The sequence below is a fragment of the Coffea eugenioides genome, chromosome 10, assembly GCF_003713205.1.
Source record: "Coffea eugenioides isolate CCC68of chromosome 10, Ceug_1.0, whole genome shotgun sequence".
Classification (NCBI taxonomy): Eukaryota; Viridiplantae; Streptophyta; class Magnoliopsida; order Gentianales; family Rubiaceae; genus Coffea; species Coffea eugenioides.
The window spans coordinates 12,339,461-12,411,549 of NC_040044.1; positions in this window are offsets into that span (position 1 = coordinate 12,339,461).

A 72,089-nucleotide genomic window follows, 5' to 3' on the forward strand; every position below is an offset into this window, starting at 1 on the left:
CACACTCCTATCTTAACCACCTATACTTAATCATACTTTATCCATAATAAAAACAATTAAACAACAACCTTTATAACATTGGCAAAATTAGGGTTTTAACCTAACTTGCTAATCTATTGGAACCCAACTTAAGCTTTCTAATCTATTGGAACACTAGAGGGTTTACTAGTCTGAGGTTGTCTACCTTTTGAACTTACTTAACCAATATAAAATGGATCAAATCCTATACTTACCCGCACGAAAACATACACACTAGCATAACTAACTTTAACCACCACTCGAACTTATGATTAATACAAAAACTAGGGTTTCCATCCTAACCCCAACTCAGGGTTTTCTAATTAACCCTAAAACCCCAAATTTTACCGCACAAATAATGAATATCTCCTAATATCAAACTTAAGAACTGACCGGGGTCTCACAGGAGGCCATGGCGTTACTGGAGGGTTTGTTATTCTCCGCTAATTTTCATTCTTTGCAAGTCGAAATGGATTCTCAGGTATTGCTGAATATGGTGAACGGCGATGGAGGAGTGCCTTGGAGATTATGGCTTACTATCTCACGTATCAAATCTTTAGTGCTGGGTCGCCAAGTCACTTTCACTCATATTTACAGAGAAGCAAATGCAGTTGCCGATGCCCTGGTGCGTCTGGCAAGCACCACGCATATTTGTCAATCCTTTCCCCCCTCCCCATTGCCCGCCCATATACGGGGGTTAGCCCGCCTAGATAGGATACAGATGCCTTATGTATGTTTGACTTAGGCTTACTGGCAGACTGCCAGCTGTATTTGATGTACGTTAACGATCCTTTGAATAACATTTGGAGTGGCGCCCACCCCCATAAATGGGGTTAGCCAAAAAAAATAATAATAAATAAAATAAAAGAAACAAGCTCACCTCTTTGTTTCTTTCCTTTTTCTCTCTCTTTTGTTTCTTCTTCTTCCTCCTTTTTTTCTTCTTCAGCTCCGATCACCGGCGTCTATGGTTGGCGCTGCCAGCCACCAGATTCCGATTGTCAGCGACTTTTCTGATCGTCAAAATTTGTTAAAATATACCTCCGCACCCGATTTTTCGCGTAGATTCCGTTTCTGGGTTTGGTTTTTTTCATAAAAATGCACAAAAATGGGTCAAATTGTGAATTTACAGTCGAGTTTTATTTTTTAAAAAATCACTCAAATCAGTACTAAAATTTACAAAACTTACACAAAAACAATCCTTTTGGAAAGGATTCTATAGTGCAACTATGGCCTTATTTTGACAAAAAAAAACAACAAAATGACATATTGAAAGCTAAACAGCCCCAAAATTAAAAAAAATCCATTTCATTGCCTTTTAGACTTTAGGAAAAAATTCAAAAAAATTAATTAACTAACATTTCTAGGCCATGAATTAGTTATAATCATCTATTTTAACAAAAATATGTGCACAAAATTCATTTCTTTAACTTAGTTTTCATTGAGGCATTTTATGAAACACAAACAAGGCATAACACAAAAGCCATTTCTCTTCAATCTTATTTATGTCTTGTACCAATATTTCAACAATACAATCATCAATCAGCAAAAGCAAGAGAAAGGTAAACAACAAAGCATTGGTTTAACATGATTAAAAGTAAGAAAATACCTCAATGAAAGTAAGAGTTTCTTGGTTAAAATTTTGAATGAATCCCCAAGCCTCAACTGTTTTTTGCTTGCTTTCTTTTGTGTTTGATTTGTGTTTCTTGTGATGATTGAGAGAGGGCCAAGAGTTGTGCATGTGTTTTTTGGTGGAGTAGATGTATGGAAGAGTTGTAGTGAAGTGTTTGAGGCAAAATGAGAGAGGGAAAAGAAAGAGCCGAGAGATGAACTTTTTTTTGTTAGTCTCTTATGTGTGTCTTAAGAGAAAAAAGAGAGAGACCGAGAGGGAAAAAAAGGAATTGGTGGAGTGGTTGTGTTTTTGTTGAGTGTGCAAGAGGAGAAAGAAAAAATTGTATATGTTATGATTATATTTGGTGATCATTGTTTTTTGTCAAAAAAAATCAACAAAAGTTATGGGAGATGGAGTGTTAAATTGGGTTAATAGTATATTTGGTGAAACAAAATGATTAGGGCATATGGGTTTGATAAAACCTTTTTTTTAATAAAAAACTTTTCTAAAAATAAGAAAAACAAGAAAAACTCACATTAGCATAAATGAAAATAAATAACCAATAGACAAATAAATATCTTGACAAAATTAAGGATCAAAAACAAAAAATGAAAATTTGATGTCTACATAAAGTGAAAAACATTGTCAATTGAATTTACGTTGTGTGCCGTCTATTTGCTGGCTGTTCTTCATGGCAAAATTTTGACATGCATAGGCTATAATCTCAGATTTTGAAACTTGGAAAGTGGAAACTTCAGTGCTAAACATGTTTTCTTTTAAATGAATTTTTTTCACTTTCATGGGGTCTATTTTTTGATCAACTTTGTCAATTATCAAATTTTGAATTCAATTTGAATTCGAATTCAATTAAAAGGAATTCAAATATGAATTCAGATATGTTCAAGTCCAAAATACCAAAACTATCAAATTCTAATTTGATGCACTCCCATAGTAAAAAGAAATTGCTAGGCTTTTGAAAAAAAGAAAAAGATGAAGTTGCCAATTGCACATGTGTACATGCGTGCAATGACAAATACAAACATCCCCACTATAACATCCTCTAAAAGAAAAGAATGGGCTATAAATGCATTTGTCATCCACCACTATAACGATCCCTGAGGGTGCATTTTGTTCATGGATTAGATGAGAGGGATTACTTATTCTCGAATTATTTATTTTGGGTTGAGTCATTAGCTGATTAGTAATCTTGTTATCTAGTGTTTGGTTAACTTTATGTTAGATGGGATATCTTAGAAAATAATATCATCATGTGTTTGGTTGAATATAGGATGGGGTGGGATTACTCATTTATAGACCAAAATACTCTTTTTGGCAGACTTACAATTAGGAATGTTAATCGGATTATGGTAAACCTAAACTATGTTTGTAAAAAGTTATACACATGTGTATGTGTGTGTGTGTGTTTGTCTGTGTGTGTGTGTATGTACACATGTAAACAACACCCATATAAGAGCTTTGTGCGGTTCGGAGCCAAACCAATATATACACACAAGTCTCAATTTACATGTTTAACCTTTTATGAATTATAATTAACCAAGAAAATATGGTTATATAATTAACTAGTAGGGCCAAATAAGTATAAAATTTACTTTTGCTTTTAGTAGGGGTAAATCAATCTAAAATTTTAAGAGGGCCAAATTTGTCAAAAAATTAATTTATTAACAATAGGGGTAAATTAGTCCAAAATTAGTTATTTCATTAAAATGGTCAAATTAGTTCAAAACATAATTTTTTATTAGTATGGGCAAATTTGTCAAAAAGTTTAGTTAGTTCATTAATATGGGCAAATGAATAAAAAGTTTAGTTTTATTAATAGTATGGGCAAACCAATCCAAAATTATGTTGTATCATTAATATGGTAAATTAGTCCAAAATTTAATATTTTTAGTAGGGGCAAATTCATCCAAAATTTTATTATGTCATTAATGGGGTCAAATTAGTCCAAAAGTTAGAAAATAATACAGCAAAAGAGTAGGTTCATATGATTGTTAGAATAAAGCATTATTCTATTAGTATGGAAACATAAGTCAATTATCATCATCCCATCTCGAGATAACTCATACCACCTCCTACATCGGATTATTTTATCCCTATATGGAAGATTAATTCAGTTAGGCAGGATATCTCATCTCGTATATAAAATGCAACCAAACATGGGATAACATAAGATTAGTAATCCAATTCTATATCATCCCATGAACTAAACGAACCCTAAAAGAAAAGAAAGGGTTGTGTAAGGATGGTAGCGGGTCGAACGCTCTAAAAAATTTCTCTTACTAAATCCTAACTCGTATATCTAAATATTTTACCGAACCCTATCAGGTACCCCTATAGGTTTTAATTCAATATCGGATTGCCCACTGGGTATCCTCTACCCACTAAACTGAATAGTTCAACAAAGAAAAATTAAATTTTTATCAAACTAAAATCAATAAATACATGATGTTTGTAAGGACCTACAATTTTTAAACATTTTATTTAATTATCTATTTATTTGAATATTTAATCATTTATTTCAATTATCCATTTTTATCACTTTAAATTATCTACAATAGCATACCATTCACTTTTATCAACTTAAGCATGAAAAATTTCTTTAAAAGTACTTCGCGTGACACGTATGCTTTATTTTTGCAAAAAGGGTGAAATAGCGTGTTTAAGTGTGAACTGGTGAAATGAACTGGGACTTGTGCTCGTAAGTGTTAGTTGTGTTATTTAATTTTAGTATTTATGCATGAATTTTTCTTGAATGGTGCTTTTATCGTTTACGCGTCGAAAGTTTCTCGAAAGTCGCACCGGCGCGACTAATTGGAGATTTGAGGATTTAATACTAGACTAGTAAGTATGAGTAATTGTAGTGCTAAAGGAATTACCTTGGATGATTAGTGTATGAGTGTAGCAAACAAGAGAGAAAGTGGTAGTGCAAGACACTATTGAGCCACTATTGAAAGTTGAGTTTTTATACAAACTTATGGTTAGCCTTTCTTCATTTTTCCTCCATAAAAATCAAAATACACACACTCCCTCACACACTCTCTCAATCAAAACAAGGAGAAGAAAAGGGGGAAGAGAAAAGCTTCACCTTTTGCTCCAATCTTGCTTGATATTCTTCATCCAACCCACAAATCTCTTGGAATTTTGCTCTAGCTAGAAGAAAGGTGCAAACTTGTGGTGTTTCTTGGTGAAGTATTGGTGGAAATTCTTGCTTACAACTAGGGTTTAGGAGCTTGAAGAGCTAACCACTTCATCCTTCTTTAATCTTTCAAATTTTACCAAGAGTAGAGGTTGTATTTCATGGGTTTGAAACCCTAATCAAGAAGTTAGGCTAGAGGACTTGAGGAACTTTTATTTCTTGCTTTATATCCTAGGCTAGTGATCTTGAGGTGGTCTTTTAGGTAGCTGACTTGAGGCTTCTTGCTTTATTGTTGTTGTTCTTGTGATGAGTGACTTGATATTGGCTTGGTAAGTGGAGAGAAAGTTGGAAGAAACTCTTTAAAGGTGCTGGCCGAATTTTGCTGCCTTGTTGTCTTGCTTGGATTTCAAATTTTTGTAATTTATATGGCTACTAAAATGCTTGTTATATGTTGTATTATGTGTGTGGAAATTGGTTTTCAAAAATCATTTCAATTAGTTACATAAAACTTGGGTTTTGAAGAAAGGAAGAAATCTGGAAAATAGCTGCCAGGGCAGCCGACCAGGGGTACTTTGTTTGAGCATAAATCTTTGTACAAAAGTCAAAATTGATGCCGTTTATGGCATTTAAAACTAAACATCCATAACTTTCCAACGGTATAAAATTCCCTTGCTAATTCATTTTCAGTTAGCCGTAGCAAATTGGCAAAGTGGACTGACCTGTTTTACCTGTTTACCCGAGAAAATCATACAGCTGCATCTTGTGGCTCAATTTTGTCCCTCTTGTGAAAAGAGTTTGAACATGATCTCTTCTGATGATTTATAGTATTTTGAATCTACTTTTCAACGCCATAAACCATTACCAATTTAGACTTGTGCAGAGTTAGTTATGGCCTGATTTCAAAACTGTGTCAAAGCTTTATGACTAAAAATCCGCAGAACAGGTTGCAAAAAAACCAGTTTTCTTAAAACTGTTGTATCTTCGTGTAGAAAAATCTGATTGAGATGCCGTCAGTGGCATTTGAAACTAGACTCATAAGCCTTTGTTCTGTAAAAGCGGTCAAGACTTGTACTTGGCTTTTAGCCACCATTTTCGAATTTTTCAAGTGAAGCTTACTTGCTAAACTTGTCCATATGTTGGCCTTGATATTTGTACTAGAGTTGGTAATCATACAAGCATTTTAAAAGAATGATTTGAAAAGTTTCTTGTGAACTTAATTAGTAATACTCGGAATACTTTGGCCAAGCTTCCAAGTAAAAATTTGTTCATCTTCCTTATTTGAAAGCCAAAGTTTCTATCGCCATAGTTTCCTAAGTTTACGCCCTCGATTTAACCGTTGAAAATGAAAGTTAAGTGAGTTTTTTACTAAAAGAAAACTTGAGAAATTTCACTCAATTTATGTTTACAACTTGAAGTGGTAGCTAAAGAAGTTAATGAGCCGTTAGTGGCGGTTTTACTAGACTTTAACTAAATGAGTTTGAAAAATGTGAAAGCTCACTTATACTTGAAACTTGGGCGTTTAACTAGGGAATTTTAATAAGAATATAATCTTCCATCTTTCTCAATTTTCGTGCCAAAACTTAGAGATCTTCTTAATCCCCAAATTGGAGAATCTTGGACTTGACTTGACTTGAATTAATGCATTCTTAGATATTTTCAAATGTTACCCTCATGGATTAAGTTAGTAAGTGATATTTGCATTCGATTTGAACGTATTATCTCTTGAGTGAGGGTAGCGGGAATACTACTAGACCTTGTGATACCCCGAATTTTAGGATAATATTGTTGTTTAGTCTCAACGAGGATATTACGGTTTCTTTAGTTTATTTTTATTTTAAGACATTGTTTTGTTTTAAAGACTAGAAACCCTTCTTGTACTCAAAACCCTAGTTTTCACTTGTGACTAACCGGTTTTCTTAAATCTCTCATATTTTAATTGAAACCTTAATTTTAATCTATGGAATTGTAAAATCCCTCATATTTTCTTAAAATAACTTTTCTTTGGCATTTATTCCCTTATAATAGTTATACTACTCATTCACATCTCCAATGTTTAGAATAAAGAATAGAAATAAGAGTTTTCCCTTTTCATTCATCGTTAGGGTAAACTAAGGTTTTTACGTCTTTTCGTAGTGTGAGTACCCGGTACGGAGTGTGTACTAAATTTGGTGATTAAGAGTGAGTTTTAGATAAGATAAAGTGTGTGATTAGAAGTAGTAATAATAAGTTAGTGAGTGGTAAGTGAAAACCCTAGTACGTCCGAAATAAGGAAAATCGGGTTGAACCGACGGGTGCCGTTTGTTACCGATTGAACACATCACTTGACCACCACTTTCTTACCATCAAATATCATTGATATTAGTGCAAAATATCAGCCCTTAATCCAGCTCAAGATGGCCGAAAATATTGACCAAGAAAAGGGAGGAAAAAGAAAAAAAATTGAGATTGAATCTTGTGGTGACACTTGGAGGTCATCCACCTAACTTTGACCCAAACTAATTACCATCTTATTAACCTTCTTGAAGCTTCATTTTCTCCTCCATTCCATCAGCTTGGCCGAACCTCAAGGAGAGAGAGAGCAAGAGAAGAAAACTCCATTTCATCTTGAGCTTAGCTTTTTTGAGTGAGAAATCAAGCAAACTAAACCGATTAACTTCTAATTGGAGAGCTTAGGAAGCTTGCGGAGCTAAAATTTTACAAGGAGAGGTGAAGCATATCTTTTGCAAGCCTTTTATTGAGGTATTATTGCAAGCCCTGTTCTGACCGGTTCCATTTTGCCATGATGGAGGCCGAATTAGACTTAGCTCCAAACATGAAAGTTGTAGGAAATGGTGTGTTATATCTATCTACAAAATTTCAGCTCAATCCAAGCACTGTAGCTCATGAAATGACAAAAATACCCTCTACTGCCATAGGTAGAGTTCTGTGAACAGTTTTGATATTTCATCATTCTGGCTGGGATTTTTCACCTTGATCCGTATTGAATTAGCATTTGGCCAAAACATGAAAGTTGTAGTACTATTTGTAGGTTTCCAACGCATCTGAAAATGCCTCGATCAGACTTTTGTAGCCTGAGTTATGGTCATTTGAACACAGTGCTGTTAACCAGCCTGACGGTGGAATTATGGTTCTATAATCGATAAATTTGACCTTGGAAATGAACGAATTTTCTGTTGATGTCTTCATGAGACTTGTAGTTCTCCATCTTAACTTCGAAATTATATAAGTTGTACCATAATCCGATAAGCGTAGTTTCGGGTGTGACCGATACGCTAAGAGACGTCAAATCTGCCATTTGGCTATTCGTCTTTAAACTTGATTTCTGGTTGCCATGTTAAGACCTGTGTTGTAATTGGATTATTTTGAGCCTAGTTGAAGGGCTATTGTGTTACCATTGCATATGTGTGACTTTGGGACTAATTTGAGGAAAATATTGAAGCCATAAATGGTTGGAAAATAGGTAAACACAAGGGGCATGCCATCCAAATTTTCACTAGAGGAATAAACTAGCCTTTGGAGTTCTCGTTCTGTATTTTGCAAATTTGACCTGGATCCACTAAAAACTGGGTCAAATTGTTTTCATGAAAGTTGTAACCTTTTGTCTTAGTTTTGATACGCTACCTAGTACATCTTGATCCGATAACCACGGCTCTAGTTATGATCAAAACCGTGTAACTCGTTTTCATACCGTTGTCATTTTTGCCCACGCGCGCATGCATTTCCTTGTCCTTTTGCCGCTTTAATCGTTTTAGTTCTTATTTCCATTTGTGATGGTCAATTTACTGATAGTTGAGTATAATCTTCTGTCACAGGCAGCGACGAACCGGACGGAGTCGGTGGACCCGTATAAAGAGTCTTGATTTGCGTGCTCACTATTTTGAGTGAGTAATTGGGTTGTTTACTGATGTGAAATTGTCAAAGTGCTTTGTATATGTTAAATGGGTACTTAGGCGAGAGTGTACTTTATCTCACTCGACCTAACCCCATCCTTTGTTTTGATTTCATATGCGAGAATACATGCCTTATGTTGAGTATCACCCTTTTGCTGTGTGTTGATGGGGGTGATTACATGACTTGAGTTGAACCCCTTTTTGTTGTGTGCTGTTGAGGTAAGTACTTTGTTGTGTACTTTGTTGAGAGATATCATCTATTGAAAGATTGGATATCTCAGGGCTTGGTTCCAACCCGGTTCCAAGGGTAGACGAACTATTCGAGCCAGCCGGGGTTTGGTCGAAGTTAGTTCCATTCTAACCTTGGGATTTCGTTCTTCGTTAAAGTTTTGATTAAAACTAAGTAATTTTGTTTCGCTCGAGCTGCTGTGTGCTATTGACTGGCCAGCGGGGGTTGATAAGGTGAGTGGGGAAAGTAAGTGGAGTCTACGGACCATGAGCACTTTGGTTGACGGAGTGTCAACAGGCGTTCATGCTCGGGGAATTGAACTGGTTTTGGAGCCACCCGTATCCTACCATTGTGATGTTACCCTTCTGTTATTGATGTGAAATATCCTGATTTACTTGTTTATTTGGATGTGAGTTTACATTTTTACCCCTGATTATTCACTAAGCATAGAGCTTACCTTGTTCCATTTGTTTTCCTTAGCAGGGGCCGACGCGGGGAAAGTTCGGGAAGGTGTATAGACTTTTGGTTATAGAATAGTTGAATTTGTACTTGTTATAAGTTGACTAGTGAAATGTATATATTTGTTGTAGTGGTTATAGTTAGTAACTTCTCTAGGGTTTACTTCTTGGTACTAGTAGTGTGTATGGCTTAATGTAATAGTCTATACAACTTTTGAAAATGTAATAGTTGAAATAGAACTTTCTTTTGGCGTGAACTCTATTTTCTCATTTTAGAGTATCGAGTCCTGGCGCGAGCTAGGCAGGTGATCCGCTAAACCCTTTGGTACGTCTCTGGAGTACGGTGGGGTCATCACAGGTGGTATCAGAGCCCCTAGGTTAGAGGACTTGGGCAGTTGGAAATGTGTTATAGAACATATAAGTATTCGATTGTCTTTAAATTGAATCGTATCTATTAAGATGAAATGCCGGAGAACTGATTAGGTAATATTTGTTGTGTAGGTATGGAGGCTGGTGGACCTAGCGATATTGGTGGACCTAGCAATACCAGTGGACCTAGCGGTGCCGAAGTACGAGTTACGGGTGTAGGCGGGCCGGTGAACCGAGTGGTGCGCCAACGAATTCTTAGATATCAGAAGAGGGTCGGAAAACCCTATAGACTATATTCTTCCTTCGGTCAAATGAATCAATCGTGTGAGTGTCGACATATGTATGGATACCCGGATGAGGTTGTTATGGCTATAGATGACGAGCGTCGTCGCCTAGGTAGGACGGTTGACACTTTGAGTGCACAGTTGGATAAGGCCAGAGGGGTGAGTCATGCACAGATCATGCGCCTGCGTGACCTCGAGACGGGGTTACGAGCTGAGGAGGAGCGGACGCATACCCTTGGTTGTCAGTTTGAGGAAACCCACCGCCACCTCTTCGCTTTGAAGGGGCAGATGAGAGAGGGAACCAAGGGTATTATGTTAGATTGTGAGGTTCTTTTAGATATGGCTGCCGAGGCGCCACCTAGGACTGGCGGAGAAGGGCCGATGGATGCAATAGACTCTATGAGCTCTGTAGGGCATTTTCGCTAGGGCCATTACTCTGACTTGTTATGTTGACTTTTGGAGCCGGTGTGCTCATTAATTAACATGTTTTGTACTGGTTGGATATTAGCTGTTATGTGGACTGATATGTGTATACTTTTGGCGTGAATTGTATATATATGTATATAGTTTCGTGTATGATATTTTGATATCTTGGCTAATTCGTGCATTTTATAATTTTTCAACGCTTTGAACTCGTACCATATTTTGTCCCAATTATAGAAGTTATAAAACAATCAAATGGAGACTCGTGGTGGGGGTAGAGGACGAGGACGATGACAAGGAACCGAAGGGGTAACAAATGAAAATGCAAATATACAAGTCGAGACCCAAGTAGCTACAGCCATACAGCAAATGGCTGATTTGTTAGAATGAAAGGTCAACCAACAGGGTCAAGGCCAGGTACAGCATCCCGGAAATCATGAGGGAGAGGACCGTGCCTTCGAACGGTTCCAGAAGTTTCTACCGCCAAAATTTTTGGGTGGACCTAACCCTGATATAACGGAGAGTTGGTTGGATCAAATGTTAGATATATTCGCTGTATTAGGATACCCGGAGGAACGGCAGATAGCATTCGCCGTTTTTCAATTTGATTCGAGCCAAATGGGATAGAGAGCAGACCCCATGGACATGGGTTAATTTCACTCATGAGTTTAATGAGAAATACTTACCGCCACTTGTTCAAGAAAGGCGAAAGGATGAGTTCATACGCCTACATCAAGGGACTATGAGTGTGGCGGAGTACGAGACGCAATTTACCAAATTCTCTCGTTTTGCTCCAGAGTTAGTGCTGACAGACCGGATGAGAATTCGTCGGTTTGTCCAGGGTTTAAACATAGAGATTCAAGAGGCACTGACAACTGCTCAATTGGAGACATATAGTCAAGCTATTGAAAAGGCACAAAGAATTGAAAGTACTAAGAGTCAAGTAAAAGCTTTTCATGATAAAAAAGGAGACAACCGGATCCAAGCAGTTATATAGAGGGACAAAGCTCGAGGAGCGAGCCACCATTTAAGATGGGCCAAGGAATAGGTGGTCCACGATCCACAGGGATCCCAAATCAAGAAAATTTTGAGAAGGGTCAGGCAGGGAGAGAGACCCAAAGGGGTACCTCACGAGAAGGTCCGACATCAGGACCTAGAATGGCATGTGGATTTTGTGGGGTTGCTAACCAAATGGAAAATAATTGTTGGAAGAAAGGACAAGTTCGGAAATGCTATCGATGTGGTAGTGCTGAGCACCCGATTGCTCTGTGCCCCTACCTGCCAAAAGAAGGAAATTTTCCAAGGGCAGAAGGGAACACTTCTAAGCCGACCAATGCAGCAGGTAATCGACCGAAAGTGCCGGCAAGGACATATGCAATAGGAAATCAAGAGGTGACAGACTCATTGGCAATCATCGAAGGTACCCTACCTATTTTCCATCGTATTGAGGTTTCCTTCTACTCGTTTTACAAGACATTTAAAGACCATTGAAATTTTGAGATAAGGATTACACGATTGGTTCTTGGATTGAAATACATAGAGGGACAAACTTTTGAGGTAAATTTTATTAGCAATGATGAACTCGTTAATGAGATATTAGAGTATTCCAACCCATAGCTCGTTGGTTGCAATTTCGAGGACGAAATTCTTTGAAGGAGGGGAGATTGTGATACCCCGACTTTTAGGATAATATTTTTGTTTAGTCTCAACGAGGATATTACAGTTTCTTTAGTTTATTTTTAGTTTAAGACATTATTTTGTTTTAAAAACTAGAAACCCTACTTGTACTCAAAACCCTAGTTTTCACTTGTGACTAACCGATTTTCTTAAATCTCTCACATTTTAATCGAAACCCTAATTTTAATCTATGAAATTGTAAAATCCCTCATATTTTCTTAAATTTCCTTTTCTTTGGCATTTATTCCCTTATAATAGTTATACTACTCATTCACATCTCCAATGTTTGGAATAAAGAATAGAATTAAGAGTTTTTGCTTTTCATTCATCGTTAGGGTAAACTAAGATTTTTACGTCTTTTCATAGTGTGAGTACCCGGTACGGAGTGTGTACTAAATTTGGGGATTAAGAGTGAGTTTTAGATAAGATAAAGTGTGTGATTAGAAGTAGTAATAATAAGTTAGTGAATAGTAAGTGAAAACCCTAGTACGTGCGAAATAAGGAAAATCGGGTTGAACCAACGGGTGCCGTTTGTTACCGATTGAACACATCACTTGACCACCACTTTCTTACCATCAAATATAATTGATATTAGTGCAAAATATCAACCCTTAATCCAGCTCAAGATGGCCGAAAATATTGACCAAGAAAAGGGAGGAAAAAGAAAAATATTGAGATTGAATCTTGTGGTGACACTTGGCGGTCATCCACCTAACTTTGACCCAAACTAATTACCATCTTATTAACCTTCTTGAAGCTTCATTTTCTCCTCCATTCCATCAGCTTGGCCGAACCTCAAGGAGAGAGAGGGCAAGAGAAGAAAACTCCATTTCATCTTGAGTTTAGCTTGTTTGAGTGAGAAATCAAGCAAACTAAATCGATTAACTTCTAATTGGAGAGTTTAGGAAGCTTGGGGAGTTAAAATTTTACAAAGAGAGGTGAAGGATATCTTTTGTAAGCCTTTTATTGAGGTATTATGGCTGTTCATCTTCTTCCTTCCCCTTAGGCTCGTTTAAGTTATGTAGTAACTTGTATTCTTGCCTTGTGATGCCTATTTAAGTGGTTTGATGATTGTGGTGATGAAATTGTGAGCTAGGGTTTTGAATTGTTCATTTATATTTCTTATTGTTTGGATGGTATATGGTGTATATAATCTTGTATAGGAAGTTATAGTAATGGTTTAAACTAGAAATCTGAAATTTATACTTTGAATTCACTAGATTCCAGATTTCAGTTTTCATGCTACCCTGTTCTGACCAGTTCCATTTGGCTATGATGGAGGCCGAATTAGACTTAACTCCAAACATGAAAGTTGTAGGAAATGATGTTTTTTAACTATCTACAAAATTTTAGCTCAATCCAAGCACTGTATCGCATGAAATGACAAACATACCCTCTATTGCCATAAGTAGAGTTCTGTGGACAGTTTTGATATTTCATCATTCTGGCCGGGGTTTTTCACTTTGATCCGTATTGAATTAGAATTTGGTCAAAACACGAAAGTTGTAGTACTATGTTTTGGGTTTCCAACACATCTGAAAACGCTTCGATCAGACTTTTGTAGCCTGAGTTAAGGTCATTTGAACATAGTACTGTTAACCAGCCTGATGGTGGAATTCTGGTTCTGTAATCGATAAATTTGACCTTGGAAATGAACGAATTTTCTGTTGATGTCTTCATGAGAATTGTAGTTCTCCATCTTAGCTTCAAAATGGTATAAGTTTTACCCCAATCTGATAAGCGTAGCTTCGGGTGTGACCGATACGCTAAGAGACGTCAAATCTGCCATTTGGCTATTCGTCTTTAAACTTGATTTCTGGTTGCCGTGTTAAGACCTGTGTTGTAATTGGATTATTTTGAACCTAGTTGAAGGGCTATTGTGTTACCATTGCATATGTGTGACTTTGGGACTGATTTGAGAAAAATATTGAAACCATAAATTGCTGGAAAATAGGTAAACACAAGGGGCATGCCGCCCAAATTTTCACTAGAGGAATAAACTAGCCTTTGGAGTTCTCGTTCTGTATTTTGCAAATTTGACCTGGATCCACTGAAAATTGGGTCGAGTTGTTTTCATGAAAGTTGTAACCTTTTGTCTTAATTTTGAGACGCTACCTAGTACACCTTGATCCGATAACCACAACTCTAGTTATGATCAAAACCGTCTAACCTGTTTTCATACCGTTGTCATTTCCGCGCACGCGCGCATGCATTTCCTTGTCCTTTTTGCCACTTTAATCGTTTTAGTCCTTATTTCCATTTGTGATGGTTGATTTACTGATAGTTGAGTATAATCTTCTGTCACAGGCAGTGACAAACTGGACGGAGTCAGTGGACCCGTATAAAGTGCCTTGATTTGTGTGCTCACTATTTTGAGTGAGTAATTGGGTTGTTTACTGATGTGAAATTGTCAAAATACTTTGTATATGTTAAATGGGTACTTAGGCGAGGGTGTACTTTATCTCACTCGATCTAACCCCATCCTTTGTTTTGATTTCATATGCGAGAATACATGTCTTATGTTGAGTATCACCTTTTTGCTGTGTCCTGATGGGGGTGATTACATGACTTGAGTTGAACCCCTTTTTACTGTGTGCTATTGGGGTAAGTACTTTGTTGTGTACTTTGTTGAGAGATATCATCTATTGAGAGATTGGATATCTCAGGACTTGGTTCCAGCCCAATTCCAAGGGTAGACGAACTATTCGAGCCAACCAGGGTTTGGTCAAAATTAGTTCCATGCTAACCTTGGGATTTCGTTCTTTGTTAAAGTTTTGATTAAACTTAAGTGGTTTTGTTTCGCTCGAGCTGCTGTGTGCTGTTGACTGGCCAACGGGGGTTGATAAGGTGAACGGGAAAAGTAAATGGAGTCTACAGACCATGAGTACTTTGGTTGACGGAGTGTCAACAGGCGTTCAAGCTCGGGGAATTGAACTGGCTTTGGAGCCACCCGTATCCTACCATTGTGATGTTACCCTTCTATTATTGATGTGAAATATCCTGATTTACTTGTTTTTTTGGATGTGAGTTTGTATTTTTACCCCTGATTATTCACTAAACATATAGCTTACCCCGTTCCATTTGTTTTCCTTAGCAGGACCGACGCGGGAAAATCTCGGGAGGGTGTATAGACTTTTGGTTATAGAATAGTTGAATTTGTACTTGTTATAAGTTGACTAGTGAAATGTATATATTTGTTGTGGTGGTTATAGTTAGTAACTTCTCTAGGGTTTACTTCTTGGTACTAGTGGTGTGTATGGCTTAATGTAATAGTCTATACAACTTTTGAAGATGTAATAGTTGAAATAGAACTTTCTTTTGGCGTGAACTCTATTTTCTCATTTTAGAGTATCGAGTTCTGGCGCGAGTTAGGCAAGCGATCCGCTAAACCCTTTGGTACGCCTCTGGGTACGGTGGGGTCGTCACAGACCTTGGTTGAATACCTAGGTGATTTGTAATTGTGGATGTCTCAGGTGATCAAGAGGACCTTGAGGAGCTCGTTTGATCTTGCCTTGCTCTTGCTTTACACTCTTGATTTTGGTGAGTGTCAAGTGCATAACTTGTTGCTAAATATTTGAATTGTTTCTTGTTAATTAAGTGATTTGGACTTGTCGAGACGAGTGTGTACTTTATCACACTCATTTTTTTTTACCTGACTAGACAATTGACTTGCGTGAATGTGAATTGACAATTGAATTGCATGAACATGGCAAATTGTACTTGTACATCTGGGGATGTCCAAAACTCATTGGCTAACCTTGCGACTCAAGCCGGCATGGGTTTGGTCGAGTAGCCTGGTGAGCTATGAGAAAATTATAAGGTTGATCTTTTGAGATCTTGCTTGACATACTCGAGAAGTACTGCCCTTTCAGTGAATGTTTGGTTACGGATTCGAGAGGGTGAAATGAGGATGGAGGAAGTAAGCGGGGTTTCTACGGACTTGCTACCTACCCAGTTGATGGAGTGTCATCACGTGGAGGTATTGGATCAATCCTTGGCAAAGTAATGGAATTTAGCTCCTGAGAGCTCCCGTATCTTTATTGATTGTGCTTTACTGTTATTTATGAATTACATGAACCTTCTAACTATATTTCTTGTACAAGTGTTATTGTTACTTGAACTTATTTGTCTGCATGCTTTTCTTGCCCTCACTGAGTGTTAGCTCACCCCCGTAGTTTGTTTTCCTTAACAGGAGTTCGAAATGGAAAGATTTTGGAGAAACTGACTTGATTACCTTTTGATTAGAATTTGGATGTAAATGGTTTAGTAAACTTTGGATGGTTGTATTTTGGAAAAATTTGATGTACCTTTTGGAAACTTTGTGATATACGAAATTGGTTGATTATATGAGGAAGCGACTTTTCTTTATGTTGACTTTTATTATTGGTTGTTTACCTTTAAATTCAAATTAGACTTGTATCGAGTCCTGGCGAGAGTTAGGCAGGTGCCCCGCTGAGACCCTAGGATTCGCCCTTAAGAGACGTAGGGTCGTCACAATGTTTAATTAACATGCTACATTAAGTATTAAACTTGTATAAAGCCACAAAGCTTGCATGAGAAAATTAAAATTTAATGAAGGCTAAATCAACATTCTTCTATTTTTAATCATAATTATCTTAATTTGCATTGGGTTAGAGTTATATGTTATTGGGTTTTAAAACTATGAAACGTGTTATCGAAGGATAAAATTGAAACCTAAAAATATGTATGTGTGTGAATGTGTGTGTGTGTGTGACATCAAGTATTGGATTTCTATGGTCCTTTTACCATACCTTATCGGATTACTTGTCGGCAACATCTCATCAATACCAAACCATAATAGATAACCTAATGATCATCTAATCAGATTGACCATCTGGTCAAATATCCATGAGTATCGAGTTTTACCCTACCCATTTAGTCAGAAATGCATGACTCAATCTAGGCATGTCAATTAGGCTATCTTAGTCGGGTTTTAACAAGGCTAGATTTGGCTCATATAGTTAGTACCACTTTCGGGTTTTGAGTTATGAGTTTCGGATTGATAAATGTGAAACTCATACTTGGCTCGCAAAATATTCAACCTATGAGCCTAATTCAAGCTTAATCTAAACTCACCTATTGTTTCTTAATTTTCTTAATATAATTACTATAAATAATAAGTTCTAAAACCAATTTAGCATCCATAGCATCACAACATTAAAACTATATACGAATCGGTAACAGATCATTAAAAATACATAAACAAAGAATTTTTTAACAATAATATATCTAATTAGTTTAAAGTACATGAAAAATAGTAATAAATCATGATCAACAATCAATACATCTTCAAAAGTCCTGAATTTGCTCGTACTAAAATTTGTCCACTCTTTTTGTTCATAGTAACCAAATTTGAATAGAAATACGATTTTTGAATCCAAATAAAAGTAAACAAATTGATTTGTCTCATGAGTCACATAAGAACTTACAAGAAAATAGACCAAGAAATTATGGTGATCAGTTCAAGTAGAATTAAAACTAGTGGAGCATACAAAAGACATGTTTTGTCATTGAAACTATGTATGTATGTTTAGTCAAAATACAAGCAACTATTACCAAAGGTAGCGAGTCATCGTCTAGGTCACATATTAGAAATATTGAGACAGCTGAACCAAGAATCTGATTACTTGGCATAAGAAGTGGCCAATATCATACCAACACAACAATTTACTAAACCAAAAAAAAGTTAGAGTTTAAGCTATGAATTACCACTATTGGCCCTAAAAAAAGCAATAGAATTATTGAATTTAACTCATAAGTATGTTTAGGACTTTGGGTTGTTACTTATGTTCTTAACCTTTTGACATAATATTGTATATTTGATATTTCTTATATATATTAATATATTTTGACACATAACTCATTAGTATTATATATTTAGATGTATAATTATATATGCCAAAATATGAACTCGAAAGTCTTTTTCAAATTTATCTATTATTTCTTCTAAGTTTTTTTCAAATTTATCAATTTCTAGTGTTCTTACTTTTTCTGCTAATTTGTCTATCTTCTGATGTAAAGTTATTAACAATGCTATTTCTACATTATTCTGCTTAGGGTAATTTTATCTAAATTAGATGTTCCTATGTAATCTGTTAATCCTATATTTCTTGATGATAATATTTTAATTCTTCTAAACTAATGACTCGTAAACGTATTCCATTTCACTCGAAAGCTGAGACAACGAACAAGAATATTCATATAACTGAGTTGATGTTTTCATTTGCTTTTTCTTTTTCATGTCATCCGTAAAGCAGCTCCAACTACTATCATAGTAGTTAATAGAAGAGTTCCTACTAGAAGTATAGAGCCCTTCTGACTCTTGTTGCCATCATTTTCTTCCTCTAAGACCTCTTATGTTGCTCTTTCTTTTCTCTTAAAACCAACCTTAAAGGTTTGCACCTTAGTATGCTAAACAGTAGGTAGCTCCTTACTGAACACCAGAAGATTCCCCTTTTTCTGGGACGCGAGCGAGGGCCTCTACTCTGCTAGTTTTCCACCTGGTAGGGCTTGGAGCTCTTCGTAATTCAATACGATCCCCTTCCTACTAATGGCCATCGGGTAAGGTTTTGACTAAGGCTGGATAGGAAATAGGAATGAAGCCATTTGCCGACTCGAACCGCTGACATCCGCTGCAGGGTAAACCACCGCCTCTCGAGCCCCCCGACTGATAAGAGCAGCTTCAGTTTGCTTTCTAATAAGGAAAATGTGACAGCCCCACCTCCCCCTAAGACGAACCAAAGGGTTCGGTGGGCCGCCTGCCCAGCTCTCGCCGGGACTCAGTCGTTCACTCAAACAAAACCGGAATAAAACTACAAGAATCAAATCGAATTGGACGGGCCGCTGCCACGTCATCATCCAACCAGGTACAAGCACCCATTATGACATGAGAGAATGTACATTCCGAAATACAATTTTCACATAAACATGAGGAAACACTTTAATATGTACATATTAATAAGTTTACCAGCCAAAAGAAAACGTTGGATTAAAATACATTTAGGGTTTTCCAACTATCGAGGAGCTTTACAAAACTATAATAAAACTAGCTTGACTCATGCGTCAAAACATCTTAGCCCCAAAAGTGGTTCCCTGTAAGGAAAACAAAGATGACGGGAAGGGGTGAGCTTACGCTCAATGAGGTACCAAAATAATAGCAAATAAGAAACATGGAACTTCATATTCAATTAATCACATATGTGCATCAAATACAGAAGTGAACAAACACCATAGACAGAAAGAATACGGGTGGCTCTCAGGAGCCAAATTCCCATTTGCTTCACCGAAACTTGATCGAAATAACAGTTGACACTCCGTCAACGTTACAGAAGTAACCAATACCGTAGACTCCACTTTCTTCGACTCCTTCCACCTCACATACCCCCACCGGGCCCGAAATCCAATCAGATCAGAAATGGTAATACTCGAGTATACCGGAATCAAAGGTCTCAATACCCAAAGATCCCAAAACAGACTACCGTGGTTCGTTATCTAATCGACCAGGCCCTTGCCGACCCGACTCGAGTAACTGGCCACAGGTGTTGAGCTCAGAGGTCACAGAAAGGTCGTTGGATACCAGCTTCCAAACGACATCAGAACAGATACAGATACAGATACAGATAACAGATTCAGATTCACACCAAAAATTGGCATATGAACAGACAAGAGAACGAGTGTGATAAAGTACACCCTCGTCTCAAACCGAATAAACAGATAGTACATTCGGTCATATCACAGATTGCAGATACAGACCCCAAGTTAATCAACAAATAAGGGGAATGGTACACTCACCGGTTCAAGTACAGATACTTCAAAAGTTTTCACTTCAGATTGGCTTTAATCGTCAAGAAACCCTAAAATAAGCAAAGTAAACCAATTGAAGGTTTCACATCCAAAATCGAGTAAACGGAATGCACAAGTGAGGCTCGACTACACGTCGTAAGCCTTTCCATGGTAAGTACTGGTACAAAAGAATAAAATATGACTTTCAAAAGGCCACTCAAACCTAAAGAGACTAAGCGGCCTAGAAAATTGGATAGCATTTCCCCTAAATTTGCTTACTTTTCCAGCCGTCATGGCTTCATTATTTCCTCAAATCAGTCCCAACATCTCGTACAAAAATAATCTCATTTCCAAAAGCCGTTCACTAGGCTTCAAGTCAAATACAAAATTTAGCTAGGAAAATGACCGGAAAGGAAAGTCAAGCCCTCAAATATTCCAATAAGCCCAATAAGACTCGATTACAAGTCATAAACCAATTCCAAATACCACCAAAATAGGGCTCCATAAGCATACATAAGCATTAGAGGAAACCAGAAAAATCCGGAAATGGAGTTAAGTGTTAACCCAAAAAAATAGTTTTTGACATCATTTTGCGGTTTTGGTACCAATGGCACTACGATTTTCGGATGGAGGTACAAGATACACCGTTTCAAACCTAAGAGATAGGGCTACAATATTACAGAAGGTCATTTAGCCCAGTTTCGAGTGTAACCAGGTCAAAAATGCAAGATACTACACCAGAACCGGAAAAACAGATTCACAGAACGCATTCTGGTTCAAACATCATAAGTCAGGCTACCTATGTCCAAATCCAGTAATTCCAAAGCCATCCGAAAGCTAAGAAACAGGGATACAATTCATCAGAAGGCCTCAACAAAAAATTACGAAGCATTCCCAATCAAAATAACCCAGTACAGAAGCAATTCTCAAATTCGGGTAGAAACAGGGCAGCAGGGATAATTCAGTCTTTTCACAAGCTACGTTGCTCCGATTGATCTGCAAATTTTGCAGACATATCTAAAATTCATTCCCTACAACTTTCATGTTTTAATCCAAGCAATTCGGGCCTCTACTATGAGCTACTGTGCCGGGCCCGATGTACAATCATACACACTAACTTCAAATTTCTTCAAAACAGAAGATTACTTTGCATTAACCACTTTTTCCACCTTCTAGCTTCCTTAAATATCATTTCCAATCATCATACATGACCACATAATCATATTCATATTAAAACAGAAAAATCCCCAATAATTACAAAACTTCACCAATTCAACCAAAAATCAAGATATAATCCATAAAAGTGCATCTTATACTGTGACGCCCCGAAAAGAATGAGTGCGAGAACCCGAAAATTTTCTAAGTTTCTAGGGTTTATTGTATTGTTCGCCCGCTTTTTCGACATTTTCTTTATTAGAAAATTCCCCAGATAATTTTATTGAGTAAATATAGTTTTTAGATGATTTTTCTAGTATCAGTTAGTTTTTGAGAAATTAAGAACATATATCGGACGTGGGACCCACTAGTGCGGAAAGTTTGGTAAAATTCGGCCAGTTAGGTTAAGTTTTGGATACCGGATTTATTTTACCAAGTGCTAAGAGATAATTAGAAGTTGTTATATGGATGAGAGTGGAGAGACAAAAGGATAATTATAAGCCAAAAGAGATGCTAGGTGTCGCGTTTTCATTGGACCTTGGTTTTGACCACTATTCACCAACTTTACTAAATACCAAAAATTGACCAAAATGAGCTTCATTTTTCCTTGCTCTTGGCCGGCCATGGAGGAGAGAAAGAGAGAGAGAGTTTCTTCAATTTTCCTTCATTTCTAGCTTGAATCTTGCAAACCTACCGACTAAATTCCAAATTTCTCCACAAAAGTGAGTTGCTAAGCTAGTTTAAGGTGTTGAGTGGAGCCATTTGTGAAGAACAAGCTCTAGTTGTCTTGTTTTTTTTGAGTTGCAAAGGTGAGGTGTTAAATATCTTCCCTCTCATGCTAATAATGATCAATTAAGGATTTCTAATGGTAGAGCATGTCATTTTATGGATGATTTCATGACCTATGGGTGAGATTGATGGATTTTTCTTTTGTTCATGAATTTTTTCTGATTTCATATGATTGTTATGGTGTGGCTATGTATGATGATTGGAAATGATATAGAATGAAGCTAGAAGGTGTGTTTGGTGGTTAATTGCAAGAAATTTCTGTTTTGGAAAGAAAATTGGAAAGTTAGGGTTCTTGGAATTACATTCTGCCCGGTTTTGTAGCTCATAGTTGGAGGCCGAATTGGCCTTGGGTTAAAACATTAAAGTTGTAGGGAATGACATTTTAGATGGGCCTGCAAAATTTCAGGTCAATCGGAGCAGCGTAGCTTGTGAAAAGATGGAATTACCCTTGCTGCCCTGTTTCTACCCGAATTTGAGAATTGCTTCTGTAATGGGTTATTTTGGTTGGGAATGCTTCAGAATTGGTTGTTGAGGCCTTCTGATAAATTGTAGCCCTATTTCTTAGATTTCAGATGGCTTTGGAATTACTGGATTTGGACATAGGTAGCCTGATTTATGATGTTTGCACCAGAATGTGATTTGTGAACCTATTTTTTTGCGGTTCTGGTGTAGTATATTGCATTTTTGACCTGGTTACTCTCAAAACTGGGCTGAGTGACCTTCTGCAATATTGTAACCTTATCTCTTAGCTTCGAAACGGTGTATCTTGCACCTCCATTCGAGAATCATAGTGTCATTGGTGCCAAAACCGCAAAATGATGTCAAAAACTATTTTTCTAGTTTTGAGCTTAACTTTCATTTCCGGACTTTTCCCTAGCTTGACTTGTACTTGTACTACTGGGAGCTTGCTGAATGGCTATTGAATGAACTTATTGTTGTGTGTGTACCTTTGGGTTTGAATGAGAAAAATCATGAAGCCATGATGGCTGGAAAAGTTAGCAAATTTAGTGGAAGTGCTGTCCGAGCTTTGAAAGGACTTGATTGCATTGAGTTTGTGATCTAAGATTTGGAATCTGTTGAAGAGGTCTTTGAGAAGAAGTTGGAGTACAAGCAGCTTGACTATAAGTCAATGCTGGAAAATCTGATAGAAGTTGGAATCTATTTTGAGTAACAGGAGTAAGACTCATCTCATAATCTTGAGGAGTCTTTGGCCTGGAATTTCCTGCTTTTGAATCCATAATCCTGCAATATTAATAAACAATATCTTTAAGTTGGTCAGATAATTGTTTATTTTGCTGTTTGTGATACTGAATAAATTCCTCACTTCTCTCGATTCTTTTCATAACTTTGATTCGAATGGTATTTCTCTGAATCTCTCTTTGAATAAGAAAGGCTCTTTCTTGGGAGTGATAGTAGCGTAAGGGCTTTTTCGAATGTATATATGGTGTCATATTTAGGAATTTGATGAGCTGGAATACTTTGTCTACCATAGCTGGTTTGGGCAAAATATTGATATCCTCTGGATTGGATATCTTTTTCTTTGTTTTGGAGTTTGGGAGAATCCCTTTGAGCTCTCAAATAATTGGTATATTCTCGTTCTTCTCTTTGAGCCATCAATTCACGATCCATGACCTTGTAGAAATTCTCTAGTAAGAAAATCTGGTAAAGAATTATTTTCTCCTTTGATGAATTCTATATCAAAATCAAAAACAGATAAAATAGCTTGCCATCTAGCAAATATTTGCTTTGAAACTATATTTTGAACATCTTTTTGTAAAATCTCTTTTGCAGATTTACAATCTATTCTAATTAAAAATTTCTTATTGTATAAATCATCTTGAAATTTTGATATGCATAAAACTATTGATAAAATTTCTTTTTTAATTGTTGAATAATTCTTTTGAGGATCTGACCATGTTCCTGAATGAAATCTAACTAACTCTTCTTTTGACTCTTCTAATTTTTGTTTTAGTATTCCCCCATATCCTAATTCTGATGCATCTGTTTCAACTATCATGAATGCTTTAGGATGTGGTAAACATAAACATGGCAAAGATTTAATTTTTTCTTTTAAATATTTTATTTTTTGAGTATGTTCTTCTGTCCATGGTTTTGGATTTTTCTTTAGTCTATTAAATAATATAGAACATTCTTGTCTTAATTTGGGAAAGAAATCTGCTATATAATTTAAACATCCTAAAAATCTTTGTAATTGATTTTTATCTTTTATTTCATCTGGAAATTTAGTAGTAAATTCTAAAGCTCTATTGATTGGTTTTATTGTTCCTTGATATATATCATGTCCTAAAAATCTTATTTTTGTTTGAAATAATTTCATTTTTGGTGCAGAAACTACTAATCCATTTTTCTTAACTATTTTTAAAAATATATTTAAATGTTTAAAATGCTGTTCTAATGATTCAGAAAATATTAACACATCATCAATATAAACTATACTAAATGAACTATAAGGATTGAAAATGTCATTCATTATATTTTGAAATTCTGATGGTGCATTTTTTAATCCAAATGGCATTACATTCCACTCATAATGTTCAAAGGGTGTTGTGAATGCTGTTTTGTATCTATCTTTGGGATTTATTAATATCTGCCAATATCCTGATTTTAAATCAAATTTTGAAAATATCTTTGCTTTAAATAATCTATTAAGCAAATTTTTTTATTAGGAATTGGATATCTAATCCATTGCAATACTTTATTTAATGGTTTATAATTTATTACTAATCTTGGAACTCCTCGTTCTTTTTCTGCTTGATTCATGACATAAAATGCAGCACAACTCCATGGTGATTTAGAATGAGTTATTAATTTTTTATCTATTAATGCTTTTATTTCTTTTTTACAAAATTCTAATAGTTCAAAATTCATTTGTATAGGTCTAGCCTTAGTTGGAATATTTTTCTCATTGAATCCTGTTTCATAGGGTAATTCAACCATATGTTGTTTTCTATCCCAGAAAGCATTAGGAATATCTGCACATACTTCTTGTTGTAATAACTTTTCTAGTTCTAAAATTCTTTTTTGTATCTTTTCATCTTTTAATTGTTCTTCAATTTTTAAATAAGATTTTTCTTCTTTAATATAATTTATTTGTTGTTGTACTTTAGTAATACTATTTATTGTTTTGTAAATAGAGGAGGTTTGTAATATCTGTAATTCTCTTTGTTTTACTGGGGTTAAAAATCTAAATATAACCGTTTTTCCCATTATATTTATTGAAATTCCTTCATGACTTACAAAAAATGGATATATTTGAATTAAAAAGGGTGTTCCTAATATTACATCACAATTTATATTTTTTACAATTATAAAATTATGTCTAATACAATATTCATTATTACATATTGATCCTTTTGTAAATTTATATGTTACTTCTAAATTTTCTCCATTTGCTGCCATTAATTTTTCTTTTATTTTTTCACAATATTTAGTTGGAATTATTCCTTCTTTAATGCAACTTGTATCAGCTCCACTATCTATTAGAGCTACATATGTTTCTTTAAAATCTTCTACTGTGATAGTTACTAGAGCAAACCATTTTTGAAATGTCATTCTTTCTATAATATTTATATATTGAAGTTCATTTGTAGGGTTTTCTGATATATTTATTTCTTCTGTTTTAGAATTAGAAGTTGAAGGTTGATTTTCTAATAATGTTAATTTTGCTTCTATTTCTAAATCTTTTGTTTTTAAATCTATAATCTCTTTCTGTAATTGTTTTACTTGTGTTTTTAGATTATTAATTTCTGATTGAAGATCTTTGGTAGTTTCTTTTTTCATTATATTTATATTTGGATACTTATCTATTAATTTCGAAATACTAAAAGGTTCTATTATTTTTGGCATTTTATCTTCTTGAATGATTAAACTTTTTAATCTTTCTAAATATTCCTTTTTAGCTATTGGATCTTCTATCTTTTCTATCATATCTAATAAAAATTCTTTATCTTCTTTTTTAGTTATAACATTTATATACTTTGGAGTATTAGTACAATTACAATTTTCTTCATTTTCTGAACTAGAAATATCATCATAATAATCGTCTTCAGAACTTTGATCTTTTTCATTTATTAATAAATTTATTAATTTATTTTTAATTTCTTCTTCATTAACACAGATTTCTGAAATTTTTTCCTTTAATCTACATTTATTTGCTTTATGACCTATTTTTCCACATTTATAACAAACAATTTTTCTTTTGATAAACTTTCTCTTTCTATCTGGTCTTTCTGGTTTATCTTCTTTAGGTCTTTTGTATTTTAATTTTTTATTATATTTTTTAACTTTCTTTTTGTATGCTGATGGTGATTTAATTCTTTTAATTCCAAATGCATCACAAAATGATCCTACTTCCTTTGTTTTAGAACCATATTTTATTTGTAATCTTAATTCTGAACATAACATTAATCCTTCTTTTTTAACAAATGCAAATAATTGTCCAAAAGTAATATTTTCAAATGAAATTACATCTGTTCCCATTTCTTTTTGTAAACTATCCATTATTCTTTGGGAAAATAAACTTGGTAATCCTGTTATGAATCTTTCTTTCCAGAATGAAGCATTACAATCTGGTCTTCTTAATACATTTGTTAAGAACATGTCTTTATACCATCTAAAGTCTGATAATGTAGGACATCTTAAATTTGTTAAAAATATTTTATTAGAATTTAATTCTTCTTTTGGATTTCCTATAAAATACATTACTATTGTTACTATTAGAAATTCTGCAGCATCTGATTGTATTTGAATATTTCCTTGATCATCTTCAATTTCTTGGGTATGTTCTAATATTGATAATTTATCTTGTAATGTTAGGGCATTATCCCACCAATTTTTTAATTGTCCAGTGAATCATGAAACTAATAATGTTGCAATATTTCTTTCTTGAATATTTTTAATTTTATATGCAAGTCTAGCCATTCCCATTTCTTGCAAATTATTTAATACTTCATATTCAGCTTTGCCATCTATATTCCATTCGTAAATTGAATCTCCATCATATTTAGTGGTACGAAATTTTGATCTTTCTTCGTATTGAATATCTGGAGGACTTGGTCTTGGGTAATAATTTTTTGAACTTACCATTCTCCAATCTTTATTATTATTATAAGTTCTTTTTCGTCTTATTCTATTTATTTGATCATCTTTTTCTTCAAATTGGTTTTCTATAGGTAATACGAAATTTTCTTGTAAATCTGAACTTATTGATTCTTCACTTGAATTCTCTAATTCTTCAGTTGAATTTTCTTCTATAATTTTGTCTAAAGTATTTATTTTGGGTGTTGAAGGTTTTACTTCTGTAATATTTTGTAAGGCTTGAGATATTTTATTTAATAAATTATCTGTATTATTTATTTTTTGATTATTAATATTTTGAACTAAATCTTGTTCCTTTTCTTTTGTCAAACTTCTAGGTTGAAAATGTGGTGCTGAAATATCATTTGGAAACTTTAAATCTGGTTTCTTTAATGTATCTATTTTTGTATTTAATATTTCCATATGTTGAGAAATCGTATGAAGAATTTGATTTGTATAATTATTTTGTTGGTATACTTTTTTAATATCTTCTAAATTTACTGAATTATTTGTACTTGATTCAGCTTCTCTTCCCTTTTTAAAAGGTGAGGCTATTACTTCTCCTTGTCCTATGTTTATTTTTACTTCTTGTAATGGAGGATGTATTGAGGTTATAATTTGATCGTCTTTTAACTTCCATTTTTTATATAAATTAGTTTGAACATTAATTTGAGATGTATTATATATATCATTTATTCCTAATTTTGACATATAAAATGTTAACCATGTAAAGAAAGGGAAATCAAATTTTTGTTTATCTAATTCCTTTTTCCATTCTATAATTAATTTATTCTTGTATTCAGATTCTAATTGGAAAAACCAAATTCTTTTTTCTGTATTTTCTTCATCTTCAAAATCTTCTTGTAGATATTTATGATTTTTTTTATAAGGTTTACTTATAACATTTATTTCTCCTTTCATTTGTGACTGGGTTGGAGAATATTCTGACTGAGTCTGATTTATAACTTCTGGAATAGGAGTTTTATATTTAAAATTTGAGGTACTTTCTAAGGGAAAATTAATTTCAGTAGATTCATAATTTGAATGTCTTGCTGGTAACCATGAATAACTTGAACTAGGTCTTTCTCTTAATGAAGCAAATCTTATTAAAGTATTTCCATCAGGTTTTTCTATAATATCTTCTGCAGTAGTTTGTTCTATATTTCTTGCTATTTGTGGATTTTTTATTTCAAATTCACTAGGTATAGTTATCTCATTCCATTTTAATCTTTTTGGAGATAAGTTGTAGGTCTATCTGCATTGTTAGGATCGAAAACAACCAATCGAAAAGCCAATCGATAAGCAATTAAAAGATCGCAATATAACAGTAAGTAAATAAAAGGGAAAGAATTGCAAACCAATTAACTACCCAGCTCCTCTTGAGCTTCAAACAAGCTACTTCAAATTGATGAATTACAATCACTCTTGTGTACAAATGAAGGTTCACCTCCTCCTTGCCCCGAACTCCCTCGGTCAAGCCAGGACGTTTTACTATCCCTCAGGACAACCCTCACAGAGCTACACTCATGAAGTATTCACTCACAAATGAAAAGCTTACAATGAACCTCACACCACTAAGACTACAAATCTTCTTTGAAGAGTATTTTCTCACTAAAATCTCTCTAGATCTTTTGTATCTTCAGTGTGCCAAAGTTGTTTGAAGTGTCTGACCAACCACTATTTATATAGGACCAAGAAAGTGCCTCATTAATGCTTCCAACTGATAGAAAGTAGCTGAACAGTCAACTAGCCGTTGGTAGTGTCGGACGTCCGATAGCCCTGTTTTATGCGTCCGACAGCAGGCAGTGAGTTTCAGAGATTTTCTTCAATTCTTTCGGACGTCCGGTGCAAGCTCTTTGTGCGTCCGACAGCAAACAAACAGATTTGAGAAATTATCTTGTTTCTATCGGACGTCCGGTAGAGACATATTCAGCGTCCGATAGTTTCGTCGACTTCGAAGGATCCTATCGGACGTCCGAAGCATGCGTCCGAAGTTGTGCAATGATTATCGGACGTCCGATCCTGACTTCTTGAGCGTCCGACAGTTTCAGCATACTTTGTCATCTTTCAATTGTACTTGATCTTTGGAACTAATTTGCTTCATAACTGAATAGATCTTTTAAGAGACATTAGTAACATCCATTTGTTTTGTAAATATCAAAAGATAGGGATCAAGATTAACATGCATCTACTTGTAATAAAGTTGTTTCTTCCTTAAGAGTTGGAGTCATTATAAATTTAGGATTTAAATGTGATGATAAAGGTCTATATTATACTCTATATATTATTACAAAATTCTTTGTATGTTTTTCAAATTCATTTCCTTGTAAATGTATATCTAGTATTACTGAATTAAGAATATATGGGTCTGTTAAGTCTATTGAAAAATTTGGAGCACAGTTAAAATATATAGGTCCATTACAAACATTTGTTTGAATCATAGAAAGTAAAGAAGTTTTATATCGTTTGAGTCGTGTATCTCTTAATACTAAATATATTGGAGCATCTACTCCTAGATGGAATAAAGGTTTTACAGCAATTTGTATTAAACCTATATGAATATATCGATATCCTTTACTTAAATATTTTTGAATTGTACTATGATTTAGTAATGGTATTGATTGATATTCTTCTTGTATAGATATTGTTTCTTCATGTGTTTTAACTGATAAAGCTGTTTTGAAATCTAAAGGGCCTATTCTATAAATATGTTCTATTTTTTCTTCTGGAATAGTCCAATCTGAATTATTTATAGGCATATGATATTCATGACTTTGTACTATATTAGCTTGCTTTGAATTAGATCCTATTTTAAATTGTCTAAGAAATGCAGCCATGTTTTATATTTAATTAAATTTTTACCTAACCTGGAACAACCGAGCACTATGCCTGGAACATCCTAACCTGGACTTACCAACGGTCTTACAAGGCATCAAGTCTTACCAACGATTTCAGTAAAAGTTTAATAAAATAGGTAAACATAAATGCATAAATTAGCCAAATTGAAATAGAAACGTAATTCAAATAAAGTAATAAATTCAAAGTCTAAATATGCAATCGTAGTGTGGCTCTGATACCACTTCTACCCAGGCAATATAAACTTGTAATAAGCATAAAGATTTGGACTTACAATGAAATTGAGTAGACAACGGAAGCTTTGAGCAGAATAAATCCTTGATTAGTGGTATCAGATCTTGAATATTTTTAATTTTATATGCAAGTCTAGCCATTCCCATTTCTTGCAAATTATTTAATACTTCATATTCAGCTTTGCCATCTATATTCCATTCGTAACTATTACTTCTCCTTGTCCTATGTTTATTTTTACTTCTTGTAATGGAGGATGTATTGAGGTTATAATTTGATCGTCTTTTAACTTCCATTTTTTATATAAATTAGTTTGAACATTAATTTGAGATGTATTATATATATCATTTATTCCTAATTTTGACATATAAAATGTTAACCATGTAAAGAAAGGGAAATCAAATTTTTGTTTATCTAATTCCTTTTTCCATTCTATAATTAATTTATTCTTGTATTCAGATTCTAATTGGAAAAACCAAATTCTTTTTTCTGTATTTTCTTCATCTTCAAAATCTTCTTGTAGATATTTATGATTTTTTTTATAAGGTTTACTTATAACATTTATTTCTCCTTTCATTTGTGACTGGGTTGGAGAATATTCTGACTGAGTCTGATTTATAACTTCTGGAATAGGAGTTTTATATTTAAAATTTGAGGTACTTTCTAAGGGAAAATTAATTTCAGTAGATTCATAATTTGAATGTCTTGCTGGTAACCATGAATAACTTGAACTAGGTCTTTCTCTTAATGAAGCAAATCTTATTAAAGTATTTCCATCAGGTTTTTCTATAATATCTTCTGCAGTAGTTTGTTCTATATTTCTTGCTATTTGTGGATTTTTTATTTCAAATTCACTAGGTATAGTTATCTCATTCCATTTTAATCTTTTTGGAGATAAGTTGTAGGTCCTTTATCTTGCATCTACCCTTGTAATAAGAAGTTGTTGCTTCCCTTAAGAGTTGGAAGGTCATTTATAAATTTAGGATTTAAAGTGTGAATGACAATAAAGTTTTCTTATAATATACTCTATAATATTATTGCAAAAATCTTGTGTATGTTTTTTCAAATTCATTTCCTTGTAAATGTATATCTAGTATTACTGAATTAAGAATATATCGGGTCCTTGTTAAGTCCTATTGAAAAATTGGAGCACAGTTTAAGAATATATAGGTCCAGTTACAAACATTTGTTTTGAATCATAGAAAGTAAAGAAGTTTTTATATCGTTTCGAAAGTCGTTGTATCTCTTAATGCTAAATAATTATTGGAGCCATCTCTCCTAGATAGGAATAAAGGTTTTAACAGCAATTTGTATTAAAACTATATGAATAATAATCTGATATGCCTGTTACTTAAATATTTTTTGAATTGTAAACTATGATTTAAACAATGGAATTGATGTGATATTCTTCTTGAATAGAAATTGTTTCTTCATGAGTTGTTAACTGAAAAAAAGCTGTTTTGAAAATCTAAAGGGGCCTATTTCTATAATATGTTCTATTTTTTTCTTCTGGAATAGTCGCAATCTGAATTATTTATAGGCATATGATATTCATAGACTTTGTAGCTATATTAAGCTTGCTTTGAATTAGATCCTATTTTTAAATTGTCTAAAGTTAAATGCAGCGCCGATGTTTTATAATTTTAATTAAATTTTTTACCTTAACCTTGGAACAAACCGAGCACTATGCCTGGAAAAGCATCCTAAACCCTGGACTTACCGGAACGGGTCTTACAAGGCATCAAGTCTTACCATCAAACGATTTCAAGTAAAAGTTAATAAAATAGGTTAACAATAACCATGCATAAATTAGAGCTCAAAATTGAAATAGAAACGTAATTCACAGATAACAAAGTAATAAATTTCAAAAGTCCTAAATATGCAGTCTTAATGTGGCTCTGATACGCACTTACCAGGCAATATAAGCTTGTAATGAAGCATAAAGAATTTGGACTTACAATGAAATTGAGTAGACAACGGAAGCTTTGAGCAGAATAAATCCTTGATTCTTTTATATTGAATAACTTGAAACCAGATAGCTTAGAGATACAGGAGTTGTTTTTTGAATTAGGGTAAGAGTAGGTTTGAAATAGAAGTGAGAGTGGATAGAGGTTTGTACAATAAGATGAATTTAATTAATATTTGCCAATATCCTGATTTTAAATCAAATTTTGAAAATATTTTTGCTTTAAATAATCTGTTAAGCAAATCTTTTTTATTAGGAATCGGATATCTAATCCATTGCAATACTTTATTTAATGGTTTGTAATTTATTACTAATCTTGGAACTCCTCGTTCTTTTTCTGCTTGATTCATGACATAAAATGCAGCACAACTCCATGGTGATTTAGAATGAGTTATTAACTTTTTATTCATTAATGCTTTTATTTCTTTTTTACAAAATTCTAATAATTCATAATTCATTTGTATAGGTCTAGCCTTTGTTGGAATATTCTTCTCATTGAATCCTGTTTCATAGCGTAATTCAACCATATGTTGTTTTCTATCCCAAAAAGCATTAGGAATGTCAGCACATACTTCTTGTTGTAATAATTTTTCTAGTTCTAAAATTCTCCTTTGTATCTTTGCTTCTTTTAATTGTTCTTCAATTTTTAAATAAGATTTTTCTTCTTTAATATAATTTATTTGTTGTTGTACTTTAGTAATACTATTTATTGTTTTGTAAATAGAGGAGGTTTGTAATATCTGTAATTCTCTTTGTTTTACTGGGGTTAGAAATCTAAATATAATCGTTTTTCCCATTATATTTATTGAAATTCCTTCATGACTTACAAAAAATGGATATATTTGAATTAAAAAGGGTGTTCCTAATATTACATCACAATTTATATTTTTTACAATTATGAAATTATGTCTAATACAATATTCATTATTACATATTGATCCTTTTCTAAATTTATATGCTACTGTGCCGGGCAGAATGTACAATCATAAAACCCTAACTTTCCAAATTTCTTCCAAAACAGAAATTACTTGCAATTAACCACTTTTTCCACCTTCTAGCTTCCTTAAATATCATTTCCAATCATCATACATGACCACATAATCATATTCATATTAAAACAGAAAAATCCCCAATAATTACAAAACTTCACCAATTCAACCAAAAATCAAGATATAATCCATAAAAGTGCATCTTATACTGTGACGCCCCGAAAAGAATGAGTGCGAGAACCCGAAAATTTTCTAAGTTTCTAGGGTTTATTGTATTGTTCGCCCGCTTTTTCGACATTTTCTTTATTAGAAAATTCCCCAGATAATTTTATTGAGTAAATATAGTTTTTAGATGATTTTTCTAGTATCAGTTAGTTTTTGAGAAATTAAGAACATATATCGGACGTGGGACCCACTAGTGCGGAAAGTTTGGTAAAATTCGGCCAGTTAGGTTAAGTTTTGGATACCGGATTTATTTTACCAAGTGCTAAGAGATAATTAGAAGTTGTTATATGGATGAGAGTGGAGAGACAAAAGGATAATTATAAGCCAAAAGAGATGCTAGGTGTCGCGTTTTCATTGGACCTTGGTTTTGACCACTATTCACCAACTTTACTAAATACCAAAAATTGACCAAAATGAGCTTCATTTTTCCTTGCTCTTGGCCGGCCATGGAGGAGAGAAAGAGAGAGAGAGTTTCTTCAATTTTCCTTCATTTCTAGCTTGAATCTTGCAAACCTACCGACTAAATTCCAAATTTCTCCACAAAAGTGAGTTGCTAAGCTAGTTTAAGGTGTTGAGTGGAGCCATTTGTGAAGAACAAGCTCTAGTTGTCTTGTTTTTTTTGAGTTGCAAAGGTGAGGTGTTAAATATCTTCCCTCTCATGCTAATAATGATCAATTAAGGATTTCTAATGGTAGAGCATGTCATTTTATGGATGATTTCATGACCTATGGGTGAGATTGATGGATTTTTCTTTTGTTCATGAATTTTTTCTGATTTCATATGATTGTTATGGTGTGGCTATGTATGATGATTGGAAATGATATAGAATGAAGCTAGAAGGTGTGTTTGGTGGTTAATTGCAAGAAATTTCTGTTTTGGAAAGAAAATTGGAAAGTTAGGGTTCTTGGAATTACATTCTGCCCGGTTTTGTAGCTCATAGTTGGAGGCCGAATTGGCCTTGGGTTAAAACATTAAAGTTGTAGGGAATGACATTTTAGATGGGCCTGCAAAATTTCAGGTCAATCGGAGCAGCGTAGCTTGTGAAAAGATGGAATTACCCTTGCTGCCCTGTTTCTACCCGAATTTGAGAATTGCTTCTGTAATGGGTTATTTTGGTTGGGAATGCTTCAGAATTGGTTGTTGAGGCCTTCTGATAAATTGTAGCCCTATTTCTTAGATTTCAGATGGCTTTGGAATTACTGGATTTGGACATAGGTAGCCTGATTTATGATGTTTGCACCAGAATGTGATTTGTGAACCTATTTTTTTGCGGTTCTGGTGTAGTATATTGCATTTTTGACCTGGTTACTCTCAAAACTGGGCTGAGTGACCTTCTGCAATATTGTAACCTTATCTCTTAGCTTCGAAACGGTGTATCTTGCACCTCCATTCGAGAATCATAGTGTCATTGGTGCCAAAACCGCAAAATGATGTCAAAAACTATTTTTCTAGTTTTGAGCTTAACTTTCATTTCCGGACTTTTCCCTAGCTTGACTTGTACTTGTACTACTGGGAGCTTGCTGAATGGCTATTGAATGAACTTATTGTTGTGTGTGTACCTTTGGGTTTGAATGAGAAAAATCATGAAGCCATGATGGCTGGAAAAGTTAGCAAATTTAGTGGAAGTGCTGTCCGAGCTTTGAAAAGACTTGATTGCATTGAGTTTGTGATCTAAGAGTTGGATTTGAGCAAGGCAATGATATATGATGGATGGTTTCTGAGCCGTGGAGGTGAGTGACCCTAAACTGGTTCCAAAGTTATTTTTGAACTGTTTTGTTGCATTATTTACTTTTGAACTGTTTTCTTGCATATCATGCGTGCTCGCATGTGAAGTTCCATGATATGATTTTGGCTTCAATGAGTTTTGCTTACAGGGAATGCTTGTGCTGGAACACCAAACGTCTCCACGTCTGTTCACTTTGGAGCAAATGGCTCTGGAGGCTCAAAAGGGGCTCCCTCTTACTGTTTACTGTTACTGGATCTTTTGAGCGTTGGGTGTTCAAGTGCTATGATTTCACTGGCTCACGAGAGCAATAACCGTATATTTGACTACTGAATCATGACATCATTGAAATGAACGATTGTAAAGCTTATTTGATTTCTGGATTTTACTGGTTACTCGCTGAGCTTTTAGCTCACCCCAAAACTATTTTATTCCCCTCCACAGGACTTGAAGCGACGGAAGCATTGATATTAAAGTGCTCCATGTGAATGGTCGGATTATCTCCTGTACTGTTGAAGTTTTAGTTCGATCTTGTGTAATAGTTGAAACTGCAATTGTACTTGTATTTATATAAGAACTGAGGACCTTCGTCTTATTCGGAAAAGTTGTATTGCGTTGATCTTTTAAGGTTTTAGTTGATAGTGCAAGTGATTAGTTTCCGCTTCGCTTATGATATGTGTATTCGGAACATTTGATGTATATTTGAGATTTATCTTGTAATTTATTTGAGGACTGTAGTGATCGACTGAATCCCGGCGAGAGCCGGGCAGGCAGTCCGCCGAACCCTCTGGTTCGCCTTAGGGGGAGGTGGGGCTGTCACATATACTACCACCAATCATGAACTAAGCATCATTAGAGGGAGGAGAGGGGTCCTTCACAACTTACCTTAGCAACACAAGAGAGAGAGCAACTAGTCACTTTAGCCTTCCAAACAACTCCACAAAACACCTCACTATCACTCCCTTAAGGGTTTCTATGGAACAAAAACAAAATTCAATGGTTGATTTGGTAGATTGGAGCAAGATTGAAGCAAAACTTGGAGAGCTTTTCCCTTTCTTTTTTTCTTGAAGTGGCCGGCCAAAGAGAAGAAGAAAATGGTGAAATTTTGGTAATTTTTGTGATTTATTTGGTCAAATGGAAAAAGGTGAATAGTGGTCTTCAAGTCCAACCACTCACTAAGTGACACTTGTCACTTTATTTAATGCATCCCTATCTTTTTGTTTCCTCTCACACCAATCCAAATAGCACCCTCTAATTATCTCTTAACACCCGATAAATTAATTCCAGTATCCAAAACTTAATCTAATTGGCCGAATTTTTCCAAATTTTCCGCACTAGCGGGTCCCACGTCCGATATATATTCTTAATTTCTCAAAACCTACCCGATACTAGAAAAATCACCTAAAAACTCTATTTACTCATAAAAATTATCTAGAAATTTTCCTAATCAAGAAAATGCAGAAAACATGCCATTAAAGATAATAAAACCTAGAAAATGGAAAAGTTACGGGTTCTCACACTCTCTCCCCCTTAAAAGAATTTCGTCCTCGAAATTTTCTTATCACGGAATCTATCAAAATCTGCGTTAGACGGCGGATCATACCTTAGTCAGGACAATATCTTATGCTACTTATACATACTGAAACCTTACAACATACTTCGTATATCAAGATTTCACACCTTATGCCACATCTTTGTTTTCACAATCTCCCTACCTACTTCCACAACTCTTAATCTTGGTACTCTCATCATCAAGCCAAGTTCATACAGGACATTAGTGGATAGGTCTCAAGGAAACAGAGGCAAGGGTCGTCCGTCGAGGACCAAGCTACGGGCATCAGATATCCAAAGTGAGGTAGAGACCTATATCATCGCAGTTAGGCCATCTCAGATCAAATAAATGCTTATCAAGTCCTCACAGTCATAGCAGTCATAGCAAAGAAAATAGGTCTTAGGTGTGAATGTCTCAAGGTACCCTACAGGCTAGTCACCTTCTAGAAAACCCTAGCCAGACTAGTAGGAGATTAGTCAATGATAACACTTCCAGATTCAACCCTCTCGATCCGGCTAGTACTAGGTCCAATATAAAGATCTTCCGTGCCTTGTCCTTGGCCATCAAGACTTACCTCAGATTCAATCAAGATACAGACCCTTGGTCTAGCGCTCTCCACCCTTTTGTACTCAGGTCCAAAAATCTAAACTAAGATAATTCACAACTCGAGCCGGCCGGTCCCAAGAGTAAATCATCCATATTATAGATTCCTAACCGACATACATATCAATCTCCCTCAAGTTTCATGATAAAGATTTTTACACTAATAACATGCCCGGTTCATAACTTATGCTCAAAGAGCACTTACACCTTTTAGACACCTTCACCAAAAGCAGGACCATAACACCACTTGGACCCAAGCTCACTCCGCGCAAAGACCACGCGAAGTGGCTCTGATACCACCTGTGACAGCCCCACCTCCTCCTAAGGCGAACCAAAGGGTTCGGTGGGCCGCCTGCCCAACTCTCGCCGGGACTCAGTCGTTCATTCAAACAAAACCGGAATAAAACTACAAGAATCAAATCGAATTGGACGGGCCGCTGCCACGTCATCATCCAACCAGGTACAAGCACCCATTATGACATGAGAGAATGTACATTCCGAAATACAATTTTCACATAAACATGAGGAAACACTTTAATATGTACATATTAATAAGTTTACCAGCCAAAAGAAAACGTTGGATTAAAATACATTTAGGGTTTTCCAACTCTCGAGGAGCTTTACAAAACTATAATAAAACTAGCTTGACTCGTGCGTCAAAACATTTTAGCCCCAAAAGTGGTTCCCTGTAAGGAAAACAAAGATGACGGGAAGGGGTGAGTTTACGCTCAATAAGGTACCAAAATAATAGCAAATAAGAAACATGGAACTTCATATTCAATTAATCACATATGTGCATCAAATACAGAAGTGAACAAACACCATAGACAGAAAGGATACGGGTGACTCTCAGGAGCCAAATTCCCATTTGTTTCACCGAAACTTGATCGAAATAACAGTTGACACTCCGTCAACGTTACAGAAGTAACCAATATCGTAGACTTCACTTTCTTCGACTCCTTCCACCTCACATACCCCCACCGGGCCCGAAATCCAATCATATCAGAAATGGTAATACTCGAGTATACCGGAATCAAGGGTCTCAATACCCAAAGATCCCAAAACAGACTACCGTGGTTCGTTATCTAATCGACCAGGCCCTTGCCGGCCCGACTCGAGTAACTGGCCACAGGTGTTGAGCTCAGAGGTCACAGAAAGGTCGTTGGATACCAGCTTCCAAATGACATCAGATACAGATACAGATACAGATAACAGATTCAGATTCACACCAAAAATTGGCATATGAACAGACAAGATAACGAGTGTGATAAAGTACACCCTCGTCTCAAACAGAATAAACAGATAGTACATTCGGTCATATCATAGATTGCAGATACAGACCCCAAGTTAATCAACAAATAAGGGGAATGGTACACTCACCGGTTCAAGTACAGATACTTCAAAAGTTTTCACTTCAGATTGGCTTTAATCGCCAAAAAACCCTAAAATAAGCAAAGTAAACCAATTGAAGGTTTCACATCCAAAATCGAGTAAACGGAATGGACAAGTGAGGCTCGACTACACGTCGTAAGCCTTTCCATGGTAAGTACTGGTACAAAAGAATAAAATATGACTTTCAAAAGGCCACTCAAACCTAAAGAGACTAAGCGGCCTAGAAAATTGGACAGCATTTCCCCTAAATTTGCTTACTTTTCCAGCCGTCATGGCTTCATTATTTCCTCAAATCAGTCCCAACATCTCGTACAAAAATAATCTCATTTCCAAAAGCCGTTCACTAGGCTTCAAGTCAAATACAAAATTTAGCTAGGAAAATGACCGGAAAGGAAAGTCAAGCCCTCAAATATTCCAATAAGCCCAATAAGACTCGATTACAAGTCATAAACCAATTCCAAATACCACCAAAATAGGGCTCCATAAGCATACATAAGCATTAGAGGAAACCATAAAAATCCGGAAATGGAGTTAAGCGTTAACCCGAAAAAAACAGTTTTTGACATCATTTTGCGGTTTTGGTACCAATGGCACTACGATTATCGGATGAAGGGTCAAGACCCACCATTTCGAAGCTAAGAGATTGGGTTACAATGTTGAAGAAGGTCACTCTGTCCAGTTTCGAGTGTAACCAGGTCAAAAATACAAGATACTACACCAGAACCGGAAAAACAGATTCACAGAACGCATTCTGGTTCAAACATCATAAGTCAGGCTACCTAAGTCCAAATCCAGTAATTCCAAAGCCATCCGAAAGCTAAGAAACAGGGTTACAATTCACCAGAAGGCCTCAAGAACAAATTCCGAAGCATTCCCAATCAAAATAACCCAGTACAGAAGCAATTCTCAAATTCGGGTAGAAACAGGGTAGCAGGGGTAATTCAGTCTTTTCACAAGCTACGTTGCTCCGATTGACCTGAAATTTTTAGACATCTCTAAAATATCATTCCCTACAACTTTTATGTTTTAACCCAAGGCCAATTCGGCCTCTAACTATGAGCTACTGTGCCGGGCAGAATGTACAATCATAAAACCCTAACTTTCCAAATTTCTTCCAAAACAGAAATTGCTTGCAATTAACCACTTTTTCCACCTTCTAGCTTCCTTAAATATCATTTCCAATCATCATACATGACCACATAATCATATTCATATGAAAACAGAAAAATTCCCAATAATTACAAAACTTCACCAATTCAACCAAAAATCAAGATATAATCCATAAAAGTGCATCTTATACTACCACCAATCATGAACTAAGCATCATTAGAGGGAGGAGAGGGGTCCTTCACAACTTACCTTAGCAACACAAGAGAGAGAGCAACTAGTCACTTTAGCCTTCCAAACAACTCCACAAAACACCTCACTATCACTCCCTTAAGGGTTTCTATGGAACAAAAACAAAATTCAATGGTTGATTTGGTAGATTGGAGCAAGATTGAAGCAAAACTTGGAGAGCTTTTCCCTTTCTTTTTTTCTTGAAGTGGCCGGCCAAAGAGAAGAAGAAAATGGTGAAATTTTGGTAATTTTTGTGATTTATTTGGTCAAATGGAAAAAGGTGAATAGTGGTCTTCAAGTCCAACCACTCACTAAGTGACACTTGTCACTTTATTTAATGCATCCCTATCTTTTTGTTTCCTCTCACACCAATCCAAATAGCACCCTCTAATTATCTCTTAACACCCGATAAATTAATTCCAGTATCCAAAACTTAACCTAATTGGCCGAATTTTTTCAAATTTTCCGCACTAGCGGGTCCCACGTCCGATATATATTCTTAATTTCTCAAAACCTACCCGATACTATAAAAATCACCTAAACACTCTATTTACTCATAAAAATTATCTAGAAATTTTCCTAATCAAGAAAATGCAGAAAACATGCAATTAAAGATAATAAAACCTAGAAAATGGAAAAGTTACGGGTTCTCACACTCTCTCCCCCTTAAAAGAATTTCGTCCTCGAAATTTTCTTATCACGGAATCTATCAAAATCTGCGTTAGACGGCGGATCATACCTTAGTCAGGACAATATCTTATGCTACTTATACATACTGAAACCTTACAACATACTTCGTATATCAAGATTTCACACCTTATGCCACATCTTTGTTTTCACAATCTCCCTACCTACTTCCATAACTCTTAATCTTGGTACTCTCATCATCAAGCCAAGTTCATACAGGACATTAGTGGATAGGTCTCAAGGAAATAGAGGCAAGGGTCGTCCGTCGAGGACCAAGCTACGGGCATCAGATATCCAAAGTGAGATAGAGACCTAGATCATCGCAGTTAGGCCATCTCAGATCAAATAAATGCTTATCAAGTCCTCACAGTCATAGCAGTCATAGCAAAGAAAATAGGTCTTAGGTGTGAATGTCTCAAGGTACCCTACAGGCTAGTCACCTTCTAGAAAACCCTAGCCAGACTAGTAGGAGATTAGTCAATGATAACACTTCCAGATTCAACCCTCTCGATCCGGCTAGTACTAGGTCCAATATAAAGATCTTCCGTGCCTTGTCCTTGGCCATCAAGACTTACCTCAGATTCAATCAAGATACAGACCCTTGGTCTAGCGCTCTCCACCCTTTTGTACTCAGGTCCAAAAATCTAAACTAAGATAATTCACAACTCGAGCCGGCCGGTCCCAAGAGTAAATCATCCATATTATAGATTCCTAACCGACATACATATCAATCTCCCTCAAGTTTCATGATAAAGATTTTTACACTAATAACATGCCCGGTTCATAACTTATGCTCAAAGAGCACTTACACCTTTTAGACACCTTCACCAAAAGCAGGACCATAACACCACTTGGACCCAAGCTCACTCCGCGCAAAGACCACGCGAAGTGGCTCTGATACCACCTGTGACAGCCCCACCTCCTCCTAAGGCGAACCAAAGGGTTCGGTGGGCCGCCTGCCCAACTCTCGCCGGGACTCAGTCGTTCATTCAAACAAAACCGGAATAAAACTACAAGAATCAAATCGAATTGGACGGGCCGCTGCCACGTCATCATCCAACCAGGTACAAGCACCCATTATGACATGAGAGAATGTACATTCCGAAATACAATTTTCACATAAACATGAGGAAACACTTTAATATGTACATATTAATAAGTTTACCAGCCAAAAGAAAACGTTGGATTAAAATACATTTAGGGTTTTCCAACTATCGAGGAGCTTTACAAAACTATAATAAAACTAGCTTGACTCATGCGTCAAAACATCTTAGCCCCAAAAGTGGTTCCCTGTAAGGAAAACAAAGATGACGGGAAGGGGTGAGCTTACGCTCAATGAGGTACCAAAATAATAGCAAATAAGAAACATGGAACTTCATATTCAATTAATCACATATGTGCATCAAATACAGAAGTGAACAAACACCATAGACAGAAAGAATACGGGTGGCTCTCAGGAGCCAAATTCCCATTTGCTTCACCGAAACTTGATCGAAATAACAGTTGACACTCCGTCAACGTTACAGAAGTAACCAATACCGTAGACTCCACTTTCTTCGACTCCTTCCACCTCACATACCCCCACCGGGCCCGAAATCCAATCAGATCAGAAATGGTAATACTCGAGTATACCGGAATCAAGGGTCTCAAAACCCAAAGATCCCAAAACAGACTACCGTGGTTCGTTATCTTATCGACCAGGCCCTTGCCGGCCCGACTCGAGTAACTGGCCACAGGTGTTGAGCTCAGAGGTCACAGAAAGGTCGTTGGATACCAGCTTCCAAACGACATCAGAATAGATACAGATACAGATACAGATACAGATAACAGATTCAGATTCACACCAAAAATTGGCATATGAACAGACAAGATAACGAGTGTGATAAAGTACACCCTCGTCTCAAACAGAATAAACAGATAGTACATTCGGTCATATCACAGATTGCAGATACAGACCCCAAGTTAATCAACAAATAAGGGGAATGGTACACTCACCGGTTCAAGTACAGATACTTCAAAAGTTTTCACTTCAGATTTGATGTGAGACGGATCTAGACGAACACCAAGTTGGGATGTTTTGCGGAACTTTGACCCTTCTAGAATCACGAGCCACGAACTAAGGAGATTCCTTAACCCACGACTAGCCACTTTAGTGAACCAAAAGTATAGATAGAAGAACGCCACAATCAAGGAGACTACTTGATTGATAAGTTCGTTGAACAACTTGAGATTAATTCTCAAGTATTCAAAGGAAATTCTCTTGAGGCAAGAGAGAGTGAATAAACTCACGAATATTTTATAAAATCTGAATTCTGTCCCCCTAATGAATGAAAACCTAGGCTATATATAGCCTTACAAGACAAAACCCTAACTCGGCTAGGCTAGGCCTTTGGCCCGATTCCACTACTCAAATCCACTATCTAATGGTCAGCTTATAATTGATCCAATGAAGGCTTTAAGCTGGCCCAACATAACCCAATAAAAGCTAATTAACCAACTTAAGTTATAGTGAGCCTAGACTCTATAAATCGGATCCAACTCAACATGAGGTCTTGGACCGAATTTATTCCTAGCAAATAAAATAGGAATCTAGAAAATAAACTACTAACTATTACTAAAAGATTCAATCTCTTGCAGCCCAAAACATGGCCCATAAGCGGCCCATATTTCGTATCATTCCCCTCCTCTTGAAAAAGATTTGTCCTCAAATCGTGTTTGGAAATGAATAGTACTACAAGAATTGGCAGTATGAAACTTCAAATCTCCACATATTGGCTCTCTTAGAATGAATGATACTTGCATACGTCATGATTATTGTAATTCGGTGCACATGTCTCTTGGTTAGCTTGAAAATGCTCACAATCTGCCATGGAAAACTCAAGGCTTGACTCCAACCACTCCAAAGCTCTCTAATCAGTCCTGTGTCATGAATGGTCGAATTTGGACCTACACAATAAATCACACGATTAGCATTTGTAGGTATAAAATCACTTGATAGCTTACCATTCACATTCATAAGATAAGGATCTTCATAGTGATGCTCAATCAGGTTAGAAAAGTCCCGGACATGATTTTGCAAAGTTACAAAATTCATTGCAAGTTGTTGTTGGTATGGCCTATCTTGCACAAATGGAGTAAGATCGAGATAGGCAGCTTCTGAACCTTCAAATTGAAGAATAAAATCAGGTTGTAAGGAATCAGAATTTGGACCAATGAGGAAAGGATTGTCACCAACAAAATAAGAAGGAAATGTATAACAAGTTTCAAGTGTAGAAACTCCCTTTGAAACTTCATTATTCCTCCCAACAAGCAAATCAGGCTCATGGTTGACGTTGAATATCAGTGGATGACAAAGAGAGACAACACTTAAGGTGCAAACTCCATGAAAAGTTTGATATTCACCAATGGATTTAGGCATAGAACATGCCAAGATCAACTCAATTTTTCCTTGCTTAACCTGCATAAAAGTAGAAACACTAAACAAAGTAGAGTCAAGATCGTTAGAAAAAACATATGATCTCACATCCTTTCTCACATCAGCTTATTCTTAGAATTTTTAATCTCTTTTTCATGCTCAGTAGCTGACTTTTTCCCCTCATTATTCTCAACCTCTTTCTCCTTTTCAACTCCCTCGAATTTTACCTCTTCAGTCACAATTCTCTCCTCCAGCTCTTTCTTCATACTATAACGCTCATGCTCACTCTTCATGTATGCTAGATCAATACAAAGTTGCTTAGAGTTAAGCGACACAAGCCTGGTACGACGGCCATTAAATGTGAAGGAATACTTATTAGTATATCCATCATATTTGACTTCTCGATTAAACATCCACCATTGTCCCAACAGCACATGCGTCACTTGAATGGGAACCACATCACACAACACCTCATCCACGTATTGACCAATACGAAAAGGAACAAGTGTGTGCTTAGTAATCCACATATCACCACTATCACTTTGCAACTTGTAAGGGCGAAGATGATCAATGGTTGGAAGATTCAATTTCTCAACCAAGACAGTACTTGCGAGATTAACTTCACAACCCTTATCAATGGCTAAGCTGCAAACTTTATCCTTGATATGGCAACGTGTATAAAACCAATCATTTTTTTGAGCTTTGATGATTTCCAATTGCTCAGTTATCTCACGTAATGCCACAGTATTTACTCCTTTAGGCACAAGATGGTGGAGCTCCAGTTGAGCATTCGTTTGTCTCATACTTTTATTACCTGCAAAACTCAACAAAAATTAGTAGAACAGTCCTCACTCGCTCCCTTACGTGTTTCGCTCACTCTCGTGTTTTGCTCAAGTGTTTAAAACACTCTAATGATCTCACCAATTCACTTCTCAAACCACTTGTTTGTTTCCTTTGAAGAAATCAGAAATTTTCTCAAGGAAGTTCAATCAAACTTTAATCAAAATAGCTCCCAATTGTATCAAAGTAACAAGGAACAAAAAGTAGAAACGGAATGAAATGAAGAATGAAATGATAAGGAATGAAACGAAGAATGTCCAAATACAATGATGGAGTTTCCCAAGTGTTTCCTTAATTTTCCTAATTGATTTTTCTGGAAAACAAATTAGGTGTTGTACTTTTTGGAAAGTTCCTTAAGGTCGGCTAAATGGAAATAGGATTGGTTCCCAAAAAATTCCAGATTTTGTACCCCTTAACCTTCCTCAAAATCAGCTATACCAAAACAGAATTATTTCCAAAAATTTTCCAGATTTCCTTCTCCTTGTTCCTTTCCTAAAGTCGGCTGGTCAACCAAGTGCAAAACAGAATTTGGTAGTTTCCTATTCCAACCGAAACTAATCTCAGAAAATTCCAGAATTCCCTCTTCTTAAACCCCTCTCATAGTCGGCTAGAACTTCCTGAAAAATTTTCCAGATTTGGTAACTTCCTAACCTCTAAAATTTTCCAGAATTTTGCTTCTAAAAACCTTCCATAAAACTCGGCTATACTCCCCTCTCCTTGCTCCCAAATTTTCGTTCCTTACTCCCCCTCAAAGAACAAGCAATTCGGCCCCTCCCCTTCGCACTACACCACACCACACACGGACAGATTGGGCTGTTGGTCCTAAGCAATGGCGTCACAAGGTAATGCAAGCGATGTTACACAAGAATTTCCTAAGCGGCTTGCCCAAGAAACTCCCCAGAATTTTATCCCTAAACCAAGGAGGCCCTGTATGGATGCAAGAGCGTACAAGAAGCTTTTTGTGCGAAGAGAGGTACAGGTCTTCACGAATCAAGATGGTCAAAAATCTGAAAGGGTGATTCAAACAATCAAGAGGCCAAGTGTTGGAGACCTTCAAGAGGAGGTTGGTCAGAATTTTTAAGTATTCTTTTCTTGATGTAATTTTCTGGTTTGTGGGAACAATTGCAACAAGACAGAATTTGGCAAATAAATGTGCGGCTTCCTTCTTTGTTGTTTGCTATCCGAATGCCTTTTCTTTTCTTTTCTTTTTTCCTTTTTTTTTTTAATTGACACACAAACAAATTCAAGACTTCAAGATTAGTTCAAGAAACTCAAGAACCCTAGATTATAGCAGTCCCTCTTCAAGATTCCAACCCCCAAACAAGTTTAACCACAAAAATCAGTTTAGGAGATTAATGAAAAACAACTTGGGGAATAAACTAAAGCTGGAACAGATTTGGTACGAAACTTGCGCCCAAGGAAACACAACGACGGCACAAAACCCTAGCGGCTGGATTTTTTTTTTTTCTTCTAAACCAACACAAAACTTCAAGAACAATATAACAAGACACCAAAATAAGAAAGAAACACAAGTTATGGAAAAAAAAAAATTTTTTTTTCGGGATGAACAGTGTCGCTACAGTAGCGATGAACAGTATCGCTACAGTACGGCGCGGTGAACAGTAGCGATGAACAAAGTGGAACAAGAGTATGTGACTCGAAACACAAAAGAAAAGAAGGATATAACCTGGTGGTTGTCGACTAGCTCTGATTACCAACTGATGTGAGACGGATCTAGACGAACACCAAGTTGGGATGTTTTGCGGAACTTTGACCCTTCTAGAATCACGAGCCACGAACTAAGGAGATTCCTTAACCCACGACTAGCCACTTTAGTGAACCAAAAGTATAGATAGAAGAACGCCACAATCAACGAGACTACTTGATTGATAAGTTCGTTGAACAACTTGAGATTAATTCTCAAGTATTCAAAGGAAATTCTCTTGAGGCAAGAGAGAGTGAATAAACTCACGAATATTTTATAAAATCTGAATTCCTCCCCTAATGAATGAAAACCTAGGCTATATATAGCCTTACAAGACAAAACCCTAACTCGGCTAGGCTAGGCCTTTGGCCCGATTCCACTACTCAAATCCACTATCTAATGGTCAGCTTATAATTGATCCAATGAAGGCTTTAAGCTGGCCCAACATAACCCAATAAAAGCTAATTAACCAACTTAAGTTATAGTGAGCCTAGACTCTATAAATCGGATCCAACTCAACATGAGGTCTTGGACCGAATTTATTCCTAGCAAATAAAATAGGAATCTAGAAAATAAACTACTAACTATTACTAAAAGATTCAATCTCTTGCAGCCCAAAACATGGCCCATAAGCGGCCCATATTTCGTATCAAGATTGGCTTTAATCGCCAAAAAACCCTAAAATAAGCAAAGTAAACCAATTGAAGGTTTCACATCCAAAATCGAGTAAACGGAATGGACAAGTGAGGCTCGACTACACGTCGTAAGCCTTTCCATGGTAAGTACTGGTACAAAAGAATAAAATATGACTTTCAAAAGGCCACTCAAACCTAAAGAGACTAAGCGGCCTAGAAAATTGGACAGCATTTCCCCTAAATTTGCTTACTTTTCCAGCCGTCATGGCTTCATTATTTCCTCAAATCAGTCCCAACATCTCGTACAAAAATAATCTCATTTCCAAAAGCCGTTCACTAGGCTTCAAGTCAAATACAAAATTTAGCTAGGAAAATGACCGGAAAGGAAAGTCAAGCCCTCAAATATTCCAATAAGCCCAATAAGACTCGATTACAAGTCATAAACCAATTCCAAATACCACCAAAATAGGGCTCCATAAGCATACATAAGCATTAGAGGAAACCATAAAAATCCGGAAATGGAGTTAAGCGTTAACCCGAAAAAAACAGTTTTTAACATCATTTTGCTGTTTTGGTACCAATGGTACTACGATTATCGGATGAAGGTTCAAGACCCACCATTTCGAAGCTAAGAGATTGGGTTACAATGTTGAAGAAGGTCACTCTGTCCAGTTTCGAGTGTAACCAGGTCAAAAATACAAGATACTACACCAGAACCGGAAAAATAGATTCACAAAACGCATTCTGGTTCAAACATCATAAGTCAGGCTACCTAAGTCCAAATCCAGTAATTCCAAAGCCATCCGAAAGCTAAGAAATAGGGATACAATTCATCAGAAGGCCTCAACAACAAATTCCGAAGCATTCCCAATCAAAATAACCCAGTACAGAAGCAATTCTCAAATTCGGGTAGAAACAGGGTAGCAGAGGTAATTCAGTCTTTTCACAAGCTACGTTGCTCCGATTGACCTGAACGTTTTCAGGCATCTCTAAAATATCATTCCCTACAACTTTTATGTTTTAACCCAAGGCCAATTAGGCCTCTAACTATGAGCTACTGTGCCGGGCAGAATGTACAATCATAAAACCCTAACTTTCCAAATTTCTTCCAAAACAGAAATTGCTTGCAATTAACCACTTTTTCCACCTTCTATCTTCCTTAAATATCATTTCCAATCATCATACATGACCACATAATCATATTCATATGAAAACAGAAAAAAATCCCAATAATTACAAAACTTCACCAATTCAACCAAAAATCAAGATATAATCCATAAAAGTGCATCTTATACTACCACCAATCATGAACTAAGCATCATTAGAGGGAGGAGAGGGGTCCTTCACAACTTACCTTAGCAACACAAGAGAGAGAGCAACTAGTCACTTTAGCCCTCCAAACAACTCCACAAAACACCTCACTATCACTCCCTTAAGGGTTTCTATGGAACAAAAACAACATTCAATGGTTGATTTGGTAGATTGGAGCAAGATTGAAGCAAAACTTGGAGAGCTTTTCCCTTTCTTTTTTTCTTGAAGTGGCCGGCCAAAGAGAAGAAGAAAATGGTGAAATTTTGGTAATTTTTGTGATTTATTTGGTCAAATGGAAAAAAGTGAATAGTGGTCTTCAAGTCCAACCACTCACTAAGTGACACTTGTCACTTTATTTAATGCATCCCTATCTTTTTGTTTCCTCTCACACCAATCCAAATAGCACCCTCTAATTATCTCTTAACACCCGATAAATTATTTCCAGTATCCAAAACTTAACCTAATTGGCCAAATTTTTCCAAATTTTCCGCACTAGCGGGTCCCACGTCCGATATATACTCTTAATTTCTCAAAACCTACCCGATACTAGATAAATCACCTAAAAACTCTATTTACTCATAAAAATTATCTAGAAATTTTCCTAATCAAGAAAATACAGAAAACATGCCATTAAAGATAATAAAACCTAGAAAATGGAAAAGTTACGGGTTCTCACAGAAAATACATCTCATGCCATGGTTATTATGAAGGAATAGGCAGCTATTTCATCTGCTGCTATTTTGAAAGCTGTGATTGCTGTTGTTTGCTCAACTAGTTGCCGGTCTTGTTTGCGTAGTAACTGATTTTGGCGGAATACGGTCTTTGAGAGTAAGCTGCTATTAAAAAAGAGGGCCTGCTCAAGAGTTGATATTTGGGATTGGGAATAAGAATCGAGGTGGTAATGTAGCTCTCAATCTTGACATGGCGAAGGCCTATGATCGGGTTTCCTAGTTTTTCATCACAACATACCATACCGAATTTGCCATAGAAGGGCTCGATTCCAGACCTAGGCAAATATACTATCCATTTTTCTTTGAAAGATTGCTAGGATATTTTTTAAGCCAAAAGGCATTACTAACCATTCAAAATGTCCTAAGGGTAGTCAAGGGAAAAACACCTGGAATCTATTCTAAGTGGATTTCTATAGTAGAACAAATTAAAAATTTTCAAAATCCTATTTGGAAAGCTTTTCATAGCATTCATGAAGCATTAGAATTTGCTAGAAACAGCATTCGTATCAGTTTTCATGTCAATAGCAAAGTTAGCATAGATAGCATGAGGGTGCCAGTATCACCAAGTATAAGTGCCCCTAGTATGCTAAACAGTAGGTAGCTCCTTACTGAACACCAGAAATTTTCCCTTTTTTCGAGACGCGAGCGAGGGCCTCTACTCTGCTAGTTTTCCACCTGGTAGGGCTTGGAGCTCTCCGTAATTCAGTACGATCCCTCTCCTGCTAACGGCCATCGGGTAAGGTTTTGACTAAGGCTGGATAGGAAATAGGAATGAAACCATTTGCCGACTCGAACCGCTGACATCCGCCGCAGGGTAAACCACCGCCTCTCGGGGCCCCCGACTGATAAGAGCAGCTTCAGTTTGTTTTCTAATAAGGAAAATACATCTCATGCCTTGGTTATTGTGAAGGAATAGGCAGGTATTTCATCTGCTGCTATTTTGAAAGCTGTGATTGCTGTAGTTTGCTCAACCAGTTGCCAGTCTTGTTTGCGTAATAAATGATTTTGGTGGAATACGGTCTTTGAGAGTAAGCTACTATTAAAAAAGAGGGCCTGCTCAAGAGTTTATTTCTGGGATTGGGAATAAGAATCGAGGTGGTAATGTAGCTCTCAAGCTTGACATGGCGAAGGCCTATGATAGGGTTTCCTGGTTTTTCATCACAACATACCATACTGAATTTGCCACAGAAGGGCTCGATCCCAGACCTAGGCAAATATACCATCCATTTTTCTTTGAAAGATTGCTGGGACATTTTTAAACCAAATGGCATTACTAACCATTCAAAATGTCCTAAGAGTAGTCAAGGGAAAAACACCTGGAATCTATTCCAAGTGGATTTCTGTAGTAGAACAAATTAAAAATTTTTTAAATCCTATTTGGAAAGCTTTTCATAACATTCATGAAGCATTAGAATTTGCTAGAAATAGCATTGGTATCAGTTTTCATGTCGATAGCAAAGCTAGCATGGATAGCATGATGTGAATCAAGACATGCCAACATACAAGATTCAAGTCCCAAGTTTTGTCGTTTAATTAGTATTGATGGCTAGGCTATAAATTGTCAAGTTCCTTGTTGTTTGTTGGTCGTTTGTTAGTGTCTTTATTTTAGTCAGCTTACTTTCTAATTGGATCGAAAGTATAGTTGATTAATTCAGTGGTTTAAGTCATTTATTCCAGTCCAAAGGTCGGCCAAGAGTTGTCTTGTAATGGCCGAATTATTGCTACTTAATTAGGGAAGTTAATTTAGTCCAAGTTAGATTAGGTTTTGGAGTCATTGTAAGGCTATAAATAAGCCTACACCTTATACGTTTGGGAGGGTCAGATTTTACATCAATAAAACTTGAGAGTTTATTCACTTTCTCTTTCCAAGAGAGCCTTTCTTGAATGCTTGAGAGTTTTCTTAAGTTATTCAATTGAACTTATCAATCAAGTACCCACCTTGATTGTTGCGTTCCCCTACCTTACAAATTTGGTTCATTAATTCGGTTGGTTACGGGTTGAGATAGTATCAATATTGTTCGTGACTTCTAGGGTTAATTAGGGTCAAGTTTTCTGCTGCCAAACCGTTGGTATTAGTCGTCTAGATCCAGGGCATGTGACTATGGGTTTCGTCTTCGACAGGGTTCGTATCATCTGGTATCAGAGTTGGTCGACAACTTCCAGGTTATATCCTACCTTTTCGTATCGTGTTGAGTCATATTCCTGCTGTCCAATTCAGTCTTGTTGTCAAACGAAAAACACAAAAAAAAAATTGTGTCGCTAGTCCTAGTTTTATTTGCTTCCTTTGCTGTCCGTTTGTATCCAGTGTTTGCCGAATTGAACCTGTTGTTTCTGTCCAGTTCTTGTTCATTGATTGTCGTGTCTTAGAGTCTTCAAGTGTTGCGTCAAAAAAAAAACAAAAACAGAAATCTGGTCGTTATCTTGTTTTAAGCAATTTCGGGTTTATTGAACAAAAGGGATTGGGATATTTTTGTTGAATCCAATATATTGTTTCCGTCCAGATTTACTCTTTAATTGTCGTATCTTGAAGTCTTCAATTGTTTAGAGTCAAAAAAAAAATTTCTAGTCTTTACCTTGTTGGAAAAAAAAAATCGTGGCTGTTTATCTTTTATTGTTGAACTGTGGCTGCCTTGTTTTCTTGGGAATCGTTTGTAGCTCTTGAAATCTGAAAAAAATAAAATAAAATATCTTGAATTCCTTGAGTTCTTGGATGAAATTCCAGCAATAAACCTTGCATTTATTGGGGTCTTGACAATCTTGAAACCAACTTCCCAAATCTTGGAACCAAATTTCTATTCCTTGAACAAGTTACGCCTGCTGAAATTCTTGCTTTCTTGATTGCGGTTGCTTGAACTTCTTGATCTGGAGTGTTTGATCCGAAAAGAAAAAGAAAATAGAAAAAAATTGTTGTTTGCGTGGAAAAAAAAAGGAAGAAATGCAAAAGCAAAAGCAAAAAAATGGAGAAACAAGGATTCGGATCAATAGCACAAGAATGCAATCTAAACTAGGAATCCATGTCGGCTTGGGAGGACAAACCAATTCCAACTGCCACATAATTAACCAATCTGGACTTTACCACTTTGCACACGTGAGAAGCCCCATAATCAGCAACCTTAACTTCCAGAAAATAAAAACCCACGAGCCCTTGTCTGAACTTTCCAAATTCCAGCCGCAAGAAAATTGGGTAGAAGGTTCTCTAGGTTCCAAGAAATTCTGCCATCGAGTCTTGAGTCCAGAAATTTTTCTTAATTTGTGTCCAGCCACGAGTCGCGTATTTGGAGTCTTATTTGGGTCTTGTTCGCAAATTCTAGTCAGTTTTATTAGCTCCAAATAGTCCAAATCGGTTTTGGACTGTGAAGGCTAATAGTTTTCTAAATTGCGTCTTGAGTCAAGTTGAAAACTTCCAAATCCTGGTGTAGAGTTTCGGCCATAAATCTGGAAATTTTCCAGTTCCTTCATCGTGTCTTTTAGTGTTTAAGGCCGTCCACTCTGCTCAAATTTTCCAGCATTCATCCGCCACCTTCTTGTGTGAAAATTGGTGAAAAGTTTGATTGAATCTCATTGAGAAAATTTTGATTTCTTCAAGAGAGGTAATCAAACGACTTGAGAAGTGATTGGTGAGATCATTAGAGTGTTTAAACACTTGAGATATACACGAGGGCGAGTGATACACGTGAGGAAGTGGTGAGACAAAATTTTCTATTTTATACTAACCCTTTCTTGCAGGTTTAAAATCAAAGGCCATGTCTAACGAAGGAGAAAGCACATCAGCTTTCGATTTTTCCCGTTTGGCAGAAAGTTTGAAGGAGGAGATAGGGCGCCTTTTGGATCAAAAGCTTGAACCCATGAATATACACCTTGATAGGTTGGAAGAGTCCCAAAACGGCTCAAAAGGTAGTCAACACAGTGGGAGAAGTCGCGAAAGGCCTATGCCCGAGTTTAGTGACTCTAACTCAGGTGACGACTTTGACCGTGGGCAAAGGCGACTGAGGAGGAACACCAAACAAGTTGGTGATGCAATCAAGGGAATTAAAATGAGAATTCCACCATTCCAAGGTAAATCAGACCCGGATGCATACCTTGAATGGGAGAGACGAGTGGAGTTAGTTTTGATTGCAACGATTACACGAATGAGCAAAAGTTGAAACTGGCCGTGGTTGAATTCACTGACTACGCTATCGTTTGGTGGGATCAAGTGGTTACAAGCCGGAGGAGGTGTGGTGAACCATCTATAACCACTTGGACTGAGCTTAAACGCCTCATGAAGAAGCGATTTGTACCAAGTCACTACCATAGAGACTTGTACCAAAAGCTTCAAACCTTATCCCAAGGAAATCGCTCGGTTGAGGACTAATACAAGGACATGAAAATTTCCATGCTCAGAGCCGACATTAATGAGGATAGGGAGGCAACAATGGCTCGTTTGCTCAGCGGCTTGAGACCAGAAATTGCTGACCAACTCGAACTATAATACTATGTCGAACTAGAGGACATGGTGGAGAAGGCGATCAAAATTGAGCGAAGGCTCAAGATGAGGGGTACAACCAGAAATTATGCCTCTACTTACACTCCAAATCAGCGGAAGTTCCAATCTCGGGGAGATGATAAAGTCGCTAGTAATCCTACAACTCCCTGGCCGAAGCAAGAGGTATCCATCAACCCTCGACCACATGCTTCTAAGCTTGATGCTAGGGAAGCTTCCAAACTAGCAAATGAGACCTCAAGACCTAGGAATCGAGATATTAAGTGCTGGAAATGTCAAGGCGTCGGTCACATTGCAAACCAATGCCCAAACCATCGAGTAATGATCATGCTCCCTAATGGAGACATCATCACCGATGATGAAAGGGAGTATGAAGGGATGCCGCCATTACAGGAGGATGATGGTGACGAATCAAGTGAAGAAGTTCCTATCAATCAACCTATTGAGTTAGGATTGGTTACAAGGATGGCGTTGAATGCACAGCGCATTGAGGAGGAAGTGCAACGAGAGAACATCTTCTATACACGTTGTCTTGTTAATGGCAAAGTTTGTAGTTTGATTATTGATGGTGGGAGTTGTAGTAATGTAGTAAGTTCTCTAATGGTGAAGAAACTACAACTACCTACACGAGATCACCCTAGGCCTTACAAATTGCAATGGTTTAGTGATTGTGGTGAAGTACGTGTCTCCAAACAAGCACCTGTGAAATTTAGCATTGGTAGATATGAAGATGAGCTATTGTGTGACGTAGTGCTGATGCAAGCCACTCACATCATCTTGGGACGGCCATGGCAATACGATAAGAAGGTTACTTATGATGGTCGTACTAACAAATATTCCTTTCTTCACAGGGATAGGAAGGTTACTCTTGCTCCGCTTACCCCTAAGCAAGTGCGAGAAGATCAAGCAATGCTTCAAAGGGAATGGGAGTTAGATAAAGCTAAAAGTAAACAAAGAAGCATGCGAAGTGAACAAGGTGTCGAGCAAGATGTAAAGGAAAGGGGCGAGAATCAGTTGGCCATAGTAGGAAGCAATGGGGGGAAATTAAGCATGTTTGCACAAGCCATTTGTGAGGGAGATTGTTCCCTCCCTAGCACACTAACCTTTGTTTTGTTTAACACCGTATCTTTTGTGCAGCTGGAGTAAGGTAATGAAGCTGTCCAGAATTTTCCAGATTCGCCTAGCAAGATCCAATCAGATTCCGTGCACTTTGTAGTGCTAGTTGCTGCCGGTTTTGAAGGCTATTTACTAGCAGTTGACCACGAATTTTCACGCTTGTTTCAGCCTCTAGAATCTGGTTCCACATTGTTCCTTTTGTCTACTTCACAACTTCCTAGTTCGTATGCATCATATGAAGTGGATTTCAAGCATTTGTATTCTCATATGTTAAGCGACATCAATGCCTGTGTCACGCACAACCCGAGAGATGTTCCTCACATGGTGAATCATACCGCATTGTGTGTCAAGTTCATATGCATCTTACAGTTGCACAAACGACATGTAGAATGGCTAGTCATCATAAAGTGGCGTCCAATGTTGATGCTGTCCAAGCAAGCCATTGATTTGGGGACAAATCACTTCCAAGAGGAGGGGAATGATGTGAATCAAGGCATGCCAACATACAAGGTTCAAGTCCCAAGTTTTATCGTTTAATTAGTATTGATGGCTAGGCTATAAATTGTCAAGTTCCTTGTTGTTTGTTGGTCGTTTGTTAGTGTCTTTATTTTGGTCAGCTTACTTTCTAATTGGACCGAAAGTATAGTTGATTACTTCAGTGGTTTAAGTCATTTATTTCAGTCCAAAGGTCGGCCAAGAGTTGTCTTGTAATGGCCGAATTATTGCTACTTAATTAGGGAAGTTAATTTTGTCCAAGTTAGATTAGGTTTTGGAGTCATTATAAGGCTATAAATAAGCCTACACCTTATACGTTTGGGAGGGTCAGATTTTACATCAATAAACTTGAGAGTTTATTCACTTTCTCTTTCCAAGAGAGCCTTTCTTGAATACTTGAGAGTTTTCTTAAGTTATTCAATTGAACTTATCAATCAAGTACCCACCTTGATTGTGGCATTCCCCTACCTTACAAATTTGGTTCATTAATTCGGTTGGTTACGGGTTGAGATAGTATCAATATTGTTCGTGACTTCTAGGGTTAATTAGGGTCAAGTTTTCCGCTGCCAAACCATTGGTATTAGTCGTCTAGATCCGGGACATGTGACTACGGGTTTCGTCTTTGACGGGGTTCGTATCATAGCATGAGGGTGCTAGTATCACCAAGTATAAGTGCCCCTAGTATGCTAAAGAGTAGGTAGCTCCTTACTGAACACCAGAAAAATCCCCTTTTCTGGGACGCGAGCGAGGGCCTCTACTCTGCTAGTTTTCCACCTAGTAGGGCTTGGAGCTCTCCATAATTCAGTACGATCCCTCTCCTGCTAAAGGCCATCGGGTAAGGTTTTGACTAAGGCTGGATAGGAAATAGGAATGAAGCCATTTGCCGACTCGAACCACTAACATCCACAGCAGGGTAAACCACCGCCTCTCAGGCCCCCCGACTGATAAGAGCAGCTTCAGTTTGCTTTCTAATAAGGAAAATACATCTCATGCCATGGTTATTGTGAAGGAATAGGCAGCTATTTCATCTGCTGCTATTTTGAAAGCTGTGATTGCTGTTGTTTGCTCAACCAGTTGCCGGTCTTGTCTGCGTAATAAATGATTTTGGTGGAATACGGTCTTTGAGAGTAAGCTGCTATTAAAAAAGAGGGTCTGCTCAAGAGTTGATCTCTGGGATTTGGAATAAGAATTGAGGTGGTAATTTACAAGCTTGACATGGCGAAGGCCTATGGGTTCCTGGTTTTTCATCACACGGGCAGGACGAGCCGGAATGTGGCTTCATCCTCGAGTAATAAATCTTGAACCAATATCTCCTTGCGACTTTCTTTTTAGTCGATCGTGAGGGGTCTGTCGTCATCCTCATTATACTCCTTCTAGAATCAATAGCATTTAGTCAGAATACATCCTGTCTTTTGACCTTAGTAGTTGATGCATAGTCAATACTATAGCAGCCAAAGGCATATCTACTTACTTATCTAGGATCAAGGGCTCCTTTTTCTTCTACGGATTCATCTACTCAAGACTAAAGAACTTTCCCGAGCTTGTGTAGCCTATGCGAAGACTGCTCAAGGCACCGATTTGATTTTTTTAGTAAGCTAGAACAGAGAGGAAACACCCGGTGAAATATGGTTTACTGGTACAGAACCGGTTGCTATTGGACTTGGCAAGTAGGCGAAAAAAATGGTCCATTCCTCTCCCGTTGGAGAGGTTCGATGTAATTGACTCGAGTGATAAAGGGCTGCTTAGCTACCCGTCCTTATGAATAGGCATATGAATCTCTTATTCTATTCTAAGATGCATTTAGCCTAGGTTTCACTACTTTGATAAATCATTTTTTTTCACGTCTACCTAGCAGGCTTTCAAGCCTAAAATTGTCTGGTCAGGGAAGGAAGCCTTCTCACTAGGCCCCAAAAGCGCCCAGGATTTGAAGTAGCCTCTTTCCAGGTTTCGGAGAAGCCTTTTCCTTATCAATTGACCGCTACGGGATTGCTTTCAGCTTAGTTAAGCAGTTGCTCTTGCCATAGATGTTCTTTCAGTTACTGATCCATTGTGAATTCAAGACTTTATTGCCAGTGATTGTTCGTTCACCATACTCTTAGGTTCGGGAAGCCATCCATTGTAAACTTGAGCAGTACATACTGGCAAGCCCGCCCTGAGGGCGAAAGAAGAAGGGGCTAATGCGCCAATTAATGGTAGGGCTGGATAAAGATAATACTAAGCTTGACTTTCATAGTAGTCTTTCTTTTTTTAGGGCTCTCAAAAAGATTCTAGGGTGTGCCCTCTAATTGATTTGATTGAATTGAGGTCTCTTTGCTTCGCCTTTGCCTATCCAAGCCAAGGGAATACCCGTTATCGTAAATCATTGTCCTAAGAGTTGGAGGACTAGTTCCTATCTTTGTAAGTCTAGCAACTTTTATCCTATTATATTATAGTTGGAGCCGGCGGGCCAAGGCAAGCGCAGGTATGGAAGCGTAGGGAGCAACGCCTTTTTTCACACCCGAATAGAGCCTTATTGAATCAAACTCGAAAATGAAGCAATTATTAAGGGATTGGGAATGGAGTTCTCTTTGAAGTTATGTTCCCTGCCAGACTGAGAGAGCGTAGGTCTCTCGAGCCTTTCTTACTATTAGCGAGCGAATGAATTGGAGTGTAAGGTAAGACCTTACCTGTATCCATTAGTGGATTACCCATTCTAATACCTTCTCCTATATAAGTGACTATGTAGTATTTAGAGCGAGAGAATGGATTGGCATAATCCATTTGGCAAAAGGCACAGCAAAGGCAAAGGAGAAAAGCCAAGTTGTTGGAAATCGCCGGTTGGCTTGGTCCAACCAAGAAAGGCAAAGGCTCTTTGGTCGAGGTCGGATTCGAACAACGCAACTCCTAATTAAATATCTTCCCTTGGAGTTCCGAGTTCTTTTTCTTATTATAAGGAGAAAGGCCCGATTGCAATATGAATGGAATCTCTTCCTGCCCTGATAAAGCTTTTTACGGGATGTTACTTCTGGGTCTCGTTTGAACGAGGCAAGAGCTATACCTTCTGGAACAGGGGCAATAACTGCTATAAAGGAAGGAGATGCGTTATGCAACAGAGGTGGCGATGAAGATCATGGAATCATAACAGCACAGAAAGCTCTGAACTACTTCCGCTTGGGATCCATTAAAGGAATCTTAAGTCGTTTTTAAGAGCTGTTTAAGAGTATCGTTCAGGCCTATCACCCGATAGTCCCTTCACTTATTAATGTTAGTTTTCTCTTTTTACTTAAATATGTAATTGAAAAGATGGAAGGAAGGTATGACAACTCTTTAGCTTGCTGGTCGGGTCGTTGGTGTAAGCCGATCGTGGAAGGAGCGCTTCAATCGATTCTTTAGGAGTTGCCACCCCCTTTTCTCATAAAATGAGAATGCTACGACTAGTCGGGTGTTGAACTCGGGCAATCTTTGGTACATTTCGAAATAGGGTAGGAAACATAGTAGAATAGAAGGCTCAGGTGAGATCTAGTTCTTTACAATTGATAACTGTTGAAAAATAGAATCCAGAAGACCGCACCTCGAAAGGACGCTTCTTTTGAGCGAGCTTGCTCTTGGTCCCAATGTCCCTTGGGGTGATGAAAAGAACTTATGCTTCACCGCCTTGCGCCTTTCCCAATCAGTATCTTGCTTCTCTAGAAAGCGCTTCTTCGATCACAGTGGATTCCGTGCCTGAATAACACTTCTTTAGGACGGGTGTCCTCGTTGGCCGGGTTATTAGGTCCCGATTAAAGACCTATGTTAAGACTGATGGTACGTGGAGCAGAGGATCTGGGGTGAAATAAAGGTTCAGTCACTTCGTTCCCGAAGATCTTGCTTGATTCAATATACCAAAAGTTTTGTTTCTTCTATCAGAGTCTATTAATTCTAAAACCTTTAATTCTGTATATCTGTGGTATACTAAATCTATTTTGGCTTGTCTAATATTTCTTAAAAATGATGTGGGATGGTGGTGTGCTACTTTTGCTAATCTAGATTTTTCTATTTCTATGTATGCTAAACACTGGTCTATAGTTTCTAAGCTTTCTAAGGTATTCTGAAAATAATAATATGTATATTCTTGTTTTAAACTTGCTAAGACTAGTCTATATGAGTGTTGTGGTGTGCTAGTGGACTAATATGGTAGTTCAAAGTTCATGCAATGAGATTGCAGGCGAATGTCAGCTTCCCAAATATGCAAATAAGTATCAAAATATTTTTTCTTGTGAGTACTTGGTACTTTAAGAGAGGTCAAAATGGTATTTCGGGAATCAGTCTGATTCTATCTCTGTTCGTTCCGTTTGAAGAAAGGAAGGATCTAAAAGAATCGATTTTTCTTTTAGTTGTTGAATCTCTCTTTGATTAATCAATGTGTGATATTCCGAATCCTTATTACTAATGGGATCCAAATGATCTCTGGATTGATCAAAAGATCCTTTCAGTTGGTTAGAATCTGTTACTTGAACGAAACTAGATCTTGTGGAATCATACTGAATATTTGACGATACATTCCGTACCTTGCTAAAAAACCGATCCTTGTTTACCAACCATACATTGTCTAACCAAATCAAATTCTCTCTCGATATGTTCCTCAAAAAATCCGATTCCTTCCCCCAACTAATGAAGAGATCTTGGCGGAATTGTCACGTATGAAATTGAGCACAATTTTGCAAAGAAATAGCCCACTTGTTTCTCGAGAAGAGATGGGAAACATGCTCAATATCATTTGATTGAATAGTTGACCCAACCCCTTATTGTTTGAAGAAAGCCTCTGTTTCAATTGGTATTTTTTCACGAAAAGCAGACATGAGATAAGAAATCCAGTGTTTCACTAAGATTTCGAATAGCGGTCCCGAATTCAAGTTGATTGTATCTCGCCTCTTCCTTAGAGAAAGACGATCAAACAGTTCCCAATCACGGTCCTTGCAGGTCGGATCATCCATATAATATACAAAAAGAAACTCCAGATATTTGAGATCTTTCTCTTTGAATAAGATCTCAATTCCAGCGGCGGTTTCATTAGATATCTTACAACTAGAATTCCCCCCTTTTCCAATCCGTTTCCTCCACCATCGCGAACCTAGATTCAGGGATGCTATACTTTTTAGTTATTGGGAGAACCCAAGTACTCTCTTTCGGATTCAGGAAACAACTCTCGGAGATCTTTTTTCCTTTTGGAAGAGAGAGGAGCGAAACAATCAACCTATTGATATTGGAAGACCCAACGGATTCTTCCAATGTATCATTTTTGGGTCCAATGGAATTCATAGGTATAGGAAGAAGTCCTATCAAATAGAGATTTTTGCTTTCGACCATATTTCGATTGTTAATACGATATATAAGGACCACTACTACAAAGAGTATTACACCCTTGATCGTGAAATATCGATTGCTTATTGAACCCTGTGAATTGCGTGAAAGTAGGATACTCCAAATTCGGGGGTCAAAGAGTTTTATAAAATGTTCTTGGTGGAAAAAAAATGTGAATGAGAATTGAATTGGGTCCATGAATCTAAGAAATAGTGAGATTTCTTGATCTCTCTCAATTCAAAAATCTAGGATTTAAATTGATGTCCTTTCATTGATTCCTCCTAAATTGCATTGATTTATCCTAAAGATTTCATTTCAATTGAAATTTGGTTATTCACCATGTACGAGGATCCCCGCTAAGCATCCATGGCTGAATGGTTCAAGCGCCAAACCTATACAAGAGGCAAATTCTCATTGGATCTCAGTTGTTCTTAACAGCGATGGCTATTCATTTAAGTCTTCGGGTAGCACCATTAGGTCTTCAATAAGGTGGAAATTCTCGTATTCCGTATGTACATGTTCCTGCGGCTCGGATGAGTATTCCTATAAACACTTTCTTGTTTATATCGCAACGGCTATAAACACTTTCTTGTTACATCCCCTTTTTCTTCGCTCTTCCGGAACCGGTATAGAAATGGGTGTCCTAGAAATCCAATAATCATGGCTTTGTCTGCCAGTTGGAGCGAGTATGAGACGAATAATCGAACTGTAGGACTAACTCGACGAGAGGATGGCTTGCAATCCCTGATTTAGGTGCCAAGTCCTAGTTCTTTCTCTTCTTTCTTTTGTTAGTCATGATCAAGAAAGGTTGAAATCCAGACCATGCGTCTGTAAAGTGCTGGTTCTAGTCCAGCTCGTGACAATCCCGCATCGAAGCCTATAATATATATCCCTATAGCAGTTGCAGAGAGGAAGCCATTGGCCATGGCTTCTGAACGTGCTAATCTGTAGTAGGTAATCGAATCGGGAACAAGAGTTGAAGCTGGTGCGGGAACAGTAGGAAAAATCGTCGAATAAGTCACCACAATATAGGAAAAAGAATAAGCAACAGGAGAATGATGTGTCTCGGGTAAGGATACCTGTTTAGAAGGTGGCCTAGCAGAGTAAGATGTAACCGGGCATGAAGCAGCAAGTGCATAGATCAGGTAGAACTTCTTCTCGGATATTTTATGTTGGTTAAGTGGGGTGGCTGTAGACACCAAAATTTTAACTTTTTTTATTTTATGTATTTATTTTATTTATTTAGTTGATTTGGTTTTAATTTTTGCTTATCTTATTTTTATTTCTATTAAGAAAATTATTTTATTATTATTAATTAATTCATTGGAGAGAAAAGAGAAAAATCATCAATCATGCACAAAATTTTAGCGTTTTATTTCTTTTTAGTTGATTTTGTCGGTCTTGTTTTATTTTTTATTTTTGTTAAGGAAGTCATTTCTTTTATTCACTCATTGGAAAGTGGAAAAGAAACAATAAAAATCAAAATCAGTATAAAAAAAAAGGGAAAAATATGAGACCACGCGCGCGTGTAAGTCACGTGCGCCATTTCCTTCTATTTTCGCTTCGGGCAGTACAGAAGCAAAGAAAATTGCAGAGGTTTTTTTTACTCCCATTCCACTCATTTTAGAGATTTTTTTTCCAACTATTTACCACCTCATCTATACCATGATCTTTCTAGAAATATGCCATTCGATGGCTTAAGTTTTGGGTATAAACCCACCCTTCATCCTCACCATTGAGGTGAGGGTTTTAGGGTTATTGGTTCCTATAAAAGGAAAAAGCAGAGAGCAAGGGGGGAGGGGGAAGGATCTGATGACGGATATAGAAGGAGAGAAGAGGGGACGGACTGAGTGGGGAGGAACGGACAGCTGAGGGAAATAGCAGAAAAGAAAAAGAAACGGCGGCTAAAAAGAGAGGGTTTTCTGGCTGAGAGGGAAGTGAGATTGAGGGAGAGAAGGCAGAAAAAAGAAGAACTAGGGAGAGAAAACCAGGAAGAGCGAGAGTTCGAAGGCTTCAGGCCAAACCAAAAGAGAGAAAGGGATGGCGACGGGCAACAACAAAGAGGCCGAAAAAGCACTGGTTTGGCGGTCTCGTTAGATTTTCCTTGGAGTACGATCATCCTCCAATCTCACGGGTTGCCACACATCTGATGTTAAGATCCTCAAGGTAGCCCTTCTTTCCATTTTTCCCCGCCTACACATATTCAGATTCAAATGCTACGGTTTTGGGTGTCTGGTTTCATGTTCTATCTTAGCTTCCTTCGGTTCTTCCTTTTTCATGCGTTATTGATTTAAGATCTTTGCCCCCATACCATTACATCTGGGTCCTGTGTTATTGTGGGTCATGAGTCCTTTTTGTGTAGAAGATCCCCCATGTCTTTTTAGTTGGTAGCGAAATCCATAAATTTGTAGAAGAGCATGTAAACAAATCTGAAATTTTGCAAGCTTCTCCTCACGCCGCAGATTCTCATTTCTTTTGCAAGTTCAATCTGGTATCTTGTTGATGAACTTACGGAGTTGAATGAATATCTGAGACTATTTCTTGTTTAAAAATGATGGTCGCATGATAAGGAAAAGGGGTTTGATAAAACTTTAAAGCATCCGAAAGTTGCAGAACATGCCCAGATCGCATGCGCTTCTATTTTAGTTCTTTGATTGACCTTCAATGGCTTGTCTCCTGCCTGTTGTGTTGTGTTTGGAGTTTAATGGTTGGGGTTAATGAATTTGATGATTTGGTTTGAGATGGCCTAAGTTGCCTCGGTTGTAATGGTTTAAGATTGCAGAAACCAGTAAGAATGAAAACTATCTTCGACTAGGCTGCATAAAATTTTTGGAAAGTACATATTTTTTGGCCCCTCTCTATCCCAAATTTCCTTCGTTGCTTGTTTAGGCGTGTGTTCATGATGAATATAATGCATGTTGAGGTTGCAAATTTCCTGAGTTTGCTAATAAGATGCATCCTCAAGTTGCTTCTTTTGCATCTTTGCTGCAATTTTCACACTTGTTGCATGTTAAAATCTGTTGGGGATAGGTAGTAGTATTTTGGGGTAATGGTAACAATGGGTTGAAGATCATAGCACTGGGGTTTGGTGGATGAATCGATGAGCTCTGTTTGCATCACTTCGCATGATCATGTCTTGGTTGCTCAAGAAAATTGCAGCAAGTTTCACTTTCGGTTGCTGAAGTTTTTTGGTTTGCTTAACTTTTGGGATTTGTTTGCTATTTCTGGGTTGCATTTGTCTTTTCTCTTGCTTTGGGTTTAGTGTGGTGTAATGGGTGCGTAATGGAATTGGTTTCCTTTGCAAAAAAAAAAAAAATTTCTTCAAACCAAAAGCTAGCAAGGAAATTGTGGTTTTGATGTTCCTTTCTTTTTTTCTCTTGTATTCTGTTATGCTCGAACCAAGTTAAAGCTGCACGTCTTTGGCTTGTGGTTTGGATTCATTTATCTACCTCATTAGAATGATTTGATTGTGTATAAATTGCTTTGCTCATGACAAAATGAATAGCACTAATTTTGTTGCTTGAATAAGAAACTGAGAAAGCTGCAGAAGCTTTTGTTCTTCAAAGTTAGCATGTTTTCCAGATTATTCTGTTGCAGTTTTTTGAGTTCGAAAGCCTGTTAGATCTTTCCCCTACCTTTGTTTCAAGTCTTTGCATTTTGTGTTTGAATGAGTGGGAATGTGCTTGAGTCATTTGCATGAATGTTATTTCGGTGGAATGAATAAGAAATTGTAGAAACCACATAGCCGAGGAGTTGCAGAAGCTTTGCATGAAGCTTGCATGGAAATGTTATCAATAATTGCATTCTAACCCCTTGTTCTTGTCTAATTCTACTATGGCCCAAACAATTGGAAAATTCAATCAAATTGACCCCTCAAATTTCTTTAGTTTTTGCAATCAAGTCATTACTTGTTTTAATTTTTACATGAGTTGTTCACCTTCCTTTTAAACGCCTTGGATTGATTCAATTTCATGCTTATTCCCATTTCATGTGATTATTTCTTGATTAAAGTGATGTCTTGACTCTTTTATTATTTTGGAGGGTAAATAAGTAATTTCACTCCATTAGGGTACCAACTCAAGGGAGGTACACCCTATCCCTTATTTCTTACTTTATTTGATCCTATGTGCCCTATGTGACTTTACGTGTTTAAATTACATACCTCTTGAAAGTGTTTTATATTTATTTCATTTACTTATTTATTGGCTTTAGTTTTATATATTCATTTTTATAGTTCAATTTTGATCATTTTTTTTTTGGTTGCCTGCCACGGTATCCAGGGCTTTGCCCTGACTAATCCGTTGGTCGACCCGGGTCGCACACCTGGCTGTGGTGGGTGGGTCTCCCAACAAGGGTAGCTGCATACGCCAGGTTTCGAACCCGAGACCTGCTTAAGCGGAACCAAACTGCTTACCACTTGGCCCAACCCCAGTTGGTAATTTTGATCATTTGAAAGGCACTTGAATGCCACAATTGTAATAGTTAGGTATTTATCTTAATTATTTATTTTATTTTCCCTTTTAGATTGTAGTAGGGCCCCCCTAATGTAATAGTTAGGGCTTGTTTGCCTTGTGTGATCTGCATGCTTATGTGCTATGTGTTACCGCTTCCCTAGGGTTCTGCATCTAGATAAGCATGCTTATGTGCTACGTGCTATGTGAAACTAAGTGCTTTGCATGTCTATTTGCTTTTATCATTATGTCTGATTATATGGATGGAATGCACGTTACCATGGCTAGTCCAATGCTAGTCATGGTCTCCCTCCTCGAGAGGTCCAATGCTTGTGAGAGAACGTCAGTTAAGGGCTAGTCCAATGCTAGACCCAATAGGGCCGTCCCCCTTTCGCTAGTGTCATATCTGCATGCCTCACTGCAACTTCATGCATATTTTCATTTTAGTATTTCTCATTTCTGCATGTAGGATTGCATCCTCATTTTAGGTTGGCTCATGTGCTGGTATAGGTTAGGAAGTCACCCTTCTGGTAAGGGAAACAGACGAGTATGGCTACACATAGCCTTAGCACGCTCGTTTTCTTTCTAACCAAAAGGCAAATCAAAAGTCACGATTTAGGGTCTCCCCGTACCCGTCTTGCTTGCATTCCTCTAGGGCTCATGCATTTCCAAGGCACATTGCACATTTTCACTTCACACACTACCACTTTTCACATTTTCACTTCACACACTATCACTTTATACATTCTCACTCTTCACACTATCACTTTACACTCTCTCACATTTGTACACGTGCACTTTTACATATTCATTTGTACCCTTGCACTTTACACACCCATTTGCGCACTTGCACTTTGCACACTTGCACCTAGCACTCGTTTTTACACTCAAAGACATTTTTCGCACACACTCATTTTTCCTCATGATTACTCGAGCATTCATTTGCATTTATTTGTGACCTCTTTGAGGGTTCACCATTGGCTATCACAATTCATGTGATTAGGACCAATCAAGCCTCTAAAGAGACATTTTATCCCTTTCAAACCACTCATTAGATTTAGGTTTGCATTCATGTTAGACGCATCCAAAATGCAATATATCTTTTGGGTAGAAAATAGGAAAATTGTTACTAAATCACGCAACTAGCTTAGGTTATGATAAAAAGGTTCCTTAGACTTTGTCTTTGCCTTCCCTTTCATCAACCGTGACTCCCGAACTCATCTCTTTGATTTTCGTAGACTAGGAGTCATCTAAAAAGGTTTTTGCTTTATTTTTTTTTAAAAAAATTACTTTTTGGGTGACTTGGTACACCCCAACTCAATACCAAGTGGCGACTCCTACTTTTATGTTTAAAAACCTTTTTAGATTATCATTTTGGCCAAACCGTCGCATTTAAAAAGTCCCATGGCCTTTCCCTTTATTTCTCACATTCACACACTTCACACATTTTATGCACACTACACATTATGACTTCAAACAACTTTTTCCATTTTTCAAAAATGGGGCACGACAGTGGTGAAACAAGTCGAACAGCATGGGTCGAGTACAAAGCAAGCAACCAAATATCCTAACTTCTCAACTTGCAAAGACTAATTTCTGTCTATATAGCCGTTTTTTGAGACTAGTCCTCTTGGTTTGACTAAGTGGCCTGATTGATCTAAAGCTTCATTGACTAGGACGGAATGCAAAAGGAGAACTAGGTCTAAAAAACATTGATTAGTAGGGCTCTTTCTTTCTCTCTTTACATTTTCAGCTGCCCTATACCTAGACTGTCTTATTTCTATCCTTCTACCTGACTTGCCCCTAACTTAAGAAATCCTTCTAGGAGTTGGAGATCAACCAGCTCTTCTAGACGAGCTAGATATTTACATAAACCAATCGCATGAACCGCATATCTTCTTTCTTTATCAAATGATTTGCCTAAACCAAAGATTACGTGATGTGATACTCACTTGATGCGATCTAGACAACGAATCACCAATGGTTTAGCAGCGGAAATTTGATCCAAATCTAATCCCCGAGATAACGAACACTATTGATATTATCTCAACCCGTTACCTAATGAATTAGCGAACCAAACTATCGGTAGAGGAACGCCACAACCAAGGAGTTACTTGATTGATAAGTTCACTTGAATAACTTGAGAAAGATTCTCAAATATTCAAAGAGGCTCTCTTGGAAAGAGAAAAGTGAAAACTCACAATTTTATTGATCTTCAAAACTGCCTATGAAGGTCTCTTGCCTTGGCTATATATAGCCATACAACTTGAAAACCTAAAGTGACTTGAAAACCCTAACTCGGCTAGGCTAGGCCTTTGGCCCGATTCCACTACTCAAATCCACTATCTAATGGTCAGCTTATAATCGATCCAATGAAGGCTTTAAGCTGGCCCAACATAACCCAATAAAAACTAATTAACCAACTTAAGTTATAGTGAGCCTAGACTCTATAAATCGGATCCAACTCAACATGAGGTCTTGGACCGAATTTATTCCTAGAAAATAAAATAGAAATCTAGAAAATAAACTACTAACTATTACTAAAAGATTCAATCTCTTGCAGCCCAAAACATGGCCCATAAGCGGCCCATATTTCGTATCATTCCCCTCCTCTTAAAAAAGATTTGTCCTCAAATCGTGTTTGGAAATGAATGGTACTACAAGAGTTGGCAGTATGAAACTTCAAATCTCCACATATTGGCTCTCTTAGAATGAAGGATACTTGCATACGTCATGATTATTGTAATTCGGTGCACATGTCTCTTGGTCAGCTTGAAAATGCTCACAATCCACCATGGGAAATTCAAGGCTTTACTCCAACCACTCCAACGCTCTTTAATCAGCCTTGTGTCATGAATGGTCGAATTTGGACCTACACAATAAATCACACGATTAGCATTTGTAGGTATAAAATCACTTGACAGCTCACCATTCACTTTCACAAGAAAAGGATCTTCATAGTGATGCTCAATCAGGTTAGAAAAGTCTCGGACATGATTGTGCAAAGTTATAAAATTCATTGCAAGTTGTTGTGGGTATGGCCTATCTTGCACAAATGGAACAAGATCGAGATAGGTAGCTTTTGAACCCTCAAATTGAAGAATAAAACCAGGTTGTAAGGAATCAGAACTTGGACCAATGAGGAAAGGATTGTCACCAACAAAATAAGAAGGAAATTTATAACAAGTTTCAAGTGTAGAAACTCCCTTTGAAACTTCATTATTCCTCCCAACAAGCAAATCAGGCTCATGGTTGACGTTGAACATCAGTGGATGACAAAGAGAGACAACACTTAAGGTGCAAACTCCATGAAAAGTTTGATATTCACCAATGGATTTAGGCATAGAACATGCCAAGATCAACTCAATTTTTCCTTGCTTAACCTGCATAAAAGTAGAAACACTAAACAAAGTAGAGTCAAGATCGTTAGAAAAAACATATGATCTCACATCCTTTCTCACAATCAGCTTACTCTTAGAATTTTTAATCTCTTTTTCATGCTCAGTAGCTGACTTTTTCCCCTTATTATTCTCAACCTCTTTCTCCTTTTCAACTCCCTCGAATTTTACCTCTTCAGTCACAATTCTCTCCTCCAGCTCTTTCTTCATACTATAACGCTCATGCTCACTCTTCATGTATGCTAGATCAATACAAAGTTGCTTAGAGTTAAGCGACACAAGCCTGGTACGACGGCCATTAAATGTGAAGGAATACTTATTAGTATATCCATCATATTTGACTTCTCGATTAAACATCCACCATTGTCCCAACAGCACATGCGTCACTTGAATGGGAACCACATCACACAACACCTCATCCACGTATTGACCAATACGAAAAGGAACAAGTGTGTGCTTAGTAATCCAAATATCACCACTATCACTTTGCAACTTGTAAGGTCGAAGATGATCAATGGTTGGAAGATTCAATTTCTCAACCAAGACAGTACTTGCGAGATTAACTTCACAACCCTTATCAATGGCTAAGCTGCAAACTTTATCCTTGATATGGCAACGTGTATAAAACCAATCATTTTTTTGAGCTTTGATGATTTCCAATTGCTTAGTTATCTCACGCAATGCCACAGTATTTACTCCTTTAGGCACAAGATGGTGAAGCTCCAGTTGAGCATTCGTTTGTCTCATACTTTTATTACATGCAAAACTCAACAAAAATTAGTAGAACAGTCCTCACTCGCTCCCTTACGTGTTTCGCTCACTCTCGTGTTTTGCTCAAGTGTTTAAAACACTCTAATGATCTCACCATTCACTTTCAAATCCCTTGATTGCCCCCTTGAAGAAATCAGAAATTTCCCTCAAGTAGTTCAACCAAACATCAACCAAGTTTGTCCCCAAAAGTGGTGTATGAGAATCTGGAAATTTGAAGACTAAATGATGGCTCAAAACAGCAATTATACAAGCAAGAATTTTTTCTGGAATTTTTTTCTGATTTAGTCCGCAAAAGGGTGACTCAAATGTTGGGGAAGTTTGACTTCGACAAGAACTCTAAAACTAGATCAGGACGGATTCCTTTTGGACACTTTTAGCAATCTGCAAAAATGACTCAAGATACCAATTTGTGGTGTGGACAGAACGCAAGGTTCGATTGACACAAGAACAAGATGGCGGAAATTTAGAATCCTAGAAGGACTTTACCCACTTTTTGCATGCGGCCGAATTTTCTTTGGAAGTTGGGATCAATGTTTCTTGGGTGATTTTGGGTTATGGGTGTTTTGGTGTTGGCGGCTGGTTTCCCCAATTCAAGCAAGGGAAGTCTGAAGTGGACAGCTTTGGTGGTGGCTAGGGTTTGCCCTAGCAATTCCAAGGCGGTTTGGGTTTCCTTTGTCAAGAAGGTTGCCTATTTCAAGAAGGTTTCTTATTTCTTGTGATCCAACTCTGGTTCCTCTTTCTTTCTTTCTCTTTTTTTTTTGTGCAACCAGAATGCTTTTCTTTCTTTTGAATTTCGAATCCCACCTTCAAAACACAAGATTTTTGTGTGGTGTTTGTACAAAGGTCAGCCGCAACTCAAGATCAAGAATGGAGGTTTGTTTAGTTTCAAGATTTCAAGTATCAATCCCCCTTATCAAGATATGTATCAAGGGTTCCAAGAAGCAAGGTAAGGTTATCAAGAATTCAAGAACTATTGTAATCAGCCTTTTTATGGAAAACAAAACAATATTCCCAGCCCTCTTGTTCAAAACACTTCGGTATTAAGAAACAACTAGCGACCAGAATTTTGTTTTCGCCTCTTGAATGTGTTTCTTTTCTTTTCTTTTTTTTTTCTTTTGGTGGTTGCTTTACACAACCAGAACGACTCAACAACACAATGAAAAGTCTAAGATCTGGTCAAAACAGTAGCAAGAGATGACAAGACAGATTGCATGCAAGAAACAAGATACAAGAACACAACGACGGCACAAAACCCTAGCGGCTGGATTTTTTTTTTTTAACTCTAAACCAACACAAAACTTCAAGAACAATATAACAAGACACCAAAACAAGAAAGAAACACAAGTTATAAATTTTTTTGGGATGAACAGTGCCGCTACAGTAGCGATGAACAGTATCGCTACAGTGCGCGCGGTGAACAGTATCGCTACAGTGCGCGATGAACAGTACGATGCTACAGTATTTTTTTTGAATTGAGACACAAACTGATTTGAAACAGTAGCGATGAACAGTATGATGCTACAGTATTTTTTTTTTTTTTTGAATTGACACACAAACTGATTTGAAACAAGAGTATGTGACTCGAAACACAAAAGAAAAGAAGGATATAACCTGGTGGTTGTCGACTAGCTCTGATTACCACCTGATGTGATACTCACTTGACGCGATCTAGACAACGAATCACCAACGGTTTAGCAGCGGAAATTTGACCCAAATCTAATCCCCGAGATAACGAACACTATTGATATTATCTCAACCCGTTACCTAATGAATTAGCGAACCAAACTATTGGTAGAGGAACGCCACAACCAAGGAGTTACTTGATTGATAAGTTCACTTGAATAACTTGAGAAAGATTCTCAAATATTCAAAGAGGCTCTCTTGGAAAGAGAAAAGTGAAAACTCACAATTTTATTGATCTTCAAAACTGCCTATGAAGGTCTCTTGCCTTGGCTATATATAGCCATACAACTTGAAAACCTAAAGTGACTTGAAAACCCTAACTCGGCTAGGCTAGGCCTTTGGCCCGATTCCACAACTCAAATCCACTATCTAATGGTCAGCTTATAATCGATCCAATGAAGGCTTTAAGCTAGCCCAATATAACCCAATAAAAGCTAATTAACCAACTTAAGTTATAGTGAGCCTAGACTCTATAAATCGGATCCAACTCAACATGAGGTCTTGGACCGAATTTATTCCTAGCAAATAAAATAGAAATCTAGAAAATAAACTACTAACTATTACTAAAAGATTCAATCTCTTGCAGCCCAAAACATGGCCCATAAGCGGCCCATATTTCGTATCATCTTAGATGAAAGCCAAGTGGTTAGTATAAGAATGATCCAATGGTAAGCAAAAACAAGGGAAAAAATGGTGGAAAAGGATGGAGCTGTGATGCATTTGCTTCTGTACTTGGTGTATTTCATGCGTCTGATATGAAATGTTTGTTTCGTTTGCAACTCACGCGTGCGTGAGCTGCTTCCTCCTCCTTTTTTTTCTTTTTTTTTAAAACTTAATTAACAACAAATAAGGAAATGGTTTTCTTAACAAAAAAAATGGAAATGGAACAAGATCAATAAAAATCAAATAAAATGCTAAAAATGTCTTAAAAATAAAAATCATAGGATAAATAAATAAAAATAAATAATAATTATCAATAAAAATAAAATAAAATAAAGATAAATTAAAATTTGGTGTCTTCAGCAGCCTTTTCCCCTAGTATTTCAATATGAATGACACTCAATTATTCATGAAGCAAAAAGAATAGTGGTTGTATGACAGACGCTATGATCTATAGATCACAGACAACTGCTAGTGCCGGTGCTTTTCTAAACTTAATTTGATGTTACAAAGAACACCTTTATTATTTTAATTTACAACAAAACACCACCATCCCTTC